Source organism: Cervus canadensis, chromosome 6 (assembly GCF_019320065.1).
Source record: "Cervus canadensis isolate Bull #8, Minnesota chromosome 6, ASM1932006v1, whole genome shotgun sequence".
Classification (NCBI taxonomy): domain Eukaryota; kingdom Metazoa; phylum Chordata; class Mammalia; order Artiodactyla; family Cervidae; genus Cervus; species Cervus canadensis.
The window spans coordinates 32,934,230-33,006,318 of NC_057391.1; positions in this window are offsets into that span (position 1 = coordinate 32,934,230).

Below are 72,089 nucleotides of genomic sequence, written 5' to 3' on the forward strand. Positions count from 1 at the left end.
TCAGTGATGCCATTCAACCATCTCATCCTCGGTGGTTCCCTTTTCCTCCTGCGTTCAGTCTTTCCCAGCATCAGGGTCTTATCTAATGAGTCAGCTCTTTGTATCAAGTAGCCAAAGTATTGGAATTTCAGCTTCAACATCAGTTCTTCTAATGAATATTCAGGACTGATTTCCTTTAGGATTGACTGGTTTGATCTTGCAGTCCAGGAGACTCTCAAGAGTCTTCTCCAACACCACAGTACAAAAGAATCAATTCTACAGCGTTCAGCTTTCGTTAGGGTCGAACTCTCATATCCATACATGACTACTGGAAAAACCATAGCTTTGATTAGAAGGACCTTTGTCAGCAAAGTAATGTCTCTGCTTTTTAATATGCTGTCTAGGTTTGTCGTAGCTTTTCTTCCAAGGGACAAGCATCTTTTAATTTCATGGCTGCACTTACCATCTGCAGTGATTTTGGAGCCTCAAAAAATAAAGTCTGTCACTGTCTCCATTGTTTCCCCATTTATTTGTCATGATGTGATAAGACCGGATGCCATGATCTTAGTTTTTAGAATGTTGAGTTTTAAGCCGGATTTTTCACTCTCTTCTTTCACCTTTATCAAGAGGCTCTTTAGTTCTTTGCTTTCTGCCATAAGGCAGATGATTTCTATCATCTGAATATCTGAGATTATTGATATTTCTCCTGGCAATCTTGATTCCAGCTTGTGCTTCATCCAGCCCAGCATTTCTCATGATGTACTCTGCATATAAGTCAAATAAGCAGGGTGACCATATACAGCCTTGACGTACTCCTTTCCCAATTTGGAACCAGTCCATTGTTCCATGTGCAGTTCTAACTTTTGCTTCTTGACCTGCATACAGATTTCTCTCAGAGGCAGGTAAGGTGATCTGGTATTCCCATCTCTTTCAGAATTGTCCACAGTTTGTTGTGATCTACACAGTCAAAGGCTTTAACATAGTCAGTGAATCAGAAGTAGATATTTTTCTGGCATTCTCTTGCTTTTTCTATGATCCAATGGATGTTGGCAATTTGATCCCTTGTTCCTCTTTTTCTAAATCCAGCTTGAACATCTGGAAGTTCATGTTTCATGTACTGTTGAAGCCTAGCTTGGAGAATTTTGAGCACTACTTTACTAGCATGTGATATAAGTGCAATTTTGTGGTAGTTTGAACATTCTTTGGCATTCCTTTCTTTGGGATTGGAATGAAAGCTGACCTTTTCTAGTCCTATGGACGCTGCTGAATTTTCCAAATTTGTTGGTTTGTTGAGTGCAGCACTTTCACAGCATCATCTTTTAGGATTTGAATTGGCTCAGCTAGAATTCCATCACTTCCACTAGCTTTGTTCACAGTGATGCTTCCTAAGGCCCATTTGATTTCACATTCCTGGATGTCTGGCTCTAGGTGGATGATCACGCCATTGTGGTTATCTGAATCTTTAATATCTTCCTTTGTACAGTTCTTCTGTGTATTCTTGCCCCCTCTTCTTAACGTCTTCTGGTTCTGTTAGGTTCATACCATTTCTGTCCTTTATTATGTCCATCTTTGCATGAAATATTCCCTTGGTATCTCTAGTTTTCTTGAAACCATCTCTAGTCTTTCCCATTCTGTTGTTTTCCTCTATTTCTTTGCGTTGATCACTGAGGAAGGCTTTCTTATCTCTCCTTGCTTTTCGTTGGAACCCTGCATTCAGATGGGTGTATCTTTCCTTTTCTCCTTTGCCTTTTGCTTCTGTTCTTGTCTCAACTATTCGTAAGGACCCATCGGACAACCATTTTGCCTTTGCACATTTCTATTTCTTGGGGTTGATTTTGATTACAGCCTCCTGTACAATGTTACGAACCTCTGTCCATAGTTCTTCAGACACTCTGTCTATCAGATCTAATCCTTTGAGTCTATTTGTGACTTCCACTGTATCATAATGGATTTGATTTAGGCCATACCTGAATGGCCTAGTGGTTTTCCCTACTTTCTTCAATTTAAGTCTGAATTTTGCAGTAAGGAGTTGACGATCTGAGCCACAGTCAGCTCTTGGTCTTGTTTTTGATTTCCCTATATAGGTTATATTATTTTAATCTCATTCAGGTTTATTTAAAAATCTTAAAACATACTTATGAGATTACCTGTTTAACACTAGATACAATTTTTATCTGTGTGGCATTCTGATAAAGTTTAATTTCCTCTGGTTCTAACAGTGACACTGGGGCTCCTGATTCATGTCATGAAACTGTTAAGATAAAGCTGCTTTCATGAGTTTCTTCCAGCACTTTTAATAATTAACTTTATAGATGGTGTTCAGGATAAACTTGCCTTGTGCTCTATTTCACACAAAATGGAGTTTTACTAAAGTAAGGCCATAAAGTATTTAAAGCTAATAGTAGGTTTTCACAGATGAGGACTTATTTTAGCTGTCTGTGAGTTGCCTTAATGCCAGATATGTTGACTATCACTTGGACAAACTTAGGTTTAGAAGTAAGACAGGTGCAAGATGAAGTTGACTCAGAGAGGATCACAGAACTATGGACAAACAAGAAAATTCCCACTACCTAGATAAAGTGGGACTGCACTGGGGAAAGGAGTGGCTAGTGAAAGGAAACATGTTTTCAAGTGTAGGGCTAAATCAGAAATTTTAAGGAGACAAGGATTTAGTAAATGATGCAACAAAAACTTTAAATGAAATTTAGAGTGACATAAAAATAGCTGCCTATTTAGCAAAAACTAGCTATAATAAATCCCTCATAAAACCCAATAATACCTCATCACAGTCTCAATGCTTTGTGATGCATTCTAACTGTCTTCTGGATCCTTCTTTGGGTGCTTTAATTAACCTTGGTAACCCAGTCCTCAGCTTAATCCTCAACAACAGCTAAACTGTTACAGAATTATGATCCTATTCAGCATTGGGTCACTGAATTGAATGAAGCAAGTTTGCTAATTCCAGGCCTTTTCTTCATTCTACCACTGTGGAGTGAAATGAATCATGAAGAAATTTGGTGATCCTGATGTGCTGTATGTTTCAGCTTCTACTTCTTTTCCTGAAACACTTCCCTTTCCCCAGATAAAATAGTGCACATTTTTTCATGACTATCTACCAGAAAACTCAGTAACATTATCATAATTTTGATGAAAAAATTTTCAGAAAGGATTAAATGGAGTATTTGGAAGGCATTTTAAAGTCACACAGATTAATACTGTATGAATGCATGTTCAACAGTATCACTGTAACCAGTTAAGCCTTCTTAACCATATCCTACTTCATGGAGTGAATGGGGCTTGAGGAAACAGAACTAATTAGAGGAAGTGGCTATTCTCTAAGGGATATGTGCATTCTGGAGAACCAAACTGGTGAACATTTGGCATTAAACTTTAGATTACTTTAAGAGAATAAAATTATACCGTTATAACTGACTGTATAAGTGTATATATAGATTTCCATTTTATTTTTCCTTCTGCATATTGATACTTTAGAATGTTAGTAAATATATATGACTGATGGATGACTTTATGATAGAAACATAGGAAATTTGGCAGCGTATGTAGTTAGCTTGTTAAGTAATAGAATCCTATGTGTCTAATGATGCTAGGACATGATAGAATGCACTTCCCAGTTTCCCCTGCGTGTGTCTGGATTGTGAGCACAAATGGGTCCCAGTGATGGGTATGACTCTCCATGTTTTTTTCCCTTTTAGTTTGATGCTATTAAAACATCTAGTCTAAGGTATAGAGTTCACTGCAGAGTTTCTGTCATCATGAGTTCCAGAATAATTGAGTAGACCAGAACCCTACTTGCCTGGAACCACTTTGGCATGTTAGGAATAAATTCTTGTATATTAAGCTACTAAAATGTTAGAGCTTATCTATTATAGCAGCAAGTAGTACCCTAATGAATACGGGAGGTGATAATTAAATAGTATGAGAAAGTGAAGCTAAATTTAAAAGTGAACAGAGGAAGAATAAAAGAGTAACTAAAAAATAATGAAAATATTAAAGAATAAATGTTTAGAGCAAAAAATGATGTTAAATAAGAAATCAGCATAAAGCAGATAGAATAAATATATTCTAAAGTATGAACAGACTGATTTCCACTAAAAGGCAAACTACTGGATAGAGTTAGAAAACAAAACCCAGTTGTATGTAATTTATAAGAAATAAGCTACAAAAATGATGCGGACAGACAGACAGTCTCAGAGATCCTGGCAAAGATAAATAGTTCTAGGTAAATATAAGCCTAGAGAAAGAGGCGGCAATGTTAAATAAGGTCATTGAAAAAATTTAGAGCACCAAACAAGATTAAAAAGGACAGTATATAATACAAAATGCATATTTTTAAAGATGTTACATTAGTAATAAAACTACATGAAATGCATTTGGTAACAAAGAAAACTTTTGCAATTAAAAAAAAAGTGGTCAACTGTATTACTGTCTGCTCATAAATCAATACAATTGAGGGAGAATGAGATGAATGGAGAAAGTAGCATCAACATATATATATATATACTATCATGTGTAAAATGGATAACTGGTAAGAAGTTTCTGTGTAACACAGGGAGCACAGTCTGTGGTGACCTAGGGGGTGGGATGGGGGAGGGGAGGGAGGCTGAAGAGAGAGGGGATATATGTATATTTGTGGCTGATTTGCATTACTGTTAGGCAGAAACCAGTACAACACTGTAAAAATTAAAAAACAAAGCATAAAAAAGAAATTGAAAAAATATTTTAGCTACTTAAATTTAGAAAACACATACCTATAAAAACTCTTGTATCAGTGAAGAAAGTTAATAAATCAACCATGCAAAACACAGTGAAAAGGAGAATACTTCATATGTATGGAATGTATAAAAAGCTAAAATTAAGGGATATTTTATAGGCTTAAATATTCTCTTATTAAAGAGGTGAGACAATAAGTGAGAGAAATCAAGTGCTCATCTTAAGAATTTTTAAAAGTTCACTGGCTAGGAATATAAATCTTTTAAGTTCCATGGCTGTGGGATTTAGTCTGTTTCTCCCTCTGACAAAATTTTATTAAAATATCATTGACATACATCACTGTGTAAGTTTTAGGTATAAAACATAATTGTTTAACTTACATATATTGTGAAAAGATTACATGCAATAAGTTTAGTTATTGAGGTATACAGTATCATATAGATAAAAAAGAAAAAGAAAAAAAAAGCAAAATATTTCCTTGTGGCAGGAACTCTTGCAGTTTACTGTCTTAACTTTCTTATATAGCATACAACAGTTTCCACTATAGTCATACATTCCTAGTACTTGTTAATTTCATAACTAGAAGTTTATAACTTTTGACCACCTTCCTGCAATTCCTCCTCCCCGCCCCCACTCTCCCACCTCTGGTAACAACAAATCTGGTATCTTTTTCTGTGAGTTTGATTTTTTTAAGATACCACATATAAATGAGATTATACAGAACTTGCCTTTCTCTGTCTGACTACTTTCACTTAGCATAATGCCCTCATGGGCTATCCATATTGTCACAAATGGCAGGATTTCCCTTATTAATAGCTGAATAATATTTCATTATATATATGTACACACATACACATATGTACATGTATGTGGATATGTATGAAACTGAAAAGTGAAAGTGAAAGTTGCTCAGTCATGTCTGACTCTTTGTGACCCCATAGACTATATAGTCCATGGGATTCTCTAGGCCAGAATACTGGAGTGGGGAGCCTTTTCCTTCTCCAGGGGATCTTCCCAACCCAGGAGTCGAACCGGGGTTGCCTATATTGCAGGCGGATTCTTTACCAACTGAACTATCAGGAAACCCATGTATATGTATATACACCACAATTTCTTTATTCATCCTTTTGTTGATAGACACTTAGATTGTTCCCATGTCTTGGCTATTGTAAATAATGCAGCTAAGAACATGGGGTGCAGAAATATTTTTGAGTTACTGTTTTTTTTTCTTTGCATATCTTCCCAAGGGTCAAATTGCTGCATCATATGGTAGTTCTAGTTTTAATTTTTTGAGATGATGTGTTTCTTTAGATTTGTAATCTCAGCCCTTAGTAGAGACCTAGCTTATAAAGAGACCTTTGGTGAATATTTGTTGAACAAATAAACTATAGGAAACCCAGTGATAAAAATAGCTGCCATTTACTAAGCATTTACAGTATGCCAGCCACAGTGCTTTACACGAATTATTTCATCCACTCAGAAATCCTATGAAGGTATCATCTTTTGATAAATGAGAAAATGGAAACTTGAAGAGGTTAAATTAATTGCCTAACCTACAAATTTAGCACGTTTCAGGGCTAAGATGGCAACCCATAGGTCTTATTTAAAAAATTCATGAACCAAACAACTATCTTACCTGGAAATAATAGAACCTGAATAACCTTGCAAAGAGAGGATTAAATTTTTATTATGATTGGAGGATATCAAATTTTTAACCTGTCCAAGCAGATGTAAATGTGGAGCTATAGAAGTCTGATCAAGACAGTGTAAGGTTAGCTACTTGCTGCCTTGTACTCCCTCTGTGAGAAGCAATGGGCAGTCAACAAATTAATTTGGTGGACCGTGTTAGTTTCCTGTGACTGCTGTAATCAGTCACCACATACCAGTGACCTAAGCAACAGAAACACATCCTCCCATAGTTCTGCAGGTCAGAAGTCTGAAATCATAATAAACAGGGCTGTGTTCCCTCCCAAGACTCTAGAGGAGAATTGATTCCTTGCTTCTTCCAGTGTTTGGTAGCTATTGGCATTCCTTGGTTTGTAGCTGTATCTCTCCAAACTCTGCCTCTGTCTTCACATGGCCTTCTTGTCTGTGTGTATGTGCTATCTCCCTTTGCTTTTCTTTTATAAGGACACTTGTGATGGCATTTAGACCTTCTGGATAATCCAGGGCAGTCTCATCTCAAAATCCTTAGCTGCATTACATTTTCAAATACCCTTTACCCAAAGAAGGTAAAAAGAGAAGTTCCAGGGATTTGGACTTGATATCTTTGAGTGGCCATTATTCAAATTATTACAGGGATTTCTCAAGAGGGAGCTACAGAGGTACAGGCTTTGAGGGGAGAAGCAAGAACACATTAATCCAATTAGTACAAATAAAAATTGTTAAAAGAATTGAAAAGAGGGGAATCATTTGGACTCAGGTTTTGGGAGAGCCTTTAGGAAAGTAGGATCTGAGCTGTATTAGGAAGACTATTAAGAATTTTGCAGTGAAGGAATTAGCAGAGACCTGCAGCTGGGAATTTATAAGGTGAATTTTTGAGGTGATAAGGAGAATCTGGTAAATATTTCTCAGGAGAGGCAATGTTGTTAAGTGATTAGAATCACAGAATTATTAAAAAAACAAACAAACAACTGGCCATGCATGCCTTGCTAAGTGGGAGGCAACATTCTCCAATAAAATTCCATGTTCTGACAGATATTAAAGTAGCAGCTCAGAAATCCGAAATGGCCTTCCATATGCACATGGGTATCACAACAAACTGTGGAAAATATTTCAAGAGATGGGAATACCAGACCACCTGACCAGCCTTCTGAGAAATCTGTATGCAGGTCAGTAAGCAACAGTTAGAACTGGACATGGAACAATAGACTGGTTCCAAATTGGGAAAGGAGTACCTCAAGGCTGTATATTGTCACCCTGCTTATTTAACTTCTATGAAGAGTACATCATGAGAAATGCTGGGCTACATGAAGCACAAGCTGGAATCAAGATTGCTGGGAGAAATATCAATAACCTCAGATATGCAGATGACAGCACCCTTATGGCAGAAAGTGAAGAACTAAAGAGCCTGTTGATGAAAGTGAAAGAGGAGAGGGAAAAAGTTGGCTTAAAACTGAACATTCAGAAAACTAAGACCATGGCATCCAGTCCCATCATTTCATGGCAAATAGATGGGGAACCAATGGAAACAGTGAGAGACTTTATTTTTTGAGCTCCAAAATCACTGTAGATGGTGACCACAGCCATGAAATTAGAAGATGCTTGCTCCTTGGAAGAAAAGCTATGACCAACCCAGACAGCTTATTAAAAAGCAGAGACATTACTTTACCAGCAAAGATCCATCTAGTCAAAGCTACGATTTTTCCAGTGGTCATGTATGGATGTGAGAGTTGGATTATAAAGAAAGCTGAGTGCCAAAGAATTGATGCTTTTGAACTGTAGTGTTGGAGAAGACTCTTGAGGATCCCTTGGACTGCAAGGAGATCCAACGAGTCCATCCTAAAGGAGATCAGTCCTGAATATTCATTGGAAGGGCTGATGTTGAAGCTGAAACTCCAATTCTTTGGCCACCTGATGTGAAGAACCAACTCATTGTGAAAGACCCTGATGCTGGGAAAGATTGAAGGCAGGAGGAGAAGGGGACGAAAGAGGATGAGATGGGTTGGATGGCATCACCGACTCAAAGGACATGAGTTTGGGTAAACTTTGGGAGTTGGTGATAGACAGGGAGGCCTGGTATACTGCAGTCCATGGGATCACAGAGTCGGACACGACTGAGCGACTGAACTAAACTGAACTGATGCACATGCAAAAGGCCATTTGTCTCCATGTCTTAGAGCTCACAACATGCACCATCACTGAGGGGCTGTCTGAGATCCCAAGAGTGGAACGTGGCCCAAAGATACAAATTCCTTTTAGGAAGATCCAGATAGCATCTACGAATTTGAGAACCAGAGCCTCCACTCTTAAAACGTTATCAGTCTTTATGGAAGCTGTTTCATTATAAATATAAATCCTCATTTACTCAAGTTTTCTGTGCAATAATCTCAGTTCACTTCTGTGTCTCCTAGCAGCTGATCACTTGTGGCTAGAGTGACTCTGGTAACTTTATTTTTGCAAAAGATGTATTTATCCTGCTGGGGAATATCATCATTTTTCTTCATTCTCTCTGACATTGTGTCCGTTATATTCTGAGTTTGCCCACAGGACAGAAATAAATAGCTCAGTCTTCTTTAAAAACAAAGTGCGAATTGAATAAATTTAGAGGCTGCTTGGAGCTCCTGATGCTGATGGAAGAGTGTCTTTCTTCAATTTATTCTGTTTCCCTTTATTTCCGAAGGAGACTGGTTATTTATTTTGCTTCATGGAGAGAGCTCTTAGCATCAACGTTAGGGCCAGAATAATTACGAGTAATAGCTGAACAGAAACTATAGCTGAGTCAAGGCATTACTGAAAGTCTGATTTACTCTCTGTTTTATGAGGTAAAAACAACAGCCGTATACCAGACAAATTGTACCTTACAATGTTAACACTTAAGACCCAACTCTAGTGTAAATTAACTGTGTGTTTGTGGTACTGAGGAAAGAATCTCGGTGCAGAGGGCATCAGTGTTTTTTCTGCCTTATTTTCACAGGGAGGACTGTAATTCTTAGGAAACTCTGGCTCTCAGCTGCCTGTCAAAATGGAGGGTTTTTTCAAGCAGCAATTTCCCAGTGAAACCCTTTTGGGCTATAAGGATCAGAGTACTCTCACAGGAAGTGGAATTCAAGAGTACTCTTCAAAGCACCTTCTGGTCTTTCCTTATCCATTCTTAGCTTTTGAAGTATGTTAAGAATCCTGCTGTTTCTTTGAATTTTTCCCCAGGTACACTTCTGACCTGGAGACTTGGGTCTCACCTGGATTCTGTCACCCAGGGGGTAAAGAAGTTAGGGAGAGAAACCTAATATTCTAGCCTCTCTCTGACTCTGATTTATGTACAGGGACATTTTCTGATATTCCAGCCTGTTTCTCAATGATCTTAGGCATGAGCTAAAAAAAAAAAAAAAAAAAAAAAAGATGAAATTGGATAGCTACAGATTTAGGTGTAAGGAGTTGTATGATATAAACAATATTGGAAAGGCTTAGGAGTAGAATTAGCTAATGATAGAAAATTCTGCCAGACTGGTGGCCAAGGATTATAATTTCAAGTACCTATGGTTCACTCTGGTAATATGGGGATGCACATAAAATTTTCAAGTGATCTGACACAATTTCCCATAATGATACCAACTTTATATACGAGCTTAAGTTTTATAGGGACACCTAGGAGATAGGTGGGTTTCAGTTTCAGGACCACTTTAACAAAGCAAGTTGCATGGACTTTTTGTTTCCCAGTGTCTATAAAAGTTATTTTTACACTATTACTGTTGTCTATTAAAGTAGCATTATGGCTAAAGAAATCTACATAATTTAAAATACTTTATTTAAAAAAATTGTGATCTGAGCCTACAGCATGTCAGTGTAGTAATATCAAAGATCACTGAGTATAGATCATCATAACAAATATAATAATAGTAAAATGGAAATATTATGGGAACTACCAAAAGGTTACACAAAGATACAAATGAGCAAACACTGTTGGGAAAATGGTGCTGATAAATTTGCTTAATGCCGGGTTGCCACAGACCTTCAATTTATGAAAAACGCAGTGTCGGTAAAATGCAGTAAAGTGAAATACAGTAAAACGAGGTATAATATGAGTAGGTACAGACAACAGGGGTTACAGACTCTGGTGTATAGAACCATTTTTAAAGAAATTATAAGAACTTTCAAAGAAATTTTCCAAGATTCATTAATTTCTTTCCTGGCCTATATTCTACTAGAAATGAGAAACTTTATCCTAGGTAGTTCAACATAAACACATGCAGTTAGAGGTTTTTAAGTCAATTCCAGATTTCCTAGGCAAATTCTCTCTTCCCCTATGTGAAGGCAGAATTCTAAGATAGCCTGCATGGTTCCTGCCCTCTAGAATTCATATTTTTTGCAGTCATTCAGTCAATTACTAATCTAGGTATGGCTGTGAATAGATTGTGAAGGTATAATCGAGATCACAAATTAGTTGACTCTAAGGAAGGGAGATTATCTTAATGGGTCTGGCATAATTTCATGAGCCCTTTAAATATGGGTCTAGACATCAGAGACAGACAAATTTGATTTGAAGCTTGATAAAGAATTGATGGCATCAAAGATGGGGCAAGGAATGCAGGCAGGCTCTAAGAGCTGAGACTGGTCTGTTCTTGGAGGAGGGCAGAAGGAACAAAAAGTGACAGTTGAAATGAGAAGGTATCTTGAGATCCAAAAAGAGACAGGCAGCTCCGTAGAATCAGTGTATCGGTTTATTACAGCATGGGGCTTCCAAGGTGGTGCTAGTAGTAATAGAGCCTGCCTGCCAATGCAGGAGGCATAAGAGATGTGGGTTTGATCCCTGGGTTGGGAAGATCCCCTGGAAGAGATAATGGCAACCCACTCCAGTATTCTTTCTGGGGGAATCCCATGGAAAGAGGAGCCTGGCAGGCTACAGTCCATGGGGTTGCAAAGAGTCAGATACTACTGAGTGTCTGAGCACTAACTTACAGGGTAGGACTGGACAGACAATGATCTCGAAGCATTTATAGCTGTACTGTGTACTACCAAGGGGTCACTGGAACAAGTTCATGGTTAACTTAGGGTATGGGGGTAGGTGTTTGGGAAAATGAAGTGTGCTCCTAAGTCAAGATTTATGAATGGGTAACTAGTATCATAGGTGCCAGGAATATAACAGGGAGGGTCTTCATCATTGTTTGGGAACTAACAGCGTAGAGGCCACTTGGTCCTAATGATTATTAAACAATATCTATTAACTACAAAGCCCTTGACAATACAGAAGTGATTTCCCACACAGTACAGTTCTGGGTAAGGTGAGGTTAAGTCCATCAGATTTGTCATTAGAAATGAAACACTTGGCTTAGTGTACTGCTATTGTCTTTGTTGGTATTTTATATTACGTATTAGTTATTTAGCAAGTAGCAAGATATATAGGGAGAAAATAGGAACAAATTGTATTGGGATCCTTACCATTGCAAATGCTAGAAACTCAACTTGTATTGGTTAAACAAACAGTGGAAGTTCAAGGAGCTTCAGCTGCAGCCTCCAATGATACCAACATTTATCCTATTCCCCTTTCACTCTATCACTAGCAAAGTTTTGGTCTCAGAGCAGCATCAGTCTAACTAAGGAGAGCAGTGACTTTTAAAGAACTCTCATGACCTTGTTTGAGCCATAATTCTGCCCCTGAACTAATCACAGTAGCTCAGAGGGGTAGAAGGGTGGTTTGATTGGTCATCCTTGGTCACATGACCCAGATATTGGAGAAAAGCAGGCCTACCTAATATATAATATCCAAAAAGCATTGAGCAGAGGAAAAGCAGTTTGTAATTAGAAAGATGCTAATAACTAAATTATCTCTGCTTGCATTCTATCACATTCTTTCTTTCACTAACTAGAAGTGTAGTCTATGGAAAGTCTCTTAAATAGTCTGGACTTTGGTTTCTTCAACTATAAAACAAGGTGTTATGCTCTATGACTTACTCATCCATCTGTCCATTCTTCAGTTATTGACCACCTCTTGCCAGTATTATGTTAGATGTTAAGGATCCAAAGAAGATTAAATATGACCCCTTCCACTGATGGTCTAGAGTGGGGGGCAGCCACAAAAGCAATAATGACAGTGAACTCATATAGGGTAACGTGGAACACAAATAGAGAGGGCTGTTCTTTGCTAGGAATCTATTCTATGCCAGGTTCTGGTTTACCTGCTTTATATGCTTTACAATATCTGGCCCTCATGTTACATAATAAAGCAATTGCTGGACTAAAGTACTTTAAAGATGAGAAAACCAAGATTAGAGGGATTTGGTAAATTCCTCGGGATCAGATGATCATAGTGGCTGCTGGCAATTTTGGATTCATGCTGGACTCTGAATACTCTGTTCTTGGCACTGCACCACAAGCAGAGAGGGGGCAACTACACCTACAGGAAAGGTTCGGGAAAATCCCACAGCAGAGGTGACCTGCTGAGTGGAAAGATAACATTTTGCCAAGTGGAAAAGAGGAAAAAGCATGAACATATCTGGTTTATTTAAGGATAAACTCAACTCCTGCAAAGTCCAGTCAGGGGCTGCTGGGGAAACTGAGAAGTGCAACTAGGAGGGGGGTTGACTACAAATGTGTGAAGGGCTTTGAACAAAGGACATTGGACTTTATCTGTAGGCAACAGGAAGCCCCTTTCAGAGATACTATGCAGGGTTTAGAACAAAACTCTGAAGAATCATATTTTGATTTAAAGATATCACCTGTGGTCCTTTAGATGATAATATTTTACCTAGTGTCACATGCAGTTGTACATTTGATTAGGCAAAACAAAGGAGCTTGAAATAGTGTGTAGAAAAATATAGGATTTATTACATGTAATTTTAAAATTCTGTGTCTTTCATATAAGAGTTAACATGTTCTTTCTTTCTCCCCCCATACCATTTGTTTTCTTGTTTGGCATTTCCTGAGGAATGTGTGAATGCAGAATTTTAGATTTTATATTTTTACCTGATCTCCATTTCATGTAAAGAAAAACAGACTCAGAAAGCTCTGACTTAACTGTGGATATATCTATGACTGGGCTTTTCAAGTTAGTGCCTTTTTCATACAAAAGACCTTGCTTTTGTATTAATCAATAACTAGGACAATTTAAATGTCTTGGGGTCATTTTCTCCATGGGAAAAGATGCTCCAAGCTGGGAGTAATCAGAACAGCTGTTCTTATCATAAGGCTGCCATTGCCTTAGACTTATTTATTTATTTTACCATGTGGACTGTGATAAATGGAATGAAATCAACTACCTGTATATTAATAATGCTGCTAAATTATTTTTGATCCATTTTATCTGAAATTTAATTATGTTTTCATGTTCAACCATTTTTCATTTGAAAATGCCCCCTAGTACTACAGAAGTATCTCATTCATTATGATAATTTCTTTGAATGTATCACATAAAAATTGTACTTGAGTTATTATGGCTTTTCTTGCCATGACGTTAACCCTCTGGCTTGGTGCTGAAATTGCCTTGCTAGTTTAAATAGATTAGAAGGTGTCTTGATATATTGAATGAAGATGGGTCTTTAATTGCATGAAAGTAAAAACTTCTATGCTTTGAAAAAGGAAAAACACAAGTCTCTTGTGTTTTTATCTGCTTTTCAAGATATACAGTGTAGATTTTACGGGTTTTTATTTTGAATGAAAGTTTAGCTACATTTAGATAACCAAACTCATTAAATTTCCCTGTGTTGATCCTTTTTTCTTGACTACTGTCATTTCTGGATACAGAAGTTAAGTGGCAATGCTAGTATTCCAAGTGTATTGCAAGTCATACTGGGTAAACACATTCAGAGTTTGTGCCATGCTTGGCAAGTGGAATGGTTCAATCACATTCATCTTGAAAGGAAGCTAACTTTCATGTTCTCTCCTTCCTTTCTCTCTCTGTCTCTCTGCCTGTCTGTCTCTGCCTCTAGCTCTCTCATATAGGAATAGGTTTAATAAATATTTGTCCTCAGACGGTCAGTATACTCTACACTCACATTAGAACTTTTTCTTCCAATAATTCTTTCTGTCCTTAGACACTTACAGTCAGTTCCCACCTGGTTTGACTCCCAGTTTCATCGCATGATTTGTTGCCTGGTTTAGTTAAATTTATAAATGTATCTGTGATTTACATGCAAATATATTCGCTCTGTATTCCCTGGTGCTCAGTGGACACATTACTATTCCTCGTGATTGGCTAAAGGGAAGTTTTTAGTGCACAATTATGTTGTTTCATTTTTGCTGATGCAGGAGTTCAGATAAGGTGATGGATTAGAAGTATACAATCTTTATTTATATTGCAGGATGTCCTTGCTGACACAAGGGAAGTTTACACATTTAGGAATGAAATTCTCTGTTCATCACCCAAATAGTCTAGGAAAAGCTAGTCTTTAAAATGTAGTATTGATAAGAGAAAGGCTGAATAGGTGGAAATTATTTCCACCTAAAGGCATAGTGGGTAACACTGAGATGAGAAAATGAGTGGAGGAAAACTGTTCTGAAAGTTGGTTAAAAACTAGGTCTGATTATTGTACTTTCCCAGGTTAATACCCATTTGAGGATAAGTACTCCTCTAAAGAGACTTATGAAAAGGCAGCACAGTCTTTCATTCCTCTTTGCAAAAGTTTCTCAGACTCCATAAAACTGCCTGAAAACTGCTCAGAATGAATTTTACAAGCTGCTTTTTATTTTATTCTGGGAAATAATGGGAAGAGTTCACGCCAGAAAAACAGAAGGTGACATTATAGAATGCACTTTACCTAATGAAGAATAATATTTCAGTAAATGCTCAAAACAGTTTTACTGAGGTCTAACCGACACACAATAGATTGTACATGTTTAAAGGGTATGGTTTCAAGACAATATACATGTATTTTTAGCTACAATTACTTTATCAGATACATGATTTGCAAATGTTTTCTCCCATTTATTATTTTTTTCTTAACTGTATACTTCAGAGATAACTCATTTTAATTTTTATGAATTCCAATGTATCAGCTTTTCTTCTATGGATTACCCTTTTGGTGCTGTCTCTCTCTCTCTTTTTTTCATTTATTTTTATTAGTTGGAGGCTAATTACTTTACAATATTGTAGTGGTTTTTGCCATACATTGACATGAATCAGGTGCTGTCTCTTAAGAAAGTTTTGCTTGTCCCAAGGTCACAAAGATTTTTCTCCTATACTTACTTTTAATTTTTTTGTCCATGATCAGTTGAGTTAATTTTTGTATAAGATGTGAGGTATATATTGAAGCTGATTTTTTGTATATTGACATCCAGTTTTTCCACCACTACTTGTTGAAAAGACGGTCCTTTTCCTACTGAACTGTCTTTGCAACTTAGTTGAAAATCAGTTTTCCATATGTGTGTGGGTATATTTCTTGAGTCTGTGCTGTTCTTTTTCTGTCTTTACAACAGCGCCACTCTGTCTTGATTGCTGTAGACTTATAAGAAGCTTTGAAACCATGTGGTGCTAGTTCCCCAACTTTGTCCTTTGCTAGGTTGTTTTGGCTATTCTACATCCTTTGCATTTCCATTAAGATTGTAGAATCAATTTCTACCAAAATGTCTAATAGGATTTAAATTGAGTTTGTATTAAATCTGTAGATCAATTTGAGAGAATCAACATCTTAACAGTATCTCATCCTCTGACTAATGAGTATGGAATAACTCTCCATTTATTTATTTTATTTCTCTTGGCATTGTTTTGTAGTGTATAGATCACGTAGTATTTTGTCAGATATACACCTAATTATTTGCATATAGTAATGTTTTTTTAATAATATTTCCATGTGCAATTGCTTTTTACTGTTATATAGAAATAGAATTGATTTTTGCATGCTGATTTTTATCCTGCACACTTGCTATTGGTTTTTTTTTAATAGATCACATTAAGTTTTATATATATTTAAATAATTTTATACTAGTTGTTTTGTATATCACTATGTTTGATGTTTAGGGACTGTGAACACATAGTAGTTGATTTGAGTCACCCATGAAGAATTTAACAGTTCTATAACAATTGGGTTTCCCTGGTGGTTCAGTTGGTAAAGAATCTGCCTGCAATATGTGAAATTTGGGTTTGATTTCTGGGTTTGGAAGATCAGCTGAAAAAGGGAATGGCTGCCCACTCCAACACTCTTGCCTGGAGGATTCCGTGGACACCGTAGTCTGGAAGGCTAGTCTATGGGGTTTCAGAGGGTCAGACATGACTGAGTGACTAACATGCTACATGCCATAACAATTAACATTTAGATCTCCATCAGAGAGTGCATGGTATTATAAGAGTTATGGCTGGGACCCAAATGCAGTTAGAAATAAAATAACCAATTCTTGCCAGAGACCATGACTAATTTGAAATTTTAAATAATTCCCTATATATTGTTAATGCTCAGTAAATATTAGTACTGTTAGATGGGATAAAACTCTTCTTCTCAATATTGATTTACCTTCATATAACATTTGTCTTCTAAAGAAACTGAATGATGCTTTGAAGTAATGAGTGTCCCTCTTTTAGGTCATTATCATCTGTTCTTTGTCATTTGGAACATAGAGAACTGTACATAGGATTAACAACAGTATTTTGCTTTTATCAAAGTGCATTTAATAAAGGTGTTTGGATTATTTTCTTCTTAATATTTCAAGTATTAAAACTTTGTTCTTTTAGGATGTTTACAGAGAACTAATCAAGCCAATAAATCACTTTCAGAAGAAATCTGTTCAAAGACAGATTTATACTGAAAGCATTCTCTTTCTCTGTCTATTTAAAGACCTGCAAATGTGAAATGATCCTAACTTGCATGGAATTTATCAGGTAAATAGTTTCTTTTAATCTCATTTTTGGAACCAACTTTGTAATAGAAAAAGCTTTTTATTTCAGTTATTAGGCAATTAGATAAGGACTGCTTTTGAGAAATCACTCTTATACATCTGGATTAGACAGTTCTGGGTGCTCCCACAGGTCTCTGTTTTTTGCTGATCATGACATTGCTCATTCTGTGTTGGGATTGCCGATATACATGTTGATGATCTCTGGACTGTCGGCCCTGTGCAGTCAAGAGTCTCGTCTCCCTTCTGCTGCCTAGCACTGTGTAGAAGACAGAAGACATTCCAAAAATGCTACTACTGAATGAGTTACTTTAAGACATGCTGTTTTAAATCTAGTTTTTAGCAACTCGTTTCTATGAAGGGTATTAAATCAGTAAGTCATTTAGAATTTTAGTGATCTTCCTTGTTTAAACATTATACAACTAAATCCTAATCTTAGTAGGTAAACCAACTATAATTTTTTAAGATCTTTTTTTGTGGTCAAGGAATGAAACATTTTCAACATTATGTGATGCTAATACTCAAAACAGGTGTTAGGTCAGAATACTTTGCTAAGTCACTATCTTTAATTAGCATATTGCAAAATTGTTATAGTAATGTTTCTTCCTATCACACTTTTTATTAAGTATGCAAATATTAATAATAAAAGCATTTTCAAAGGAAAGGAAAGTAGTTAAATTTGCAGCTAGTTGTATTTGTTTATAATTCTAGTTTAAATTAAATGGAAATGAAATTTAAAACTAATTATTAAAATGTGTTTTTTTCCTATTTGTAGATGTTGCTATTCATACAACCCTTCCCCCTGATTATACAGTTTGGGTAATGAGAAACAAAGGTTAAATCCCCTTTGTATTTGGTTATCTTACATTTAGACCATCTACTTTTTCTGCTTCAATTACTAAAGGTTTCCAAACTTTTCAGACGAAGGAAGCTTTTTGAATTTTCTAATTGATACCATGGAACTGTGGCTTAGCACCAAGTATAAATTATATATTTCAAAGAGAATTTGATGTTGAATACAACCCCTTTATTTTGCAGAAGAATCCCATATTATGTGTGGAAGCTCTATGATAATAGATAAAATAATCTCTTATCTTTAGGGATATAGAATTTATTTAAATCTGCTCAACAAAAATCCTCCCAGGTGAATGGAAACCATGAAAATTTTGAAAAGGAGAAAGTCCTCTGTTTGTATGAGACAAGTTCATCTGTAACTCTAAATCTCAATCAAGATGCATATTTACTTGAATATTTGCATTGACTTGATTCTGAGTTGCCAAAGGAACAATACTTCAGTGTAAATCACAAGAACTTGGGATAGGAATAGGCTATAGAAAGTCTGGGGTATTACTTAGGTAAAGTTCCATATTGCAGAGAAAGGGTGGGGAGGTCTTAAGGAGAGATTTTATAGATATATGTCTTAGTTTGGGGTTCTTCAGAGCAGAGCCTGAGGCCAGGATTTTGGTGCAGAGATTGTTCAGAGAGTGATTCCTGATACTGGAGTTAGGATTAGGGAGGGAGAGATAAGGATGGAGGGAAAGTCAGCAAGTCAGGATGTTATCAAAGATGCCATGGTGAGTGATATGCATTAGATTCTACTGAGACCATGGAGAAGTGTACAGAATACCTCAGAATATTCCAGTTGGAGGAGGCAGAATGTTTGTCTACAGGGTCCTGTCTCTTACTGCTTAAAGGTGGATTCAAGGATCCACCTGCCCTAGTCTTCCAAACAGTACTTGCAAGAGATGGACAGGCTCTCAAAGCATCTAAAAAGGAATTGAGACTAAATGCAGAAGGATGGCGCTGGCTACGGAAGCACATATACTAAATGCAGAGGGACGAACAGATGCCACTTCAGATTAGATGCCGGTGGTCTGAAGTGAGACTGAGCCCCACAGAACTCTCCACTAGAGCTCTAACTGAAGTGGACAGATGTGGACAGATGTGAGGCACCAGCAGTATCATCTCAAACAAGATTGTTACTTTCTGCAATTTGGAATTTGAACACACAAAAAAGTGCCATCGAGGTGAGGTAAGAGAGATCAGGGACTTCTCTCGTGGCTCAGATGGTAAGAATGCAGGAGACCTGGGTTCGATCCCTGGGTTGGGAAGATCTCCTGGAGGAGGACATGGCAACCCACTTTACTACTAAAGAGGGAGTTGGAATGGTGTACATGGGATGATATTAATTTACATTAGAAAAATAGAGTTTGACTCTAAGAAGTATCTAGAGGAGGGCATGGCAACCCACTCCAGTATTCTTGCCTGGAGAATCCACATAGACAGAGGATCCTGGCGGGCTGCAGTCCATGGGCTCACAAGGAGTCGGACACGACTGAGCAACAAAGCGCTAAGATGCAAAGAAAAGAGAACTATATGCACTCTGCACTATATGCAAAGAAAAGACAACAGGGACTCAGAGGGGGAAAAAAAGACAAAATACTAGAGAAACTGTAAAATAGTTAACAGAGAACAATAAAATAGAACAAATTGAAAAAAGTGAGGTCGGTGAGCTATTGAAAGACATTGGAGAAAACAATAAGGCCTTTACAAAAATTAAAACCATATTGGAAGCAATAAGTAGAATAGGTGATGAAAAAAGAGCCAGTGTTGATTTATAATGGTAATAAACAATTGCTTAATGCTATTATTTACTTACTACATACTAAGAACTCTTCTGAGGGTCTTATTTTTATAAGGCTCATTTGACTACTCAGAAAACTTAACATTAGTTGGTATTCAGTTCAGTTCAGTCGTGTCCGACTCTTTGCAACCCTATGAACTGCAACATGTCAGGCTTCCCTATCCATCACCAACTCCCAGAGCTTGCTCAAACTCATGTGCATTGAGTCAGTGATGCCATCCAACCATCTCATCCTCTGTCATCCCCTTCTCCTCCTGCCTTCAATTTTTTCCAGCATCACGGTCTTTTCTGATAGTCAGTTCTTTGCATCAGGTGGCCAAAGTATTGGAGTTTCAGCTTCAGCATCAGTCCTTCTAATGAATATTCCAGACTGATTTCCTTTAAGATTGACTGGTTTGATCTCCTTGCAGTCCAAGAGATTCTGAAGAGTCTTCTCCAACACCACAGTTCAAAAGCATCAATTCTTTGGTGCTCAGCTTTCTTTATAGTCCAACTCTCACATCCATACATGACTACTGGAAAAACCTTTGCTTTGACTAGGTGGACCTTTGTCAGCCAAGTAATGTCTCTGCTTTTTAATATGCTGTCTTGACTAGTTAGTATTACTACTGTCTTTATGCTATAAATGAGGAAACTGAGGTGCAGCCATCCTGCCCCAGCTATATCTCTTTACTAAGAGTCTGTGCATGTGTGCTTGCTCAGTCACTTCAGTAGTGTCACTCTGTGACCCCATGGACTGTAGCCCACTAGGCTCCTCTGTCCATGGGATTCTCCAGGCAAGAATACTGGAGTGGGTTGCCATGCCCTCCTCCAGGGGATCTTCCCAACCCAGAGATCAAACCTGCATCTCCTATGTCTCCTGCATTGGCAGGTGGTTTCTTCAACACTGGTGTGCAGTCACAGCCATCCTGCCCCAGCTATATCTCTTTATTGAGCTTCCAGGCTGTATAAAATTAAATTACACATATGTGCAAGGTCTTTTCAGCTCTGTATCATTACTGCTAGATAATGTGGGAGCAAGAACACGTTTGAGGCAATTTTGTAGACAAAACAATGAAAGCAGTTAGCTATAAAGATGAGAGAATAGAGATGCAACTTTTGCATAGTTGTCAATGAATTACAGGCTGAAGTGAATATCAAAATAGCAATAAAACTTTCCATATATGAAAGAACTGAATTTACACATCTAAACTTGGAACATTATGTTCCAAAAAAAGTAGAATTATCAACCCTGAAGGGTCATATAGTATAAATATTAATGTTCCAGAAAATAACGAGTACTATAGTCATTCATCAGAAAAAGTAGTTACCTTCAAAGGGGAAGAATAGGCTGAACTCAGATTCTTCATAGCGTTTTGCCATGTCAAGAGATGGCAGAGCATGTATGCAGAATTCTGAAGTGAAAACTTATGATTCTAAAATCTAATAACCAGCTACATTTTAATCCATTAATAAAGGCAACAGTCTTTTTTTAAATAAGAAAGGATCAGGGAGTATAGTACCCATGAGATACTGTGAAGGAAAGCATCTTAGTTATGAATTCTGTTAACCAACCTGTATCAGATTGCTTTTCCAAGAAACCCATCACCCCAAATGTCACTTGAAGCCAGAGCTCTCACTTCGCTTATGGTTCTGTGTGTAGGCTGAGCAGTCTTTCTGATCTGGGCAACTTGGTCAGTGTCTCTGGGCTCTCATGCATCTGCTTTTAGCTACATGTCTCCTGGCATTTGAATGATTCAAAATAGCCTCACTCAAATGTCCATGGTTGGCAATCTGTTGGCTGAGCCAATGAGGGTAGTTGGGTTGCATCTCTCATCATACATAAGACTGCCCTAGATTTATTAGCAGGTGGAGGTGGCAGAGGTCCCAAAAGCAAAAGTGCCACAAGAGTGGGAATTGCAATGCCTCCTGCGATCTTGGGTCAGAATCCACATGGTATTTCTCTGCAGCATTCCAATGTCCAAAACATTTTGCAAGGGATAAAGACATAGATCCATCTCTTTTAGGAGAAATTGAAAAGTGTTAAGGTCAGTTTTGACATCTGTCATACAACTGAAAAGTTAAAATTTAAAACAAAACAACAACCCTAGGAAATGGGGAAGCAATAGTATCAAAAACTGCCTATGCACTCTGAACTCATATAAATGTAAAAGTAAGGGCAAAGATTTGTAGGCATATTACATTTAGAAATTAGAATATAAACCCAGATAAAAATATAAAAGTACTAAAATCAAGTAAGTGATATGTTGTTAGAGGAAGTAGAAGTGTATATCTAAAGTTTCATAGTGTGGAAATAATAGATGCTTGTAAACTTTATAACTTAGAGACCTGCGTTTTAAGCATATGATTTAAAATTATGTAGAATTCCCTGGAGGTACAGTGGTTAGAACGCCATGCTTTCACTGCCGTGGCCAGGGTTCAGTTCTGGGTTGGGGAACTAAGATCCTGCAAGCCATGCAGCTCTACTGAAAAAAGAAATAAAGAAGGAAAACCAGTTGAAAATTAAAAATGGATTTTAAATCACTACAATTACTGGGAGAAAAGAAAGAAGATACACATATCACTGCAAGATGGGATAGCAATAAAACAAATGAGTAATTAAAAATCTGAAAAGAAAGTTTGTAGACAGCGGGTCAAATATTTTCGTTGTCACGTACATATAAATGAGATAAAAACACCAATTAAAAGGTGAAAGGCTATGGGATTTAATAAAAGTAATGAAAACTCAGTTATATCTTAAATAAAAGAATCAAACATTTATAACATTCTCAAAGTGAATAAATTATATAGCAGAAATAAATTATATAGGCAAACAGATGAATCACTACCACTTTGATCTTGTATTGCCATGTAGTTGACATATAACATTATAATAGTTTTGGGCTTACAAGATAGTGACTCAGTATCTGTCAGTCAGTTCAGTTCAGTTGCTCAGTCGTGTCCGACTCTTTGCGACCCCAAGAATCACAGCACACCGGGCCTCCCTGTCCCTCAACAACTCCCGGAGTTTACTCAAACTCATGCCCATCGAGTCGGTGATGCCATCCAGCCATCTCATCCTCTGTCATCCCCTTCTCCTCCTGCCCCCAATCCCTCCCAGCATCAGGGTCTTTTCCAATGAGTCAACTCTTTGCATGAGGTGGCCAAAGTATTGGAGTTTCAGCCTCACCATCAGTCCTTCCAGTGAACACCCAGGACTGATCTCCATTAGGATGGACTGGTTGGATCTCCTTGCAGTCCAAGGGACTCTCACGAGTCTTCTCCAACACCACAGTTCAAAAGCATCAATTTTTTGGTGCTCAGCTTTCTTCACAGTCCAACTGTCACATCCATACATGATCACTGGAAAAACCATAGCCTTGACCAGATGGACCTTTGTTGGCAAAGTGATGTCTCTGATTTTTAATATGCTATCTAGGTTTGTCATAACTTTCTTTACAAGGAGTAAGAGTCTTTTAATTTCATGACTGCAGTCACCATCTGCAATGATTTTGGAGCCCCAAAAAATAAAGTCAGCCACTGTTTCCACTGTCTCCCCATCTATTTCCCATGAAGTGATGGGACCAGATGCCATGATCTTAGTTTTCTGAATGTTAAGCTTTAAGCCAACTTTTTCACTCTCCTCTTTCACTTTCATCAAGAGGCTTTTTCCTCTTCACTTTCTGCCATAAGGATGGTGTCATCTGCATATCTGAGGTTATTAATATTTCTCCCAGAAATCTTGATTCCAGCTTGTGCTTCATCCAGCCCAGCATTTCTCTGCATATAAGTTAAATAAGCAGGGTGACAATATATAGCCTTGATGTACTCCTTTTCCTCTTTGGAACCAGTCTGTTGTTCTATGTCCAGTTCTAACTGTTGCTTCCTGACCTGCATATAGGTTAGTCAAGAGGCAGATCAGGTGGTCTGGTATTCCCATCTCTTTCAAAATTTTCCACAGTTTATTGTGATCTACACAGTCAAAGGCTGTGGCGTAGTCAACAAAACAGAAATAGATGTTTTTCGGGAACTCTCTTGCTTTTTTGATGATCCAGCGGATATTGCAATTTGATCTCTGGTTCCTCTGCCTTTTCTAAAACCAGCTTGAACATCTGGAAGTTCTCGGTTCACGTATTGCTGAAGCCTGGCTTGGAGAATTTTGAGCATTACTTTACTAGCATGTGACATGAGTGCAATTGTGCGGTAGTTTGAGCATTCTTTGGGATTGCCTTTCTTAGGGATTGGAGTGAAAACTGACCTTTTCCAGTCCTGTGGCCACTGCTGAGTTTTCCAAAGTGCTGACATATTGAATGCAGCACTTTCACAGCATCATCTTTCAGGATTTGAAATAGCTCAACTGGAATTCCATCACCTCCACTAGCTTTGTTCGTACTGATGCTTTCTAAGGCCCACTTGACTTCACATTCCAGGATGCCTGGCTCTAGGTGAGTGTTCACACCATCGTGATTATCTGGGTCGTGAAGATCTTTTTTGTATAGTTCTTCTGTGTATTCTTGCCACTTCTTCTTAATATCTTCTGCTTCTGTTAGGTCCATACCACTTCTGTCCTTTATCAAACCCATCTTTGCTTGAAATGTTCCCTTGGTATCTCTAATTTTCTTGAAGAGATCTCTAGTCTTTCCCATTCTGTTGTTTTCCTCTATTTCTTTGCATTGATTGCTGAAGAAGGCTTTCTTATCTCTCCTGGCTATTCTTTGGAACTCTGTGTTCAAATGGGAATATCTTTCCTTTTCTCCTTTGCTTTTCGCTTCTCTTCTTTTCACAGCTATTTGTAAGGCCTCCTTAGACAACCATTTTGCCTTTTTGCATTTCTTTTCCATGGGGATGGTCTTGATCCCTGTCTCCTGTACAATGTCACAAACCTCCACCCACAGTTCATCAGGCTCTCTTTCTATCAGGTCTAGTCCCTTAAATCTATTTCTCACTTCCGTTGTATAGTCATAAGGGGTTTGATTTAGGTCATATCTGCATGGTCTGGTGGTTTTCCCTACTTTCTTCAATTCAAATTTGAATTTGGCAATAAGCAGTTCATGATCTGAGCCACAGTCAGCTCCCGGTCTTGTCTTCTGCTCATTGTATAGATCTTCTCCATCTTTGGCTGCAAAGAATATAATCAATCTGGTTTCAGTGTTGACCATCTGGTGATGTCCATGTGTAGAGTCTTCTCTTGTGTTGTTGGAGTGGGTGTGTGCTATGACCAGTGCGTTCTCTTGGCAAAACTCAGTCTTTGCCCTGCTTCATTCCATACCCCTAGGCCAAATTTGCCTGTTACTCTAGGTGTTTCTTGACTTCCTACTTTTGCATTCCAGTCCCCTATAAGAAAATGACATCTTTTCTGGGTGTTAATTTTAAAAGGTCTTGTAGGTCTTCATAGAACCGTTCAATTTCAGCTTCTTCAGCATTACTGGTTGGGGCATAGGCTTGGATTACTGTGATATTGAATGGTTTGCCTTGGAAACGAACAGAGATCATTCTGTCATTTCTGAGATTGCATCCAAGTACTGCATTTCGGACTCTTTTGCTGACCATGATCGCTACTCCATTTCTTCTAAGGGATTCCTGCCCACAGTAGTAGATATAATGGTCATTTGAGTTAAATTCACCCATTCCAGTCCATTTTAGCTCGCTGATTCCTAGAATGTCGACATTCACTCTTGCCATCTCTTGTTTGACCACTTCCAATTTGCCTTGATTTATGGACCTAACATTCCAGGTTCCTATGCAATATTGCTCTTTACAGCATCAGACCTTGCTTCCTTCACCAGTCACATCCACAACTGGGTATTGCTTTTTGCTTTGGCTCCATCCCTTCAGTCTTTTTTTTTTTTTTCTCCATCCCTTCATTCTTTCTGGAGTTATTTCTCCACTGATCTCCAGTAGCATATTGGGCACCTACTGACCTGGGGAGTTCCTCTTTCAGTATCCTATCATTTTGCCTTCTCATATGGTTCATGGGGTTCTCAAGGCAAGAATACTGAAGTGGTTTGCCATTCCCTTCTCCAGTGGACCACCTTCTGTCAGACCTCTCCACCATGACCTGACCATCTTGGGTGGCCCCACACGGCATGGCTTAGTTTCATTGAGTTAGACACGACTGTGGTCCTGTGATCAGATTGGCTAGTTTCCATGATTATGGTTTTAGTGTGTCTGCCCTCTGATGCCTTCTTGCAACACCTACTGTCTTACTTGGGTTTCTCTTACCTTGGACGTGGGGTATCTCTTCACGGCTGCTCCAGCAAAGTGCAGCTGCTGCTTACCTTGGACGAGGGGTATCTTCTCAAGGCCACCCCTCCTGACCTTGAATGTGGAGTAGCTCCTCTCAGCCCTCCTGCGCCCTGCAGCAGCCATTGTGAAATGTCACCACAAAGTCTAGTTACCATCCATTACCATACATAGTTACAAATATTTTTTTTTGTGATGAGAATTTTTAAGATTTACTCTCTGAACAACATTCAAGTATACAATATAATACTAATAACTATTGTCATTGTGCTGTACATTATATCTCCATGATCTATTATTTCATAACTATTTTGTACCTTCATCATTTTACCCCTTCCAAACCCCCCATCTGTGTCAATCACCAATCAGTTCTGTGTATTTATGAGTTTGATGTTTTGTTTTGGTTTAGATTCCACACATATGTGAGACTATTTATTTGACTTTCTCTTTCTGAAATATTTTGCTTAGCATAATCCCCTCAAAATCCATCCACATTTTTGCAAGTGGTAAGATTTCTATCTTACTTTTGGCTGAATAATATTACATTGTATATATGTATATATACATATACCACTTGTTTATTCATTCATCTGTTGATGGACATTTGGGTTATTTCATGTCTTGGCTATTATAAACAATATTGCAATGAACATGGGGTGCAAACATCTTTTTGAGTGGCGTTTTAAGTTTCTTTGGTTAAATAGTCAGTAGTGAAAGAGCTGGATCACATGGTAGTTCTAGCCTTAATTTTTTTTTTGAAGAACCTCCTTACTATTTTCCACAGTGAATATACCAATTCAGATTCCCAGTGTATCAGGGTTCCCTTTCTCCACATCTTTCCAATTTGTTATTGCTTGTCTTTCTGAATCTAGCTGTTCTAACAGATGTGAGGTGATACTTCATTGTGGTTTTTGATTTGCATCACCCTGATGATTAGTGAGGTTAAATGTGTTTTCTTGTACCTACCAGCCATTTCTATGTCTTCTTTAGAAAAATATCTATTCAAATCCTCTGCCAACTTTTTAATTTTTTTTTGCTGTTGTTTGAGTTCTTTATGTATTAGAAATGAACCCCCCTTATAGATATACAATTTGAAAATATTTTTCTCCCACTAAGTAGGTTGCCTTCTCATTTTGTTGATAGTTTCCTTTGCTATGTAGAAGTTTTTAGTTTGATAAAATGCCACTTGTTTATTTTGCTCTTGTAGCCTTTGTTTTTGGTATCAAAACAAAACAAGCAAACAAAAAAATCATCATCAACCAAAGTCAAAGAGCTTATATTTTCCTTTAGGAGTTTTTTGGCTTTGGATCTTACATTCAAGTCTTTAATCCATTTGGAGTTAACTTTTGTGTATGGTGTAAGATAGTGGTCCAGTTTCATTCTTTTGCAGGTTGCTGTCCAGTTTTCCCAGCACTGTTTATTTAAGAGACTGTCCTTTTCCCATTTTATATTTTGGCTCCTTTGTCAAATTAATTGATACTATGTGAGTGAGTTTATTTCTGGGCTTTCTATTCTGTTTCATTGATCCATGTGTCTGTTTTTATGCAAATGCCACAGTGTTTGGGTTATAATGGCTTTGTAATATAGCTTGAAATTAGGAAGTATGATGTCTTTAGCTTGTTATTCTTTCTCAAAATTGCTTAGGCTAATCAGGATCTTTTGTAGTTTCATACAGATTTTAGGATGCTTTGTTCTATGGCTGAAAGAACACCATTACAATTTTGATAGAAATTGCTTTGCATCTGTAGATGGCTTTGGGTTGAATGGACATTTTAACAATATATTAATTCTTAAAATCCATGAGCATGGCAAATCTTTCCATTAATTTATGTCTTCTTTAATTTTTTTCAATGTCTTATAGTTTTCAGTGTAAATGTCTTTCACTACATGATTAAATTTACTCTTTTTGATACAATTGTAAAAGAGATTGTTTTCTTAATTTCTCTTTTGGAATCTTTGTTGCTGATATATAAAAATGAAACTGATTTTTGTATATGAACTTTGTATCTGCAACTTTGCTAATTTTGTTTATTAGTCCTAACAGTTTATTAATGGAGTCTTTAGAATTTTCTATGTATATCAACTCTAAAAAGTGACAGTTTTACTTCTTTATTTTCAATATTGATACCATTTATTTATTTTTCTTTCATAATAGTTCTGGCTAGGACTTAAAATACTATGTTGAATAAAAGTGGCAAGAATGAGCATCACTGTCTTGTTCCTGATCTTAAAAGAAAAGCTTTCAGCTTTTCACCGTCAAGTATGATGCTAGTTGTGGGTTTGTCATATACAGCTTGATTATGTTGACGTACCGTCCCTCTCTACCCACTTTGTTGTGAGTTTTTATCATAAATGGGCATTGAATTTTTTCAAATGCTTTTTCTGTCTATTGAGATGATCACATGATTTTTACCCTTCATTTTATTAATGTGTTGTATCACATTGATTGATTTGTCTTGTGGATATTGAACCATCCCTGCATCCTGGAATAAATCTCACTTGATCATGATATATGATCATTTTAATCTTTTGTTGAATTTGGTTTGCTGATATTTTGTTGAGGATTTTTTCGTCTATGTTCACCAGGGATATTGGCCTGTAATTTTCTTTTCTTGGGGTATCCCTCAATGGTTTAGAATAAGGGTAATGCTGGCCCCATAAATTAAATTCTGAAGTATTCCATCCTTTCTTTTTTCTTTTTGGAAATGTTTGAAAAGAATTTATATTCATTCCTCTGTAAATATTTGGTCAAATTTACCAGTGAAGCCATCTGGTCCTGGACTCTTGTTTGTTGGGAAGTTTTATTTATTACTGATTCAGTCACATCACTGATAATCAATTCATTCAGGTTTTCTGTTTCTTTAAGATTCATTCTTAATAGATTGTATACTTCTAGAAATTGATCCATATGTCCAAAGTTGTCTAATATTAGCATAATTTCCTTACTTTATCTCAGTTAAAAGACTGTGAAGCAGTCATACTAGTGCCTTATAATACTTAATTTTTATTTATTTATTTATTTTTGATATTAGTTCTAATGTTTCCTCTCTCTGGTTTTGTTTGAGTCATCTCTTTTTCTTGGTGAGTCTAGCTAAAAGTATGTCAATTTTCTTTATCTTTCAGAAAAGCAACTCTTAATTTCATTGATCTTTTCTAATCTCTTTTTGGATTTTTATTTATTTCTCCTTTGATCTTTCTTTTCTTTTACTAACTTTGGACTCTATTTATTCTTCTTATTCTAGTTGTATAAATTTGTTTGAGGTTTTTCTTGTTTCTTGATATTGGCCTGTATTGATACAAATTTATCTCTCATTACTGCTTTTACTGAATCCTGTAGTTTTGATTTATCTTTTATATTCTTTAGCCACAGGTATTTTCTTTGGCCCTTTGATTGTTTAATAGCATGTGTTTATTCTCCACATATTTGTGAATTTTCTAGTTTTCTTCTTGTAATTTATATCTAGCTTTGTACTATTGTGGTCAGAAAATATGCTTGATATGATTTCAATCTTGAAATAATTGCTCTGGGTAGGAGATGAATGTTATCATTCAACCCTGCTCTAGCTTTTGGTTGTCATTTTCCAAGTGGCTTTATTTGTTTTTAGTGCCCCTTGTTTTCAGTTACAGTTGTGCCAAGACCTGTCAGTCCCAAAGGGGTGGATCTCAGATAGCGTCTAGATTTAAGCTCATTGGAAGCCAGACCCTCAGGCAGCAGCTTCTAATGTATGCAAATGTATACAATCCTTTGGGGTCAGGAGCATCAGCCCAACTGGATATGACAGCCAGGTGATCTTGGGGTGTCCCCTGGGTGGCACCCTCAAAATTCATGGTGCCAGACCAGTGGACGCACTCCTTTCTAAGAGATACCAGTAACCTGGAGCAAGGAAGAAGCAAAGGACAAAGATGGTATCCACTGGCCTCCATCCCCTAAGAGCACCTCTGCAGGTCCCTAAATTGTGCCAAACCACAAGTCTGGCCTTCAGGCTACTGTTCCAGGACAAGTGAATAGCCTTCTTTCACAGAAAGAGTGGTAATGTGTTTCAGCCAGCAGTCTGACTGTTTCCTGGAGATGGCAGCTCATCAGAAACTGTCCATCTCTTACAGTGACAGGGGACCCAGAAACCCTAGCCTTACTGGCCACAAGAGCTAGTCAGTCAAGGGTCACACCCTGGGAAGCATCCATACAAACTGGCACATCAAATGTGTATAAGGTCCTTTTTTTGGAGAAACTTGCACTCTGGAGCATGGCAGAGGGAAAGCGTGAAGATATTGTCTGCCTTCCAAGGTCTCTGGAGAGGATTCAGCTGACCCTTAGATGTGTGTAGTTAGAAGGCTGCCCCTCAGGCTGCAGCTGTGAAGATAAGCTAATAGATCTCTCTCTCAGAAAAACTGGCTCCTTAGTTGTTTCTCTCTGCTGTGCCCTGGGGGTGGTAGCCTGTTAAGAACATTTTCTGTTTGTTACAGTCCTGGGGGACCCAAGAGTGTAAGTCCTGCTGACCACCAGAGCAAGGAGACCTAGAGGGATCGCCTGGGGGGCAGCCACATAAAGTGGAGCACCAAACAGCGGAGCCAGCTCTGCCCAGGAGATCATACTAGCTGGAGTGAGGCAGAGGGAGGGAGCAAAGATGGTGCCCACTGGCCTTTAGGTTTGGACAAGATCTCCACAGACCTCTAGATGTGTGCTAAGTTAGACATTTGTCCCTCAGGCCACATGTTTCACATAATCAAATAAGCTTTTTTCACAGAACTTCTGGCCGCTTAGCATTGGCAGGCCCTGGGGTAGGTAAGTCTGCCTGTGGGAACCTTTTATGAACTGTCTCTCAGTTCAATACAAACTGTGGAACTCATGGGCACAAGTCTTACTGACTTTCAAAGCTATGTGTGTGGGAGGTTCATCTCTGAAATGCAGGTCTTAAAAGGTGGAGTGCCAGACGTGGGGTTTAAACCCTTTGCTCCGCAGGGAGAAGTGTGAGTTGTGCTTCCTCCCAACTGTGGCTGGCTGAGCTGAGGGTGGGGTTTATGGTGAGATTGTGTCTCAGCTTCTTCCACCCACTTCAACATGGATTGGGATTTTTCTTGTTTGACTGATGTGTAGGAGTTGCATATTGAGTTTTTTTGGGGGGATGGGGGTAGTGGATTCTTTTATGAAAAGCTGTGGATTTGGTGTGACTATGAGAGAAGATGAGTTCAGGATCTTTTTTGTACATTGCCATCTTGAACCAAAGCCTAATAATTTGATTTTGATTTTTAAAATGAGGAAAAGGTAAAATAGGCAGTATATTGGGAAAAAGTTGAAATTGACTATCAGTATGTGAAAATATGAACTAAATAAGTGCCATTTTAAATACAGTCAAACATGATTTTTAAAAACTCTCAGACTGGCAAAAATGAAACACAAATTATAATACTAAGTGATAGCAAGTGTGGAAACAAAAACTGTTAGGTCCTGTTAGTGAAAGCAGATGAGTTCTTAAATTTATTTAAGAATGGGATATAAGCTGTCAGCTTTCAGTCTGTCCTTGTTCATATCCCAGCTCCATGCAATCATTCATCAGAAGGGGCCCGGCAACATGTATGTGGCCGTCAAGCTCCATCCTCCCACATCCATGCTCACAAACCTTCTTGGTGACATGTCAGGCCTCAGCATATCATTTGTAATCCATCCCAAGAGGAACAGATCCAGAGAAGAGACCCTTCCAGTCCCTGGAAACAGGCCCAGGTATGTTTGGACAGGAAACTTTCCAGCCCCATGCTCTCAGATTGTGATATGAAATAGAGAATATAGGTTCTTGGTGTACATGTCCACTTAGTTCTGGGATTTCCTCTCATTTTTTGCAGAGCCATGCTTAGAGCTGGACCAAAGGAACCCTGTAAAATATGGCTTAGCCCAGGAGTCCTGGTTGCCCACGTCTAAGGTGGTCTTGAGTAAAAGTATAGATTAGCATCTTTATGGAAGGTTATGGGAGGTTTTTAATACTATCTATCAAATTGTAAAACTATCCTGATGTCCGTCAATAGGAAGTTAAATAGATTTTGATACATTCATGCAATGGAGTTTCTGGTAGGTATGTCATATATTGAGATACTGAAATAAGACTGTTGTATACCATAAATATAGAACTAAATAAAAAAGCAAAGACCACAGTGTAGAATGGTGCATTGACACTATACCACATGTTTCTTTCCATTTTCACCACCATGGACTATTACTCCAAGATTTCCTATGCTTTATTCTTTTCCATCGTTATGACTCAGTCATGGTTTGCTTCTTTTTAGGACAGATGGTAGTTTACAGAAAATGAACTCAGAGGAATCAGGGTTTCTGAGAGAGAATGGTTAGGGTCAAGAGAAGGTTTTTAACACTTTATACATGCTCATATTTTTTTTTTTTGACATGGGACATTGATTAGTTTATTATTAAGGTAAGAAGAACATGTGAAAGGATAGACTGGGAATAATTTTAATATTTGTTTTACTGTTAAGTAATCAGTATCAAAGGATTAGGCTGACTTATGTGAGATAGTGACAGAAAAGAGGTTGGGTAAGATGAGTGGATGGGGGTATTAAAAATAATATCTTCAAATTGATTTGTGGCAGGAATAATTTACTTTGTGAACCTTGTTATCAGTACAGTGGAGCCCCAATTTTTAATTCCAATCACTCTTGGACTTGAAGTTCAACCCAAAGCTTGTTGGTCATACGCAGCTTTACAATTGGAAAGAGTACCCAGGACACGGCATTAGATGAGAAAGATGTTTCCTTCTTTCCTCTCCTTAGGCTTACTTATGAGTATATTTTTCCAGCCAATACTGAGGACACAGAAGGGAAAGGAAAAATGGAGGGCTCTCTTCTCTAGTCATAAAGAGTTATGAAAGAAAGGGAAATGGTCATTTTCCAAGACACTGTTCTTTCATGGCTAAACTACAATCAACTAACCAAGTAGCAGCATTACATCTCATAGACAGGAATAGTGGAAATTGAAAAAGAATTCAAATTTGTTGAACCATAAAGACCTCTCAAGAAGAAACTGTGGAGAATTCTTAAAGAGATGGGAATACCAGACCACCTTACTTGTCTCCTGAGAAACCTGTGTGCAGGTCAAGAAGCAACAGTTAGAACTGGGCATGCACCAATGGACTGGTTCAAAATTGGAAAAGGAGTATGTCAAGGCTGTATATTGTCACCCTGTTTATTTAACTTGTGTGCAGAGTACATTATGTGAAATGATGGGTAAAATGAATCACACGCTGAAATTAAGATTGCTGGAAGAAATATCAACAACCTCAGATGTGCAGATGCTGCCGCTCTAATGGTAGAAAATGAAGAGGAACTAAAGAACCTCTTTATGAGGGTGAAAGAGGAGAGTGAAAAAGCTGGCTTAAAATTCAACAGTAAAACTACTAAGGTCATGGCATCCGGTCCCATCATTTCATGGCAAATATAAGGGGAAAAAGTGGAAGCAGTGACAGATTTTATTTTCTTGCCCTCCAAAATCACTGTAGACAGTGACTGCATACATGCAATTAAAAGACACTTGCTCCCTGGAAGGAAAGCTATGACAAACCTAGAGAGCATATTAAAAAGCAGAGACATCACTTTGCTGACAAAGGTCTATATAGTTAAAGCTATGATTTTTCCAGGAGTCATGTATGGATGTGACAGATCAGAGACATAACTAAGGACTGAAGACATGCTTTTGAATTGTGGTGCTGCAAAAGATTCTTGAGAGTCCCTCGAACTCCAAGAAGATCAAACCAGTAGATCCTAAAGGAAATCAACCTTGAATATTCATCGGAAGGACTGATGCTGAAGCTGCAATACTTTGGCCACCTGATACAAAGGAAAAGACCGTGATGCTGGGAAAGATTGAAGGCAAAAGGAGAAGGGGCTGCAGAGGATGAGATGATTAGATAGCATCACTGACTCAATGGACATGAATCTGAGCAAACTCTGGGATATAGTGAAGGACAAGGAAGCCTGGCATGCTGCAGTCCATGGGGTCACAAAGAATCAGACACAACTTATAGATTTAATAACAACAAATAGGAAAAATCTATATATGCCATTTAATTCAACTTCCATCCTTTAAGAATTTTAAGCAGTAACTGAAATTTCAGAACAGAAAATATGCCATCGTCAGAAAACAGGCAACAAATTTATAATCCCAGAAATACCATTTGCCCATTCAAACACATTGGCAAAGACAAGAAGTTGTGGTATGCATAACTTGAAATGGAAGGTGACTGAGCTGAGAATTCCTTTTGTCCTTTTGTACTTAGATTGTGTGCAAGAAATAGTGTTTGTCAGCAGAGAATACATGGCTTATTCTTGAAGGAGGACAGTCTACAGAAATAGGAATTTATCACCTGAGTGTTGTCTTAATGGTTTTCTCTGGATGTGGTTTTGTTCTAATCAGCTTTGAAAATTCTGGAAGGAAGGACATTAACTGGTCTCCCAGGATTTGATTTTCTTCCTGTCAACATATTAGTCAGTGGCCAGCTTTGACCATTGTGGTTGATGGTATTACTAAATCCACTCACAGTGAATGACTGAGAATAAAAATTTCATTCTCTTTTATAGTCAGGCATTTGATAATAGGCATTTAAAGACATCCCTTTAATTACGGAGGTGGTGGATCAAGTCCATTTTACCCTGACCCCTGCGAGTATAACATCTGTTAAATTTATCACCTCTCCCCCAATATGACTGTGCAGTGTTGATTAGCTAAGCATGTGGCCCTTCCCACTTGGTGACTCAAGAGAGCCCATATATCACTTAGCACATCAGAAAGCATGTTCAATTGCTTTTGCCTTCATTTATTACCCCACAGGACAGAAATGACTCTTAGCTTCCCTGATTAAAATACTGTGACTGTGCTTTAAGTTTAATTGTATACATTGCTAGTTAATAGCAAACACTTCCCTTGGGCATCAACTTTTAAATCTAATTTAGACTGACTCTGTGTTATGATAGAACTTCTAGCTGGGATTAAGGGGGAGTATGGTTGCTATACCTTTGGTCTTTAGCCATATGTAATACATCTTAGAAAATCACAGAAAAAGCAAATTCAGGTAAATTTTAGAGATAAATTCCCCAATAAATAATCCTCAGAAAATATTTAAATTAAAAATAATATTGTCTTGATAAAGAACAGGCTTATCTATCTGGAATATTAAGGCAACTTGACACTAAAAAAAAGAATCCTGGAAAATATATGTGACCATTTATAAACATGATCTTTGAAACTGGTGACTTTACCTTAGTAGATATTAAAAAAACAATAAATACATGCAAGTATGGAGGATAAGCAGTCTGAAATGTTAAATGAATGTAAGTCTTTTTAATTGTTATTTTTTAAATCCTTAAGCATCCTCAAAAACTTAATAAAAGAATAATTTAAGACATTTTAATACTGAGAGTTTAAATGAAATTTTAGACATTATTTTTAAAAAATTTATTGGAGTATAGTTGCTTTACAATGAGTTATTTATATTTAGGAAATTTTTAAAAATTTGTATATTTTTAAAAATGCCCTTGGTTATGGAGTTGTTGTAGATGAAGGAGAGTCCTCAAAATCAAATCTGTACAATAAGCTAGTGCAGATCTAGAGATTTCCAGGCATATTCCCAAGATATACATTTGTCATTAATCAATATAGTCTACTATTTACAAATAGAGGGGCTACAAAATAAACATAGGACAAATAGAATTTAAAATATAATTTAAGCAATGACATATTGGGAGTAAATAGTCTATCTTCATGTTTGCAGATAAAATGAACATAATGGTAATCTGCAGAGTAAATGAAAAATTTGTATGCCTAGAAAATATTGGTGGCGTGGTGGGAGTGTATTAACCAATGGTGTTATCTGTTTAAAATTTTGGTTTATGACACTCTCCTTTTTTCAGCTGATTATTTTAGTGAAACACAGGTGTAAGATCTCTTAAATGTATCAATTTCTCTTTAAAGAATCACTTTGATAATGTTTGCATTAGTATTGCTCTATGTTTTCATCAGTTCCAGGTCCATTGTAAAGCAAAGCCAAGTTTGATGATGATTTTGAATGCTAGCTAATATAATAATTCATCTGAAATCCTTACAGAAACACTACGTGCTGAGTACCATCCTAGACTCCGGGAATATAGTTGTGAATGAAAGCAACAGAATTCCTGACATCATGGAGTTTACGCGCTAGGGAGGAAGATAGGCCATATGCAAATGAACACATACGAAAGACTAGAAAGATGAAACAGCACAGGAGGACCTGGAATAATGGGAGATGGGTGAGAACAGTGGTGTGGACCCTCCTCTTTGAGAGGTTGGTGGTTGAGCAGAGTCTGAATGTACTGAGTTGTGTGAAAGTTGGGTGAATGTGCTGAGTTTGTGTGTGTGTTGGGGAAGGTGGAGGGAGTGAAGAAGAGACTTTGAGTCATAGTGATAAAGGGCAAAGGCCGTGAGTTGAGAATGTTCCTGGCCTATTGGAGAGGTTACAAAGAAGATAGTAAGGCTAGAACAGAACAAATGAAGAGTGGGGAGATTAAGGTCAGGGATCAGAGCATGGGGCCAGGGCATGGCCAAGTCAGGAAAAGGAAAGTCGATTTTATTCTAAATACATTTGACAGCAGGAGAATGAAGTGATTAGATTTGCATTTTAAAGACACCACGCCAGGTGCAGTGTGACAAACACAGGGTATGTGGAACAAAGATGGAAACAGCAAGACCAGTTGGGAGATGGTAGCAGTAGTCTAAAGAAGAGTAGCTGGTATTCGGACCAGTGTGGTAGCAGTGGTGAGAAGTGATTGGGTCCTTAATTTTTTTTTAATTAATTTATTTTTTATTGAAGGATAATTGCTTTACAGAATTTTGCTATTTTCTGTCAAACCTCAACATGAATCAGCCATAAGTATACATATATCCCCTCCCTTTTGAAGCTCTCCCCCATTTCTCTCCCCATCCCACCCCTCTAGGCTGATACAGAGCCCCTGTTTGAGTTTCCTGAGCCATACAGCAAATTCCCATTTGCTATCTATTTTACATATGGTCATGTAAGTTTCCATGTTACTCTTTCCATACATCTCACCCTCTCCTTCCCTCTCCCTATGTCCATAAGTCTTTTCTCTATGTCTGCTTCTCCACTGTTACCCTGTAAATAAATTCTTCAGTATCATTTTTCAAGATGGGTTCTTAATTCTATTTTGAGATGCTTTGATGGTGGGGATGATAGAATTTGCTAATAGCTATGGCAGTGGGTGAGTAGATTAGGGAAAAAGCAAGAGTTAAGAATTGTTCACTAGTTGAAAAAAAAAAATGTTCACTAGTTTAAAGCAGAACAATACAGTTGGCTTTGCTCCAGAGTTTCTGAAATGGGGATGTGTTGGGGCTCAGAGGAATGATTCAAGAGTTCTGTTTTGGACTTAAGTTTGAATTATCCATTAGACATTGAAAAAGAGATGTTGAATGTGGCTACATCTATAAATGATCACTCAAGAAGAGACCGAGGTGAAATGAACATTTCCAGTTCATCAGTGTACAGTGCTATATAAAGCATTGGGAATGGGTGACTTCAGCAAATGTAATTTCAGAATAGCAAAGAGGATGGTGAACAGAACCACTCCAAAATTGGGAAACAGAGTAGAAATTCTCAATGGAAATTTGGGACTGGCCAGTTCAATAAGGAAAATAAAGTTTAGTACTTTTTAACTTGATATGAAATGATTACTACTGGTTGGAGTAATACTCTCTTCCTAGAGTAATCTCTTTCTGAGGCACAGAGAAAGATGTTTTGCTTACAAAAGCAGAAGATACACTTTGTGTTTGGACATTGTGTTCTGGGTTCACGGAGAGATGTGGAGAAGGGATGGTGTTTATATCTTTGCTTTGCATTGAAAATAATTATTTCTTCTGAGGGAATCATTCATTATAAAGGCATTAGCATAAATAGTAACAGCACACTTTTTGATGGACAGAAGCCCTACTTAAACTGTGGCTATTGTGTGGAAAGTAAAGTATATGGGACTGGGGTGGGGAGGGCACTAAATGTGAACTTAGGGAAGCTCATTAAGAGGCCATTATAGTGTTCCAGGTCAGAGATGATGGTGACTTAGGCGACAGTACTAGTGACATTCTAAAAGGCTTGGAACCTAGCCATACTAGTCAACCTGGAAGCAATGTGATTTATTATAGTGTCAACTGAGTTTGGTAGTTTCAGCTTCTAAAGTGGTTCTTTTATCTTAAGATTTAATAAAATATCATTATTTATGGAAAAGATTTAAAGAGCTGTTTGGAACAAATTGCTTAAATTTCAACAAAAGGTTATTTAAAAGATGCTTATCCACAGTGCAGTATAATCACCTATTTTGTAAAGTTCTGGCTCTATATCTCTTTTCTCTAGGAAAGTGGGGATGCCTTTCTTCAGGAGGGGCTCTTGAAAGATTCTATCCTTGGGCTGGTCTAGGCATCCTGTCCTTCTGTCATCTGATTCTGTTTCTTTCACTAGACTGATTCATTGACCCATGATAGTCAGTGACGCATTGGTTCATGCCTTGCTGAATTCTCTATGTCGCTGTAGATGCCAAGAGTTCTACATCTCTTACAAATTATTCAGGGCTCAGTCCTTCAAATATTCAATTGAATATCTGTTCCTAAGTCATTTCTTATTTACTATTGGGCACTTGTGAAATGTACAAAAATATTGTCTGTGCATTCCTCTTACCAAAATGTCTGCCAGAGGTGGGAGGGGTTATATGGAAGATCTCCACAAATTTAAATGAGAAAAAGTAGCTTTGTGATTGACTGACTGAACTATCTACCTGTCATTATATTTTTATTGTATATGTATATAATGTGTATAAAGGTAATATGCATAATACATATGTGTATAAATATAAATGCATAAGGGTATGTAGGTATATAATTTGTATATGATATATGTGTGTAAGTATATTTGTACAAATGTAAGTGTATATAATAACTTGGCATAGGGCTTGGTAAAAAGTTAGCCAACTGAATTCATCATCCCTCTGTGAAAAAATAAATGCCTCCTCTTTTTTGGCCTGGTGGGATTTTGCAATAAATTACTCAGTAGCCTGACAGGTGAAGCTCAAACATAATGTTATGAAATAACTCTGCACCTTTCCCTTTTTATGCACATGCCTTCACCTGCATCTTTGTTTCCATTTGATAGGCCCAAATGGACAGGAGACCCAGTCAACAGGCAGATAACATGCAGATGAAAGTATTAGCTTCTTTTTTATTTGCTTCCTTTTAGCTAGCACTTCAGTTTTAGAGGAAATGCCAGGTGCGGCCAATGACTCATCTGGTATAAAAGATGAATGTCAGAATACAGTGCCTTGCAAATGTGGTTTCAGTTTTAGAATAAAAGCATGTGACTAAAACCTAGGACTTGGAAATAGCTTAAATATGGTAAGCATTATATCATTTGCTTAATAATATATATAACTACTGTTGGTAATCACAGGATATAAGACACACACACAATTATATAACCAAAATTTCTTTTATGCATAAAACAACATAAGAAAATTTTTAAGACAGGTATAAATTTGAAAATTATTTCAAAAACATATGAGTAAGTGTTACTAAACTTAATATATGAATAATTCTATAAAATGAAATTTAAAAATTTTACTCAGTTAAAAAGGGGAAGTCCAAAAATGAAGAAATAAATTAATAAAGAATGTTCATGTCAGACTCTTTGCGACCCCATGGACTGCAGTACTCCAGACCTCCCTGTCCATAACCAACTCCCAGAGTTTACTCAAACTCATGTCCATTGAGTTGGTGATGCCATCCAACTATCTCATCCTCTGTCATCCCCTTCTCCTCCCACATTTAATCTTTCCCAGCATCAGGGTCTTTTCAAATAAGTCAGTTCTTTGCATCTGGTGGCCAAAGTATTGGAGTTTCAGCTTCAATATCAGTTCTTCCAATGAATATACAGGACTGATTTCCTTTAGGATGGACTGGTTCGATCTCCTCGATTTCCAAGGGACTCTCAAGAGTCTTCTCTAACACCACAGTTCAAAAGCATCAATTCTTTGGCACTCAGCTTTCTTTATAGTCCAACTCTCACATCCATACATGACTACTGGAAAAACCATAGCCTTTACTAGATGGACCTTTGTTGGCAAAGTAATATCTTTGCTTTTTAATATGCTGTCTAGGTTGGTCATAGCTTTTCTTCCAAAGAGCAAGTGTCTTTTAATTTCATGGCTGCAGTCACTATCTGCAGTGATTTTGGAGCCCCCCAAAATAAAGTCCACCACTGTTTCCACTGTTTCCCCATCTATTTGCCATGAAGTAATGGGACTGGATGCCAATGCCATGATCTTAGTTTTATGAATGTAAAGTTTAAGCCAACTTTTCCCCTTCTCCTCTTTCACTTTCATCAAGAGGCTCTTTAGTTCTTCTTCACTTTCTGCCATAACCATAAGAGTGCTGTCATCTATATATCTGAGGTTATTGATATTTCTCCTGGCAACCTTGATTCCAGCTTGTGCTTCCTCCAGCCCAGCGTTTCTCATGATGTACTCTGCATATAAGTTAAATAAGCAAGGTGACAATATACAGCCTTGATGTATTCCTTTCCCTATTTGGAACCAGTCTGTTGTTCCCTGTCCAGTTCTAACTGTTGCTTCTTGACCTGCATACAGATTTCTCAAGAGGCAGGTCAGGTGGTCTGGTATTCCCATCTCTTTCAGAATTTTCCACGGTTTGTGGTGATCCACACAGTCAAAGGCTTTGGCATAGTCGATAAAGCAGAAGTAGATGTTTTTCTGAAAGTCTCTTGCTTTTTCGATGATCCAATGGATGTTGGCAATTTGATCTCTGGTTCCTCTGCCTTTTCTAAAACCAGCTTGAACATCTGGATGTTCATGGTTCACGTATTCTTGAAGCCTGGCTTGGAGAATTTTGAACATTACTTTACTAGCTTGTGAGATGAGTGCAATTGTGTGGTAATTTGAGCATTCTTTGGCATTGCCTTTCTTTGGGATTTGAATGAAAACTGACCTTTCCCAGTCCTGTGGCCATTGCTGAGTTTTCCAAATTTGCTGGCATATTGAGTGCAGCACTTTCATAGCATCATCTTTTAGGATTTGAAATAGCTCAACTGGAATTCCATCACCTCCACTAGCTTTGTTCATAGTGATGCTTTCTAAGGCCCACTTGCCTTCACAGTCTAGGATGTCTGGCTCTAGGTGAGTGATTGCACCATTGTAATTATCTGGGTTGTGAAGATCTTTTTGGTATAGTTCTTCTGTGTATTCTTGCCACCTCTTCTTAATATCTGCTTCTGTTAGGTCCCTACAATTTCTGTCCTTTATTGTGCTCATCTTTACATGAAATGTTCCCTTGGTATTTCTAATTTTCTTGGTTCAACCCCTCTGAAAGAGCAAGCATATATTAAATAAAAATTTCTTATCAAAATGAATAAAATTTTATATATATATACTCAGGTTTGTAATGGTATGAAGAAATGGATATTATGTTATTTATCTGGAGAACAATTTGGTAATATAAAATTTAAAACCCTGAGAAAAAAATGCACTTGTTTATCTAATAATTTGATTTACAGAAAATAATATTAATTATATTAATAACAGTAGAAGAAAAATATCTGTAAACGTTCATCATATGAGAATGGTTTAAAAATCCTTCTGACAGACTCATAGAATGAAATATGGTACAGGCATAAAGTAATCTTGCCAGAATACATTTAATTATGTGGAAAATATTCTCCAAATACTGTTAGCTCTGCCCCTGTGTGCACATTTGTGCATGTAACTGTGTATGTGTGTGTGTGTGTGTGTGTGTGTATAACAGTGAGAAAGAACGGACACAGTTGACTATTTGGCTATGAGGCCAGCGTGCCTAGTTTCATATTCTGATTCTGTCAGTTACTGACTCGATCTTGGGCAAGTATTTCAGTAGTCTCAGTTTCCTCACTCATAAGATTGGGAAAAATAATGACACCTTTCTCATCCGATTGTTAGGAGGATTAAATATATTTGCACATGTAAAGCATTTAGAAGAATGCCCCAAATTAGCAACCCAAGACATTATTTTTAATTTTTATAATCAGAATGTTAACATTAGATATTCATTTATTCAACAGATATTTATTGAGAGCACATTGTAGGTGAAGTGTTTTGATCAGCACTGGGGATGCACTGATGAACAAAAACATCCTCAGGAAGCTTACAATTTAGTGAATATACATGACATGGAGATTTAAAAAATTAATATGCAATCTAAATTTATATAATGGTGCAAAAAGGAGGTTAAGAAGTGGTAGGATTCAGAAGAGGGGGTTATGGGAAGGGTGTTGCTTCAGATGGGGTGCTCAGGGAGGGCCTATTTGAGGGCTGATGCTGAGTAGACACCTGAATGAATCCCCAGCCAAGGCCGTGAGTATCTGGATAAAGAATGTTCTAGTCAAGGAACAGCTAGAAATGCCCTGTAGTAGGAATGAGCTTGGAATGTTTGAGAAATCCTAGCTCAATATTCTGGACTGGAGAAGAATGAGGTAAGGCAAGAGTGATGGCAAATTAGGGAGAAACAGAGAAAGCCTGAGGCCAGGTCATTTGGGGCTGCGTAGGCAGGGAAAGTCGTTTAGACTTCAAGGTGTGCCAGGGATCCATTAGAGGGTTCTGAGCAGATGAACAATTTACAAAGATCACAGCAGTTGCTTTGCATAAAATGAACTCATGCAAAAGTAGTTAGTGGGATAATGGATTATTTAAATGAAACTCTGTCTAGCTGTATTTTCCAAGTTGCTTGTGATGGACTGTATTCCTTAATAAGAAAATAAACTTGCTAGTATTTTAAACAAAGAATTTGGGTAACAGTTAAGCACATGAGATTGTTATTGTTTTTACCATTTCCCCGAGTCTTCAAAAGGGCTTGAATTTCATACAGACATGTAACATCTCCATGTTTCTCTGTTTTGTTTTTTTTTAAACCAATTCTCTAAGATTATTTCTAGTGATCAATCCTTTGTCAGACCTCATAAACAGTTCACTTTATTTTCCTTTTTGGAGACACCAGTCTATCATTACACAAGGTCATCTTCACATTCACTAAAAAAAAAGAAAAACCACACACACAACACTTTTCATACCCTTGTTTTGTTTTCAAGGCCCTAGTACAAGTGCCACTGATGTCAAAACACCTGTCTTTCCATTGTCCAGTTAGTGCTTCAGTCAATGTGAACAAGCCATTGTTGATTTTCTGCACCAATAGAAATTATGATAGTTACTGCTGGAAAATGACATATTTGAGCTACCATATCGCTACCTACCAACTGACTGGCCCAAAAAAAGAAAAAAACCCAGATCCTCTAATGCTGGCAGTGAAACCTGGCATGTCACAAGATGGGACTCTTCTTACTTCATGCCACATTGCCTGTGAGAAGAACGACGGCTGTGCTTGATCACTACTGGAAGCATGTGGTTCATGAAGAATAATGTGAGCACTTAGGCATTTGCAATCTTGGAGAATGTATCTGTTTCTGTCATTTTTTTTTTGTGAACTGTTACTTCATATCTGACATTGATGACCTTAGCAAGAATTCTTAATAGCACATAAAAAGTATTCAGTATATGTAAAAACAGACAAACAAAAAAAATCAAGTAGAGTCCTTGCCTCCTTTCCTTTGTAAACATATGTTTCAAAATCAAAAGTGTAATAAGTAAATAAACAGGAAATTAATTGTTAGAATCTCAGATATTTTATGTAACATACTAGCTGTGATCTTAATTAGGTGTAATGGCATTATGTTGATGTATTTTTAAAATAATGATGAAAAGAAGATAAAGTTTAATTTAGAAGGAATATAGGAACATATTTGGAAAGTCTTCTGTATTTAACAATCATTATTTTACATGAGATGTTCCTCTTTGGCCTGGACTATGCCTCAGAAGAGAGAAGAGGGACAGAGCCTCAGATGACTCTTGGTTAGGTAAACAGGCTCTATTTCATCCCTTTCTGCTCTTTCTTCTTTTTGACCACAAGGCAAGGGTCTTGGAATCATGGAACTGTGTGTTTTAGCCTAGAAACTGATAATGCCCCCCTGGCCCAATACCACCTCCCATACCATTCAAGTAAGGGGCAAGTGATAGAAATGCTAAAAACAATAATTAGAGCCAGTATGTCCTGAGCTTTGACTAAATGTCAGACAAGGTGCTACAGGTATAATGTGTGTGTGTGTGTGTGTACACATACATACACATCATTCCTAATGATAACCTTTTAGTAGAGACTATTATTTTATTATCCTTGCTGTACAAATGAAGAAAATTGAAGTCAAATAAATTGTTCAAGATTGCACAACTATTTGATAAGTTCAGAATTAAAACCCAGGCAGTCTGTATCTTGAACTATAGATCCTATGTTCTCAAACATTTTATTAGGCCTGGAAAAATTCACACACTGTATTCTTGGGAGCATAATATTTGAACTTGTAATAGCCATTCATTGCCTCATAGAGAGTAATTGCTCTATCAAAGTCAGTCCTATATGATGACATTATTCATGACTTTTCTAGAACTCAAGTTACACAGGCAGTGTTAATTCAAATGTTTTCAGACAAATGAGGTGAATCAAATCAGCCATATAACTTCTCTTTATCAGCCAAGAAGATATTCCTAAAAGTGCGTACTGCCCTCATTGGTTTCTTTTAAAGAAAGATCAATCATAAGTGCTACTCTTGTCTTCAATGAAATGTTTTCCACAATATTTAGATTATCTGAGCCACTGTATGAATGCAGCTGCAGCATTTTCTTTAGATTCATTTTTGCTTTTTCTCTTGAACAGATTGCATGAGCCCTTTATTATTGACTCTGTGGTTTAGGAACCCAGCTAGGTCTACAACCACATGCTCCCTCAATGTACCCTAAATACACAAAGGCCCATTAGGCTCATGTATTATGTTCAGATGGATAATTAGAGTAATCAAAATCTACTCACAGCCTCTGCAGAATCATTTTTGACCGAAGGCGCTAGAAAATTGAATGTTTCTTGTTAGACCCAGAGAGAACATGAACTTATCACTAGCTGCAGCAATTGCTGCAAAGAAAGAAAGGCTTTGCTCTTGTGCATACTTATGATTTGTCACACACCCAGGCAGCACTGCTGTATAAGCCTTGCTAATGCTAATAAGTATCTGGGAAATTCGGTCATCCATTTGAAGGGAGCAATCCTGTTTTATTAGTTTCTAAATTTATTTTAACTTCCATTGACACAAATTAAAACAGGACTCTTGGTGTCCATTGATTGTGTCAATAGTCAATTTTTCTCTCTCTAGAATTCATTTTTAAAGACTTTACTTTTATTAAGCTAAATACTGCTACTTAACTAAAATCTTGTCTTTTACAGACTCAGGAGAGCAGCATCTAACATAAATTAATCATGACTTAATTGACTGAGCTAATTCAAGTTCCCTGCAGCCCACTGCACAATATTCTTATCTTCCCAATGAAGGCTAAATGGTATATTGTTTCAGGAGTATCAAATTTTATGACTTTAGCATCACATTTTCCCCCAAGATCTAAAGTTTTAACATTCTTGGAATTGCCTACAAATATCTTCACAGTTAGGAAGACTAAGTTAATTGATCCTACACCTTACAGCTGAGCAATTTTTTCTGTTATTTATTCCATGCATGCACTAACATCTTTATTTGTAATATTATTACACACACACACACACAATAGCAACAAGAATTTGTTTGATTGCAATTTACATCTGTTTTTCTCTACCCTCAAATAATTTGAATTCCTAATACGAACACTACTATTGCTATAAAAAAACACAGCAAAATTAACTAAGATATCAATGGTAATAGTTTTCTCAAATCATGCTTAGACAGCATAGTAAGTATTGATAAAGCTGTAAAGAAATCATCAAAAAATATGTTCCAAGAGCTTAGTTTTCTAAGTATCATATGTGAAAGTAAAACTTTGAGTCACTCAGCTTTGTCTGACTCTTTGCGACCCTGTGGACTGTAGCCCTCCAGGCCTCCTCTGTTCATGGAATTCTCTAGGCAAGAATACTGGAGTGGGTAGCCATTCCCTTCTCCAGGGGATCTTCCAGACCCAAGGATTGAACCCGGGTCTCCTGCATTGCAGGCAGATTGTTTATCCTCTGAGACACCAGGGAAGCTCATATATCATATATAAGAAGGTAATACAATAGTATGTGGAAATACAAAATATTCAAGATTTTTAACTTTTATATTCTTTCCTAAAATTATCACCAGAATTTATAATAACTTTGAAAGCTAAAGAACTATTCATTCTTACAGTGGTAGGAGAACCACATAAAGAAAAATTTAATGTTATCTTTTTTTCTACAAATCAGTACTCTGTTCATTGGAATAGCATGGTACACAAAAGAATGCAGAAAAATATTTTTAAAAAATAGGATTTAGAATAGTTACTGCAAAAACTGGGTTTCTTGAGCGGTTTTGTTTTGCTTATTTGTATTTTGTTTGTCTCATTTTTGTGTCTTATTTTGGTTATTTCTGTTTTATTTGTTCATTGTTTGGATTATTTTGTTTTTCTTGACTCAGAGTCCTCTCCCAAGGCCTCTTTTAGGACTTAAATACAACTAAGAGTACCTAGACTGATATTGTGAGTTCAGGGACGTCATTGAGTTTTCACTGACCATGACTGTAAGCAATAAAACCACGTAATGACAAGAACTGATGATGGCCAAGTCTCTAAAAGGAACAGGGAATAAAGGACAGCATAATGTTTAAGGCTTACTGAGCATCTCTTCATATATGCCATGATATATTTAGTATGTCCTAAGAAAGGGAGGTGTGTATGTAGTCAGGTAATAAGAATTTTAGTTTTATTTCACTACTTGCTGTATCAACGGGCAAATCTGCTCAATTTAGACTTCCTTTTCCTCAACAGTCGAGTGGGATTTTCAATACCTACTAATGATTAAATGAAATCACTTGTAAAAGCCTTTTATGAACAGAAAAGCATTATCTACTGCTGAAGAGGTTCTGTTTTGCTTTTATAGTAAGATGAGCTAACTCAGGCATACATTAGTTGTCAAATTATACTCTCAAAATTTTTTCCTGATTTAATTTTAGTGAACAAAAAAACAACGCTGCCACTTGTGAATTGGCATGTTTCATATAAATTTTGGGTCAAAAGTGTTCCACCTGTTTGTGATAAAACAGGTGAGACCTGCCCTAAGCTATTGAAGTATATGTATACACACACACACACACATATGTATATATGTGTACATACATATATAAATATATATACATACACATACATACATATATATATACACACATATATATATACACACACATATATATAAAATTTGTGGAAGTACCATTGTTAAATACATCCCCAGTTCTTTTTTACTGCTTAGCCTTAAGCACTGACTCTTTGGAGACTTTTGTATTTAATGTATATGAACCTAGAAGGAGAAAGATCAAACTGAAGCTGCTGACCTTTTACTGATTCTTATTGAACCACAATTGCTGGTCTCACTGTACCAGAGCTTTTTCTGACTTCCTGTGACCATCAAGGGGACACTGGGTGAGGCTAGATGGTATGATCAAGCAGTGGGATAGTGGACTCCTTAACCAGTTCCTTGAGGCTGAGGACAGCTTTGGCAGAAGCTTTGAAATAAAGAATTGAGTTTTCACATAATTTCATTCCCCCAAAGTTAAAGTTCTCCCTAATTAGATAATATCAAGCTTGTATTAAAAAACCAGTGTAGTAGACAACAGATGATCTGACATTTAATGTGCAGCTTCTGGGGTGGCTCTTGGATTTTGGAAAGTTCTGAGGATGTGGTAAAATGAAAGTAGGGGAAAAAATGCCCTTTAAAATAGGCATGAAAATTTTAAATAGCTATAAACTGTCATTTCTTAGATAATAGAATAAAATTGAATGTTCATATTCTTCATCTTAGTATAAAAATTTCCTTATTCTTTTTTCCACATGATTTCCTAAAAGTTAATTAAGTTAAAAGTTCAATACATATATAACTTTCATCTGTTTAAAAGTTTGAGTTATTTACAAAATTTAGATTCTATTTATTATTTAATCACACTTGGGAAACTGACTGCTTATAGGTATCTCAAGCATATGACTGGTTAATGTAATTTACCACTCTTGTTCTCATCTATTAATTTGAATCATGAAAATATTTTTGCCAACTCATGTTGGGATCAAATTTTGGGAGTTTCATATGGTTTAACCTAGTATATTTGTTTCTACTCTCTCATCTTGTTTTGTGAAAGATATGTCCTTCCTGACAGTACAAAGGGTATTAGACAGTATGTTTCATCAGTATCTTTATGAGAATTTAAAATTTATTTTTGCTTCATATTCAGAAAAGTTTATTATATAAAGAGGAGTTTATGTCAATGATGCAGGGAGAGAGTGCATTTCTGCTACTTTTTAGTGCTCTGAATATATGAAAATATTCTGGGTTGAATATATTTGGAGCACTTTTTGTTTCCAAGATTCAGTATAATACTCAGTAATAAACATTAGTGAAACCTTTGTTTTAGGTTCTATGTAATACACAGCTCAAAGCAGAGCATATTTATTGTGCACAAACCATTTGATTCTATTTGCTTTTTTTTTTTTTGACTAAAAGAGGGAGACAAATACAGGGAAACTACTTCTCTAGCAGTTTTTTGAAAGAATATAAATTTATGTGCAACAGAAACTACCCAATTATATACTGACTCTAGTAAGCTCCAAGTACACTTTCCTAGTATTCTCCCCAAGGAGTATTTCATTACAAGGTTTGATTCTTTGATACGTCCATTTTGGTTCCAAGTTATTAATTGCTGATAAGGGTTATTATGTGTTTCCCTGGTGGCTCAGTGGTAAAGAGTCTTTCTGCAGTGCAGGAGACACTGGGGATGCAGGTTCAATCCCTGGGTAGGGAAGATCTCCTGGAGAAAGGGAATGGGTACCCACTCTAGTATTCTTGCCTGGAGAATTCCATGGATAGAGGATCCTGGAGGGCTACAATGCATGGGATCGCAGAGTCGGACATATATATAAAAAACTAAGCAGAACACAGCACATAGTAACACAACAGTGATAACTATAATAATAGTAACGACAACAATAACAACCACATTTGTTTGGTACTCCTTGTCTACTGGGGGTCTTAAAGTTTCATTTGCCTTATCTCAAAAGTACCTCTGAGGTAGGTACTATTATTATCCCCATCTCAGATGAAAGACTGAGACACAAGCAGGTTTTTTCATGGTCACAGTGAGCTGAGATTTGAACCAAATCAGTTGGACTCCCCTGGAGAAGGAAATGGCAACCCACTCAAGTATTCTTGCCTGGGAAATCTCACAGCCAGAGGAACCTGATGGGATATAGTCCATGGGCTCACAAAGAGTCGGACACGACTGAGAGACTAAACCACAGTTGGACTCCTCAGCCTACACTGTTACACGATGTGGAACTGATTCTTGTGGAGGGAAGAGACTGCAGTGGAGATTGGCTGATTTACTATTGTACCCATGTACCTTCGCTTCTTTCCTGTTGAAATTAGTGAAACCTCTCCGTGCCAATGGAAAGTCAGTTTTTTCCACTTGATCAACTTGGTTGTTAGATTCTTTACTTGTGATCTACTCAAGGATTTTGCTTCTGCTTATTTCTTTTCACAAGCTTATTTCATTTCACAAGCAATTTAATTTCTTCTACCTGAAAATTGCCATCAAAAATTTAAAAAAATTACAGTATCTTCCTCAATAAATTCTTATTCTTAATAAATTCTAGTCTTCACAATATTCCTCTAGTGCCTACCCTATTTGTCTGCTCTTTTTCACACGTGTATTCTAGACACATTATTTCTATTATTCTCTCCCCGCCTCTACTTTTCAGTCCACTTCAGTTAAACATTTTCCCCATGATCTACTGAAACTGCTTTTGTCAAAGTCACCAGTGCCTTCCATCTTGATAAGTCCAGTGGTCAATCCTTGTTCCTCAACTTAGAAATATCAGAATTATTTTCAGGTCCACACTCTCTCCTTATATGATATAATGTAGTCCTGTGACTTTTAATAGCATTTTATGTTCATGACTATTAAGTTTGCATTTTCAGCCCCAATCTTTGAGCTTAAGAATGATCTATTTTTCTTACCTTTACAAAAGCTGCATATAGACATGTAGTTGGTATTCTAAACTTCATTTGTTTCCAAGAAAACACTCACTTTTGGTTCCACCCCTCAGTTTCCATCACCCTGCTCCTGTTCTAGCCTTCTACATCTCAGTAGGTGATGCTGCTTATATATAAAAAGTATATATAGGAGTCACTATTGCCTTCCTTGTTCTGTACATCTAATCCACCAGCAATTTCTGTCAACCCTATGTTAAATATATTTCCCAAACCTTATCACTTTTCATCTTTTCCATAAGTACTGCCTCCATGATTATTAGCCTGCTAAATGATCCCTTTGTCTCTAATCTTGTCAATTGGTTATTTTGAAGTATGTTACTGCTTAAATCTTATACATATTTTCCATCATGCTAAAAGAAATTCAAATTACTTTCCATGGCCTATGCGCTCATCAATGATCTGGCCTCTGCCTACTCTCACTCCTCTTCTCACACTGTGCTCTCTCCTGTTTCTTCTTCTTTGTCCACTTTAGTTTGCCCATTTTCCTTCAACAGTAAGCCTTATTCCCAGCTTAGACATTATTTATTTTTATCTCAAGAACTCTGTTTTCATTGGATCATGAGGCTGGATTACTTTCATCTTTCAACCTCCAGTTGAAATGATAGTTCCTGCATAGGGCCTACATTGAGTAAAGAAACCCACCCATTTAAGTTACTTTATGTTTCCTACATCTTCCTGTTTATTTCTTTCTTGGCCTTAATAATTATCTTGTGTTTTTTATGGACTGATTAATTTATTCATTCAATTATTCCTTATTTTCCTGCAACTGGACTGTTAACTCTAAGAATATATGTGCTTGGTCAGGGACATAGAATGGACTCAGTAAACATTTGCAGACAGAATTAATTATACTTTAGAACTGACAGAGGATTTTTATGTATATAAACTCATTATCTGATTAATTATTATCAGCAAGGAATGCAGTATATTTCCTCCCATCCTAGAGGCCTGACATAAATATGGTTTAAAAGATCATCTATTCTACTCCTCTGCTACCATAATTAAAACCTCTTTTTAGAGAGATTTAATGGATTTGCACAAACTGTAAGAAAGAACTGAGATGGAATTTACCCCTAAACAACCCAATGTCAAATTATTTAATGCCTTCCTTTTATTCCTGTTTTGACAGTTTATTGTTTGACATATTTTAGAAAATACAGTGATAGGTCTACAAATTAACCTCTTTAAGTAAAGCTAAATCTACTCTATATTAAACTTGACAAGATTAACATCTAAAGAAGTCACCTTCTTGAAGAAATGATAGATGAATGATATTTTAGAATAGGGTGTTTATAAATCTCTATGAGATCTTAAAAAAGGGTAAAAAAAAAATCCAGTGGTACCAGAATATCTTCCATCAGTCATCAAGGTGATCAAAATGTATCTACATTTAGATTTAACCAATACATACTGAGTAAATACTGCGTGTTAGATATTGTGCACTTTTGCCTGTGCTATCTCATTTAATTTGCACAGTCATTTGGTAGTTATATTTATAATTTTTGGTCTGCGAGAAAGCCTTGTACAGCAAGTAACCGATCAAAGTCCTCTGACCCATAATTAATTTCTCCTCACATCGTATTTTCCTGTTTCTATACTATTAGAAAAATATCTTTGCAATGTAATTAGTGGAAAAAATTTGGCATCTTGACAACTGTACTGTAATATACTATTATACTAGTGCTCATCTTCTCAAGCCACCAACCCTGGATTTTCCTTTATTTCTCCCTTTCCTTCATGCGCATCCCTTATATTTAATTCACCAATGGATCCTGATTGATTTGTCTTTAATTTGCATCTTGAACTGGTTCACTTCTTTCCATCTCCACTCTTATTGTGATGGTCCAAATCCATGTCATCTTTAAATTGTAATAACTTTATTTCTACTCTTACTCTTGTTGCTTACAAGCCATTCTTTGTAGGTTGTAATTAAACTCTTTTAAAAACTGAAATCAGGTCATGGCTCCCTGTTAAAACATAAACCAAAAATAAAACAACAATAAAAACTCTTTAATGGCTTATTATTGTATTTAGAATCAAAACCAAATGCTACCTTTGGCCTATAAGATATCACATGATCTGCATTTCACCTATTCTGCTTTCTACTCATCACTTCTAGGTTCCAGCTACAAGAGCTTTCTTTCTTTTACTCAAGGTCTTTCTTGTGGTCTTTGCATTTGTTACACCCTTTTCCTTCATTGAATTCACCGTAAGTTTTTCATGACTGGTTCATTTTCATAGTTACGGTCTTACAAATATTTTTCAAGGAGAATTTTGTTGATCATTTCTTTTTATACAGTGTGTGGCTCCTCCCTGTACCTGTTTAATTACATTTAATTCTATCACAGTGGAATTTAAGAGAAAAAATTCCTGATCACTTTTTAATGTTGTCTTTCTCTACTTGTCTGTTTTTTGAGTTTCCTCGCAGATGAATGTAAGCTCTGTGGTCAGGATCTTCCTTGAGCTGTGTGCCATTGTGTTGTCGAGCTCAGGATAGTGCTAGATACCTATTTTTGGAATGAGTCAGTAAGATGAGAAGGATATACAACTGGAATTAAGAAAAATGACAGAATCTTCAAAATTTGTTAGTTTGCCTTCTTCATTTCAGTGTACCACATAAGATTGAGTATTTATTATGTGATAGACAATGAAGAGGAAAGAACAAAATGATTCCTAAGGAGTAAATTTGGTACTTACGAGAGAAATATGCCTCAATTAGAGCATAGAAATCATCCATCTAGCCATGCTTATAGAAGCATTTCTAAAAAATCTTTCTTTGCATTAATTCAATAATAATGTGAACTATATTCCATATGATAATGGAGTAAATTCCATTAAAAATGACTCATATTGGTACATTAGCCAAATATATCTCCCACTGTATGTATCTAAATTGACAGATCACTTTAAATCCAATTGTGCGGAATTAAAAAATATATTTCACAAAGAGTTAGTAGCAAAGATCAGCTAAAATCAGAGCTGATGATTTGAAAATATTAATAAACTACCCTCTAGTAAGAATTATTAGAAAGAAAGGATAATCAAGAGTTCAAAAAGGTATCCACACCCTCATGTGCATTGAGACATTATTTACAATAGTCAATATATGGAAAAAACCCAAATGTCCATCCACAGAAGAATAATAAACAGAATGTGACATTTCAATACATATACAATACAATAATATTCAGTCTTAAAAACAGATAGGAACCCTACATTTGTGACAATGTGGATGAACCTGGAGTATATTATGCTAAGTGAAATCAGCAAGTCACAGAAGGACAAATGTTATATGATTCCACTTACATATAGTTTCTAAAATAACCAAACTCATAGAAGCAGAGAATAGAATAATGGTTTTCAGGGAATAGGGTGAGGGGATATGGAATATAGATATAAGCTTCAGTTATACAGGTGAATAAGTTCTAGAGAGATGCTTTATAACATAGCGCCTATATATAGTTAATAACACATTCTTGTGCACTTCAAAGTTTGTTAAAAGAATAGATCTCATGTTAAGTGTTTGTAAGACACACACAAAATCACACAAGGAAATTTTTGGAGGATGGATATATTTAGCATCTTGATTGTAGTGATGTGCATATGTCCAATATCATCACAGTATTAAATCTGTGCAATTTTTTTATATCAAAAGAGCACAATAGATCTTAGAAGAAGATGCAAAAGGCAGCATTAGTTATAAGAATAAGATAGAGATTATATTATATGTTCAAATAGCAAAAAAAATGAATGTCAGTGAATTTGAAAAGTTAAATGAAATGGATAATTTACTGAAAAACACTTAAAGTATTAAAATGGTCTTAAGAAGTAAAAATCTGAAGAGACCTATAACTACCAAAGAAACTGAATTGGTGTTCTGTTCTTTGCCTGCCACCCCCACCTCACCCCCCCACTTCTCAAAGTCCTGCTTCCCTGGTGGCTCAGACGGTAAAGAATCTGCCTTCAATGCAGGAGACCTGGGTTCAATCCTTGGATTGGGAAGATTCCCTGGAGAAAGGAACGCTACCCACTCCAGTATTCTGACCTGGAGAATCCCATGGAGAGGGGAGCCTGGCAGGCTACAGTCCATAGACTCGCAAAGAGTCAGACATGACTGAGTGACTTTCACTTTCAGACACTTTCCCAAAGTCCGAAATTTATAAGCACTTACATGGGCATTTCACAAAACCTTAAAAAAAAGATAATTTCAATCTAACATACTACTCTGAAGACTCAGAGCAATAGGTCTTCCAAATCACTCTCAAAGATCTACCACCAAACCAGATAAGAACAGCAAGAAAAGGAAAAGATCAATATCTACAAACATAGAGGCAAAATTCTAAAAACAATTAGCAAAATACATAAAGTAATACCCATTTAAAATACATCAGAGTAAAGTAGAATTTAACCCCCAAGACTTGTTGAATAGTTGAAAAAATATTTTAATTTCTCAAATCCTCAACAAATGATAATTAAGGCATAAATACTAGAAGCTTTCAATTTAAAGTCAAGAACAAGCAAGGATTCTAGCTGTAATGGCTTCTATCTAATATTTCACTCAAGGGGTTCAATAAAGTAAGTTTTTTTTTTTAAAGAAGAGATAAAATTCTAGCAAAGGAAAAATAAAACTTCACTGTTTGCTGATGAAATAATTGCTGATGTGAAAAAATTTAAAAACATCAACATTAATAGTACAAAGGACAATTTTCTATGCACCAACAGCTAGTTAAAAATACTTTTCACAGTAGCAGCTAACCCCATAAGGCTGGACACAAAGTGTAAGATTTGTATAGGAAAAAAAAATGTGTGTATAATCACCGAAGGACATAAAGAAATACAAAATAAGTGAAAACATATCTCATCCTTGTGTATGGGGGATGTAATATTTTAAAACGTCCATTTTTCTCATAGTAACACATATTCAATTTGTGTTAAAATGCCCAAAGCAATTTCATTAAAAATTCCAACAGGATCATTTCTGGTAATTTATAATTAGAAGACCAAAATGGTTTAAATCAGCCAAACTGAAATTTTTAAATAGACTTACAATCAAAATAAAATATACAAATATGTACAAATTATTTAAGTTTAATGCAATCCCACTAAATGCACTAACTCATGAAATTAATACACAAATTAAGAGATGAAACATCATTTGCACATCATTAACCACCTTCACATTCTCCTCTATGAGCAACATCTCTCAGAGGTAACCACTTTTTAACTTCTAATATCACATTTTAGTTTTGACTGCCCTTTTTGAACTATATTTAAATGGCATAGTAAACAATGTATTATTATCTATTTGACTTCTTTTCCTCAACATTGTTTCTGTAAAATTCACCCATTTCTTTAGGTATGATAATACTTTATTTTCAATGCTATATAGTGTATAGTTTCCTTTTATTTATTTTTTGTTTTTATTTTATTTACTTTCTGTTAGTATACCACAGTTTACTCATTTTACTGCTAATGGGTATGTGTGTTGTTTCATGTTTGGGGTTATTACAAATAATAATACTGTAAATGATTTTGTCCTCATCTTTGGTGCACACATGCATGTTTTGTGAACATATCCAAGGATGTGATGGGATTTTAGGGCCATAAGATGTTTGTATGTTCAACTTCAGTTCAGTTCAGTCGCTCAGTCGTGTCTGACTCTTTGAGACCCCATGAATCGCAGCACGCCAGGCCTCCCTGTCCATCACCCACTCCCGGAGTTTACTCAAACTCATGCCCATCGAGTCGGTGATGCCATCCAGCTATCTCATCCTCTGTCGTCCCCTTCTCCTCCTGTCCCCAATCCCTCCCAGCATCAGGGTCTTTTCCAAGGAGTCAACTCTTTGCATGAGGTGGCCAAAGTATTCAGTAGATACTGCCAAACACATAGCCAAGGTAGTTACCAAATTATATTCCCAGCTGCAACGTTTCCATTGTTCACAACCATCCCAGCACTTGATATTGTCAGTCCCTTTAACCAAAGCCATTCTGGAGGAGCTGTACTTTGTATTTCTTGACGAGTAGTAGAGTTGCTAACTTTTTCTTTATTAACTATGTTGATAGGCTATTTTATTGAGTGCCTCTCCAAACCTTTTTGTTTATTTTCTGTCAGGTTGCCTGTTTTTATATCTTCAGTTCAGTTCAGTCGCTCAGTCGTGTCCGACTCTTTGCGACCCCATGAATTGCAGCACGCCAGGCCTCCCTGTCCATCACTAACTCCCGGAGTTTACTCAAACTCATGCCCATCGAGTTGGTGATGCCATCCAGCCATCTCATCCTCTGTCGTCCCCTTCTCCTCCTGCCCCCAATCCCCCCCAGCATCAGGGTCTTTTCCAAGGAGTCAACTCTTCGCATGAGGTAGCATATCTTACTGATTTGCATTATCTTTTCCTGGACACAAATCCTTTTATGTGTTGTAAATACCTTCTTTAGTTTCTAGCCTTCTTTTTTCATCTTCTTAATATCTTTTGATGAATAGAGAGTCTTAATTTTAATAAAATCTAATTTATCAAATTTTCCTTTAAGATGAGTCTTTTTATCATGACCAGCTTTGGTGATCTTTGTCCTGTGTATATTTGTTTCCTGTGGCTGTTGTAAAAATTTGCCAACAACTTGGTGACTTAAAAGAACAATTTATTCTACCATAGCTGTGGAACCAAAGTCGAAAATTAGCATCACTGGGCTGAAATCAAGGTGTTGGTATGGCTGTGATCCCTCTGGAGGCTTTATGGGAAAACCCCTTTTATGCCTCTTCCAGCTTTCAATGGCTGCTGACAATCTTTGGTTAGTGGCTGCCTTACTCCATCTCTGCCTCTTTCATTGCCTTCACCTCTTCTATATAGTCACATCCCCCTCTGCCTTCTTTTATAAGGAAACATATGATTGCATTTCAGATAATCCTTGATAATTTCTGAACCTAAAGATTCTTAATCACACCTGAAAAATTGCTTTGTCCAAATAAAATGTTATTTACAGGATTCAGAGATTAGGAGGCCATTAATTCAGCCTACTATACCAAGTTAATCAAGATCTTCACCTCTGATATTTTCCAGACCCTTCATGGTTCACATTTCCATTTGGAGCCTATCTGGAATTGATGTGTGTTTATGTGTGTGTGTGTGTGTGTGTGTGTGTGTGTGTGTATGTTAGGGTGGAGGGTACAGGAAGGGTACAGGGTTTTTCCATGTTAGTACTTCCTGAAATATAATATCAGTACCATCTCTGTCATGAATTAAAGGTTCATACCTGTATGACTCTGTCTGAAATTTCCATGGCTTCCATTGGCTATTTGTCTTTCTTTGCATCAATAGAATTCTTTTTTTTTTTTGCATCGATAGAATTTTGTCTTAATTTCTTGTGATGCTAATGTAAGTCTTTATACATGGTTTATATTCTCTGTTATTTCTCCTCAAGACTGTCTTTTGTCTTTGACATTTTTGGCGCAGTTTATCAGTTTCTCTCCCCAGAACTTCCTGCCCTACCCCCACCCCCAAATACTTGCTGTGATTTCGATTGGAATTGTATTGTACTGAAACTGTAGAACAATTTTGGGAGGAATTTTCCATTTTATGGTACTGAATCTTCAAATTCTTGAACATTAGTTCTTCCATTTATTTTGCCCTTTGATTTCTTTCAATATTTCATAGTTTCTGTGAAGACGACATAAATATTTTATTAGATTTTTACCTGGATACTTAATAGTATTTTGATATATCATAAAAGGTATGAATGAATTTTGTTTCATTTTCTAACTTTCGGGGTGTTTATATTTAAATACAGTTGATTTTTATGTGTTGATCTTGTGTCTATGGAGCTGCTAAATAGTAGTAAGTTGTAGATATTTTGGATTTTCTATGAACACCAACAAGTCATTTGTGAATAATGGTTTATTTAGTTCTTCCCTGGAACTTTCTTCAACTTTTCCCATGTGTTGTTCTGGATAGGAATTCTAGTATAGTATTAAAAGAAGATGGACACGTACTATTGTCATGGGTGGTCTACAGTGTTTCAAATCTGCATGTACTTGAGTCAGGCCACATGGATTCTCACACATGCTCACAAGCAGGAGCAATATGATCAGATTCAGAATGTATCTCCATAAAAAAGCACTGACATTATTACTTTTAGGGGCCATGAGCATGTATTTTCAAAGCAAGAATGCAGTGTACTATCAACTACTTACTAAAGTCCCTTCAGTAAAGTCCCTCCAGTAAAATTAAGTCATGGCTAGTTTCTGACAAAATGCATTTCATTTATAACCTGACCAATTTAAAAATATTTCACCTTAAATCTGATTTTTATTGCTCATTACTCTTTCATGTAATTAAACTACACATTTATGCCCTTTAAAATTTTTCTATTTATGTATATATATTTTCCTTTATGGAATTTAGAAGCTGAGTTTGTACTATTTTCAAACCTTTACATTATGAAAAAATTTTAAATAAAATAGACCAATTCTACTCTTAATATAAGCACAGTGTTCTCATCTCTAAAAATGAATTTAATTTGCTCTTCATTTTCTAACTTCTTGAGGTGAGTTTTATCAGAATTCTTTTCTAATATTTACATTTAAGACTGCCAACAAGAATGGTATTACCTGCATCCTACTAGTCGGGAAATGTCATATTTTCATTATACTCAGTTAAAGGCATGATAAACTTCCATTTTTTATCTAACTAATTCTTTGACTTGAGTTATTCAGATGTATATGCTTAATAGTCTAAAATATGGGGATTTTTTGTGGTTATAGTTTTGTTTTTAATTTTAGCTTATTCCCCTGTGGTTATAGAACACATTCTATAATTTCAGTCCTTTGAACTTTGTAGAAATGTGCTAAATCGTGTGCCAGTATTTAAATGATATAGTTAAGTCAATATGGGTAAATGTTCAAATAGCATTAAAAAAAATTGTTCTGCAGTTGTTAGGTACAGTGATCTACTGATAACAGTTAAAGTCAATGGTGTTTTTACTATATATTAAATAGATAAACAACAAGCGTACTATAATAACCAAATCTCCATGTTGTATACCTGAAACTAACACAACTTTGCAGATCAACTATATTCCAATTTAAAAAGAAGTCAATAGTGTTAGTCATGTTGTTTCAATCATTTACATCCTATTGATTTTGGTTTTTGCTTGTTTCATCAGTCTTTGAGATGTATTTGTTATAATATTCCATTTTGGTAGTGGCTCTAATATGCCACTCAAATACCGCTAGGAAATGAAGATTTAGTACTATGTCTGTTGAGAGGGCTAAAGTAGACAGCTTTTACCAGACAACATCCTTCAGAGACCTTTGTGGAGGTTTCTACACCCAATAACTGATCTGTGTAGGGATGTATCCAATTTGAAAAAATTCAAAGAATCCTCTCATCTTCAGAATGCCCCTCAGGGTAGGCTAAGACTTTTGCAGAGACAGCATTAGATCTCAACTTTTCCTTCTGACTAGTTTCGCCTCTTTCCTCTTTCCTCTATAGCTGCTGATCCCAGGAGCATCTTCAACACATCTGCAACATGGTAATCTGCAGCTAAGTATCTTCTTCTGGGGAACCCAACCTGTAGCAGTTGATGCCAGGAATGGTCCAAGAAAGTAGATATGAAGGTGGAATTTTTGAGTTGGATCATTGGCCACCCAGCTTACAGTGAGGACTGCCATCCTTGGTGTAGAAGGTAGGTGAAGACCAGATACTTATACAAGGTAGGTGTCCAATTATTAGACTTCTACAAGCATTGGACTGCAATGATAACCTTTTAGAAAGGAATGCCTTCACTGACAACATAGATCAGACCTCTGAGAAAGATGGAGAAAAATTTACAAGGACGATGAAATTGGAAAGTCACTATTGGACCCAGTTGATATTTAGAAAAAAATTGTTTTTACAAAGTAATTTTTTAGGGAGTAACTCATCAATTAAAAGCTAAATCAAGCAAGCAAAGAGAACCCCTTGGTTGTGTCCCAATAGCTCTCCTCTCCTGCAGTGTGGAGAGCAGAGAAAGCTGAGGACCAGGCTCAGGACGTCATTGTAAAAGTAGCCAAGATCTGAGTATTAAATTCACAGTTAAGACAAGTCGTCTATGTCAAGATTGGGAACCTGATTGGGGAAGAATAGGAACCCTCAATTTGTGAATCTCTGGATTACCCTGAAATTTCTGAGTCTTCACAAGTAGAAAGCTCAGAGGCAGGTCCACTCAGGATCTGCCTGTACTGCCCCTCTGGGTTACTAGGAGAGTAACTAGGGTTAAGTTATAACTCAGCTGGGGACACCTGCATCTGATAAAAGAGGAAAGAGCCTATGTTCAAAAGAGCAGACAGCAAAACTTAGCGTGTGTGTTCTAGCAGGAGCTGAGAGATTAAGACTGAGCCTGTGTGTCCTGGCAGGAGCCTGAGAGATTAAGCATGGGATTAGACTCATGATTCTTGATCAAGGGGCTGAGAGACAAAATTGGATAAGGGAGAGATTATTCATTTAGGAGTACTCTTATGGGACATAGGATTCAACATCTTGACAAGGACCCCAGGAGATAATAATACAAACATGCTAGTGAGATGACTTCTAGGAGTATAATAAAAGCAGTCACTAACATTTAGTGTGGTAAAATTGCCATGACAGATAGTGCAGGAAGGGATTAAAAGGCTTGGATAAGTAGGAATGCTGGAATGAATATACAGTCTAAGGCAAAATCTCTGTTCAATGATTATGTTTTACATACAACCCAGAGGATACATAGTTTACCAAGGCAAAAATGAATGAATTAGTGTAAAGGATGTTAGGATCACTAAGAAATTCAGTGGGGGTGTCTCTTTTATGGGAAGACTTATGATAGATGACATTGCAGAAATGGGCTCACTGATAGCAACTGGGTTGGTCAGAAAGATTGTTAATTATCAGAAGCTGCATGGAAAAAAATCACAATGAGTAGCAAGGTCAAAGTATTCTTTCTTTCCTCTTTTCTGGGACACTAATTACACGTAAATTAGTCTTGTCACCATGTCACCTTTATTAGTTTTTAAAATTTCCATTATTTTTAAAACACTACATTTCTATTTATTTTTGACCTATATTCTGGTTACCAGTTCGCTGATTAGCATTGCCTAATAAACCCATCTTCAGAGATCTTAATTTGGTTATTCTTTCTCTATTCTTTTATATTTTCTGCTTTATATTAAAATTCTAGATTTTGTCTCATTAGTCTTTAACTTATTTAACAGTTATTTTTAAAGCCTGTATCTGATAATTCTATTATCCAGTTCCTCTGTGCATCTATTTCTATTGTATATTTTTCCCTTTGTTGTATTTATTTTCTTTACTTTCCTCATTGTCCTGATGATTTTTTATTGGTCGATACAGGCTGCTTATAATATTTTAATAACATGGTGCCTAGGATAATATTATGTTCATTCAGAGAGGATGTGCATAAGCTTCTAGCAGACAACTAGGGCATGAACAATCTTGGAATCGCTTTAAACAGTTCTAAGGAATTAGTAGTATTTGAACCTTAACTTCAGTCCCCTTGAGAATGAGAATATCCCCTATGCACACTTACTCCTTGGATGTGTCCCTAAAGTCTGAAGGGTTTTTCAGGATTTGGCCTGTTAGCAGCTCTGAATTGCAACTTTCGCTCCTCTAGTAACGTGATACTTGTCATGAAGTCTAACACTGAGGTTACATTATTATGGAGGCACAGCTTCTCAGACTAAGTGACCTTTTCCAAAATTTACAATGATCTCTAGAGAAATAGCTGCTCTGTGGACCAGGTTCATCTTTCTGAATTCCCTTCTTCTCAATTTGCCTACATTCACTACTTTGATAGTGAATGTGTGTGTGTGTGTATGTTTGTATGTGTGTGTACAGGTTTCCTACTTCTCTTTAGTGCAGTTAACAGTATCTAGTTTGTGACATTTAATATCCTAGGCGTGTTTTCTTTATTATGTCTTCATATATTTGAGTCAAGTTATGTTTTGTTATTTCAGATAAACATTCAAGTCAATTGGGAAAATTACCCAAAAACTTCCAATTTTTTACTGAGGTACAATTTGACATATAACATTATATTAGTTTTAGGTATTCAACATAATGATTTGATGTTTGTATATTAGGAAATGATCACCTCAATAAATCTAGTTAACATCTATTGATATATAAGGTTGCTATATTTTTTTCTGGTGATGAGAATTTTAGGATCTTTTGTTTTAGCAACTTTCAAGTATACAATAAATATATGATACAGTTTTATTAATTATAGTCACCATGCCACCTGTATATTACATTTCCATAACTTATTTATTTTATAATGTGAAATTTGTATCTTTTGACACCCTCATTTGTTTTCTCCACCTCCTATCCTTCCCTTTGGCAATTACCAATCTGTTCTCTGTACCTATTCAGAAAATTTAAATTCAATAAGTATTTAAAAAAATTCCACCTATACGTGAGATCATTCAGTATATGTCTTTTACTGTCTGACTTCTTTCCCTTAATGCCCTCAAGGTTCATCCACATTGTCACAAATGGTAAGATTTCCATCTTATTTATGGCTGAATAATGTTCCATTGTGTATATGTATCACATATTATTTATCCATTCATCCATCACTGGACACTTAGGTTACTTTCAGTCCTGGCTAGTGTAAACAATGCTGCAGTGAACATGGGGATGCAGATATCTTTTCAAGTTACTGATTGTGTTTTATTCAGATAAACACCCAGAAGTGGAATTTGAATTTTATGGTAGTTCTATTCTTAATTTTTTGGGAAAACTCTACACTATTTTTCACACTGGCTGTACCAGTTTATATCACCACCAACAGTGCAAGAGTTTTTTCTCTACATCCTTACCAACACTTGTTATTTCTTGTCTTTGATTATACCCGTTTTAATAGGTGTGAGGTGATATCTGTGTAGTTTTGATTTGCGTTTCCCTGATGATTAGTGATGTTGCATGCCTTTTCATATTGCTGTTGGCCATCTGTATGTCTTCTTTGGAAACATATCTATTCATATCCTCTGCCCTGCTTTAATTGGATTGTTATTTATTTTTTTTGCTGTTGAGTTGAATTTATTCTTCATATATTTTGATATCAACCCCTTATCAGATATGATTTGTAAATAATTTCACCCATCTGGTAGGTTGCCTTTTAATTTTTGCTGATTGTTTCCTTTGCTGTGAAGAAGATTTTTAGTTTGAAGTAATCCCACTTGTTTATTTTGCATTTTCTTGCCTTTGTTTTTGGTGTCAAATCCAAACAAAGCATCATCAAAACTAATGTCAAAGGGCTTGCAACCTATGTTTTCTTCAAGGAGTTTTATGGTTACAGGTCTTACTTTGAAGTCTTTGATCCGTTTTGAATTACTCTCTGTATGATTTAAGATAGGGGGTTTAGTTTTATTCTCTTGAATGTGGTTGTCCATTTTTCCCAACACAAATTATTGAACAGACTGTCCTTTCCCCATTGTATATTCTTGACTTCTTTGTTATAAATTAACTGACCATATATGTATGAGTTTATGAGCTCTGTTCTGTTCCATTGATTCATGTGTCTGTTTTTATGGTAATAATATCATATTGTTTTGATTACTATGGCTTAATAGTATAGTTTGAAATCAGGGAGTGTGATGCCTCCAGCTTTGTTCTTCTCTCTCAAGATTGCTTTGGCCGTTAAGGGTAGTTTGTGGTCTCAACAAATTTTAAGATTGTTTTGTTCTCTTTCTGGGAAAAATGCCATTTGAATGTTGATAGTGATTACATTGAATCTGTAGATTCCTTTGGGCAGCATGGGCATTTTAATAATACAAATATTCCAATCAATTATAATGGAATATCTTTCCATATATTTGTATTTTCTTCAGTTTCTTTCATCAGTATCTTACAGTTTTCAGTGTCTTTCACCTAATTGGTTAAATTTATGCTTAGGTATTTTATTCTTTTTAATACAAATAAAAATGGGATTGTTTTCCTAATTTCTTTTTCTGATAGTATATTATTATATAGTATATAGAATTGTGACTGGTTTTTGTATGTAGATTTTATATCCTGCAACTTTATGGATTTTGCTTATTGGTTCTACCACTTTTTTTTAGAGCCTTTAGGGTTTTTTCTATGTAGTATCATGTAATCTGCAAATGGCTACTGTTGTACTACTTCTCTGATTCGGATGCCTTTTATTTCTTTTTGTTGCCTAAATTCTCTGGATAGGACTTTCAATATAATGTTGAATAAAAAGTACAAGAGTAAGGAAACTGAGAAAATCATAAAAGTATCCAGATAAAAAGTACATGTTACATTTAACAGTAAGAGTAATGGCTGACCTAGAATAAAAATGAAACCAGATAACAATAAAACAACATCCCTGAAGAAAAACATTAACAAAAGTAGAATTCTGTATCCTGCAAAGATATGTTCCCAAAACACAAATAAAACTATTTTCAGGCAAAAAATAAAAAAATAAAAAGCAATTTGTCATGAGGAGATTCACACTACAAAATCCTAAAGAAAGGCCAAGATCCCTAATTAGGCATTCTGAACTGCAGGAAAAAGTGAGTAGTACTGAAAAGTATAAGACATAAGTAAATAGACTGATTTTAAATGTCTGAAAGACTTTTGCTCTTTTTTTTTTTTTTTTTACTTTTGCTCTTATATAACAATGTTTTGTTATCACCATCACTGTGATATCCAGGTCCTGGGTCATGATTCTGTCATGAGGAGATTCCGTTTGGTCATCTCAGTGTCACTCTTTATCACGGGGTGATGTTAAATTACAGCTTCTTGGGCATGATCAAGGGAACCCCGGGAGACCTCATCGACTCAGGCTTCTTTGTGAACGCGATGATATGGTCCACAAAAGCAATAAACGGGGGAGCTCTCCACTACTGCATGGTTATAAGTAGGCCCAAGACAACAGCTTCTGCCAAAATGAACTGCTGCTTCTTGTGGATCCAGTGGTTGGTGCTGTTGAGTTTGCCACCGACCCCAAGCAGCATTTGGCACCGTATATTGTGGTACATGGGCTTCCCTGGTAGAGCCAGTGGTATAGAACCCGCCTGCCAGTGCAGGAGACACGAGACATGGGTTTCTATCCCTGGGTCGGGAGGCTCTCCTGGAGGAGAAAATGGCAGCCCTCTCCAGTATTCTTGCCTGGGAAATTCCAGGTGCTGTGTGCCGTGGCTCAGGAATTGCAGTGATTGGAGGTGAGGAAGCTATGGCCTCTCTTTTCATTTGCAGTAATGAGGTCCACATCTCTAGTTGCACAAAGATATGATCTTCTAGGGATGTGATATACATCCAATTCAAAAATCTGATACTTATGCACCATACTGTGTTTATAGGTAGCTTTTCCATTTTGCTGAAATTGATAACAACAATATTATGAAATTTATAACCTGGAGAAGCAAAATGGCTGACAATAATCATACAAAGGGCAGTGGGTGAAAAATTAGAAGTATACAATTTTACGTTGGCTATATAAAATTATTAATTTGTAAAATATTAATAAGTTGTACTATATAAAATAAAGGATATATGATGAAATCTCATATACTAACCAGAAATCTCATATATTAACAAAATCTCATAGATTGACCAGTTAATAATCATTTTAAAAGTATAACTAGAAAGTCAATAGAAAAGATAAAGTGAAATAATAGGAAAGATAGAATGGATAATATACTAGAGAAAGGGAGAATAGAGGAAAGCAAGTAAAAATGAACAGAGGGCACAAATAGAAAACAAATAACAAAATGATGACCTTTAACCTGGTTGTATTAGTAATGACTTATACAAGTAATTTGCAATCACCTATTAACTCCAAAATTAATAGTTAATCATTGAATTTAAATAATGGCTTTGAATCATAAGTTATGATGTATTTATCCAGTGTAGTACTGAGGTATTTCAATGGGTTGAAGGACACAATATTGTGACGTTATTCTCAGTCCTTCCTTAAAGGAGGAAAAATGATTTTAATTATCCTTAAAGTTCTTGTATGTAAAGTAAAGTAAAAGATTAGCCTGAAATTGTTTTACTCTTCAAAATTAAAAATTCTAAGGCCATAAATAAACTTTACTATAAAGATTTTGCTACCTTATAAATAAATATTATTCAAATCATGCATCCTGTATATTCTACCACAAAATCTGTTGGATGCAATAATGTTGTGTGAAAAGTTTTTATCCAATTAGACTTTGTTAAAAATTAAAAATAGTTAAGTTTACACATGCAAATTCAGAACTAAAGGTTTTTTAAAGAAACATCACATAAGACAAAAGTGACTTTATTTTTGAAATATATTTGACATATAACATTGTGTAAACTTAAGATGTACAGCATGTATATATATATGACTGTCATTGTAGGGAGCATTGGCACCTCTATCACTTTACATAATTATCCTTCCATTTTGTGGTTAAAATTATTAAGATCTAGTCTCTTAGCAAACTTGATGACTAAATACAATATTGTTGACTATATTCATTATACTCTGCATTAGATCTGTAGGACTTATTTTTGACTCAATGCAAGTTTGTAACTTAAATGTGTGTGCTATTCTCTCACTGTTATTCCTCATGGCAATCATTTTACTTTCTGTTTTTACGAGTTTGGCTTTTTTAGAGTCCACATATAGGTGAAGGCATATAGTACTTGCCCCTTTCTATCTCTCTTAGCATAAAATGCTCAAGATCCATCAGTGTTATCACAAGTGGAAGGATGTCCTTCTTTTTCATGACTGAATAATATCCCATTGCATAATTCTACCACATCTTCTTTATCCACTCATCCACTGATGGGCACTTAGGATGTTTTGAGAACTTTTGTTGTTGTTGTTGTTCAGTCAGTCATGTCCGACTCTTCATGACACCATGAGTGGCAGGACGCTAAGCTTCCCTGTCATTCACCATCTCCCAGAACTTGCTCAAAATCATGTCCATTGAGTCACTGATGCCATCCAACCATCTCATCCTCTGTTGTCCCCTTCTCCTCCTGCCTTCAGTCTTCCCCAGAATCAGGGTCTATTCCAATAAGTTGACTCTTTGCATCAAGTGATCAAAGTATCAGAGCTTCAGCATCAGGCCTTTCAATGAATATTCAGGGTTGATTACCTTTAGGATTGATTGGTTTGATCTCCTTGCAGTCCAAGGGACTCTCAAGAGTCTTCTCCAATACCACAGTTCAAAAGCATCAATTCTTTGGCACTCAGCCTTCTTTATGGTCCATTTCTCACATCCATGATTACTGGAAAACCCATTGCTTTGACTATAAGACCTTGGTCCACAAAAGTAAGTCTCTGCTTTTTATATGCTGTTTAGGTTTGTCATAGCTTTTCATCCAAGGAGCAAGTGTCTATTAATTTCATGGCTGCAGTCACCATCTGTAGTGATTTTGGAGCCCGAGAAATTAAAGTCTGTCACCGTTTCCATTGTTTCCCCATCTATTTGGCATGAAACGATGGGACCAGACACCATGATCTTAGTGTTCTGAATGTTGAGTTTTAAGTTTTTCACTCTCCTCTTTCACTTTCAAAAGAGGCTCTTTAGTTCTTCTTCACTTTCTGCCATAAGGGTGGTGTCATCTGTGTATCTGAGGTTATTGATATTCCAGCATGTGATCCATCCAGCCTGGCATTTTGCATGATGTTCTCCGCATATAAGTTAAAAAACAGGGTGATAATATACAGCCTTGACATACTCCTTTCCCGATTTTGAACCAGCCTCTTTTTCTATGTCCAGTTCTAACTGTTGCTTCTTGACCTGCATACTGATTTCTCAGGAGGCAGGTAAAATGGTCTGGTATTCCCATCACATTAAGAATTTTCCACAGTTAGTTGTGATCTGCATAGAGAAAGGCTTTAGAATAGCCAATGAAGCAGGTGGAATTCTCTTTTCTGGAATTCTCTTGCTTTTTCTATGATCCAACAGATGTTGGCATCTGATCCCTTGGCCTTTTCTAAATCCAGCTTTTATATCTGGAAGTTCTCAGGTCACATACTATTGAAGCCTAGCTTGGAGGATTTTGAGCATGAGTCTATCATATAAAATGAATGCAGCTATGCAGTAGTTTGAACATTCTTTGGCATTGCCCTTCTTTGGGACTTGAATGAAAATTTACCTTTTTCAGTCCTGTGGCCACTGCTGAGTTTTCCACATTTGCTGACATATTGAGTGCAGCACTTTCACAGCATCATCTTTTAAGATTTGAAATAGCCTAGATGGAATTCCATCACCTCCACTAGCTTTGTTCAAGTGGTGCTTCCTAAGGCCCATTTGTCTTCACACCCCAGGATGTCTGGCTCTAGGTGAGTGATCACACCATCATGGTTATCCAGGTCATTAAGATCTTTTCTGTACAATTCTTCTATGTATTCTTGCCATTTCTTAATATCTTCTGCTTCTGTTAGGTCCATACCATTTCTGTTCTTTATTGTGCCTATCTTTGCCTGAAATGTTCCCTTGGTATCTCTAATTTTGAAGTATTCTCTAGTCTTTCCCATTCTATTTTTTCCCTCTATTTCTTTGCATTGTTAGCTTAAGAAGGCTGTCTTCTTATCTCTCCTTGCTCTTCTTTGGAACTCTGCATTCAGATGGGTATAGCTTTCCTTTTCTCCTTTGCCTTTTACTTCTCTTCTTTTCTCAACTATTTGTAAGGCTTCCTCAGATAACTATTTTGCCTTTTTGCATTTCTTTTTCTTGGTGATGGTTTTGATTGCTGCCTCCCATACAATGTCATGGACCTCTGTCCATAGTTCTTCAGGCACTCTATCAGACCTAATTCCTTGAATCTATTTGTCACTTCCTCTGGATAATCAAGGGATTTGATTTAGGTCAAACATGAATGGCCTGGTAGTTTTCCATACTTTCTTCAATTTAAGTCTGAATTTTGCAATAATGAGTTCATGATCTGAGCCACAGTTAGCTCTTGGTTCTTTTTTCATAACTGTATAGAGATTCTCCATCTTTGGCTGCAAAGAATATAATTGTTCTGATTTTGGTCTTGGCCATCTGGTGATGTCCATGTGTAGAATCATCTCTTGTATTGTTGAAAGAGGGTGTTTACTATGACTGGTGTGTTCTCTTGGCAAAACTCTGTTAGCCTTTGCCCTGCTTCATTTTGTACTCCAAGGTCAAACTTGCCTCTTGACTTCCTTCTTTTGCATTCCAGTCTCCTATGATAAAAAGGACTTTTCTTTTGCAGAACTTGACAATTGGGAATAAAGCTGCGGTAAACACGTGAGTGTATAAATCTTTTCAATGTCCTGTTTTCATATTCTTTGGATATATACCTTGAAATGGAATTTCTGGATTATATGGAAGATTGATTTTTAATTTTTTAAAGTATCTACATATTGTTTTACATATTTGTTGAACCAATTTACATTCCCACTAACAGTGTAGAAGGTGCTCTGTTATTCATATTTTTGCCATTATCTCTTGTCTTCTTGATGATAGCCATTCTAGTAGTTGTGGTGTTATATCTCATTGTGGTTTTGATTTGCATTTTCCTGATGAATTAGTGATGTTTAAGCCATTTGATGTCTTCTTTGGGATAATGTCTATTTAGTTTCTCTGCCTATTTTTAAATTGGATTGTTTGTGTTTTTTATTGAGCTGTATAAATTTATAAGTATTTTATATATTAACTCCTTATCTGATATGTGGTTTGCAAACATTTCTCCTATTCTGTAGGTTGACATTTTATTTTGTGTAGTGTTTGCTTTCTTGTGCAGGAGTTTCAAGTTTGATGTCATCTTATTTGTTTCTTTTTTCTTTTGTTATTTGTGCTTTTGGCATTGCACTCAGAAAAACACTGCAAGACCAGTGTCAAGGTGATGCGTTCTTACATTATCTTTTAGGAGTTATGGTATTAGGTCTTATGTTTAGGTCTTTGATCCATTCAAATTAGTTTTTGTCTGTGGTGAAATATATGGGCCAGTTTCATTCTTCTGCATGTATTTATCCAGTTTTCCCATTACCATTTGGTGAAGAGGTGAAACTATTCTTTCTCATCAGGTGTTCTTGGCTCTTTGTTGTGATCAGAATAAAATGGATTTTTATCTATGGGACGTTTTGTGTAAGCCTGTGTCTCTGTGAAATTAGATGAAACAGTTGCCTATCCAAGTCTTGAAGGTGTGTCGTTATGTGGGAGCCTCCATATACAGTTGTCGTGTCCCCAGAGGCTTTAGTGGGAGAGATTGAAAGTGAGCACAAGTCATGTTATTCGCCAATGGTGTGCTGGCTGCTATCAAATTAGTGGGAGGTGTGGCCTGAGGTGGAGAGGGCAATGGCACCCCACTCCAGTACTCTTGCCTGGAAAATCCCATGGACGGAGGAGCCTGGTAGGCTGCGGTCCATGGGGTCGCTGAGTTGGACACAACTGAGCGACTTCACCTTCACTTTTCACTTTCACGCACCTTAGAAGGAAATGGCAACCCACTCCAGTGTTCTTGCCTGGAGAATCCCAGGGATGGGGGAGCCCGGTGGGCTGCTGTCTATGGGGTCGCACAGAGTCAGACACGACTGAAGCGACTTAGCAGCAGCAGTGGCCTGAGGTAGAAGGACTTGAGTCAGACCTAGGTGTGAACTGTTGCCTCCCCTCTGCTCAATGGCCAGCACCATCTTCTAAGGGGCCGGGGCAAGTCCTAACTTGCTGGAGCAGAAGCCCTGAGGGTCTCATCTAGGCTGATTCCATTCCCCCTAAGTGTGTGCTCTCCTTCCTCCTAGCACTGGCATCTTGGTCCCAGAAGGAAGAAGAGCTGGAGCAAGAGGATCCCTAGTGGGTTCCAGGTGTGGTCTGGGCCACACACTGGGGCAGTCCCAGCACAGCAGAGTCCCAAACCACTGCCAGTCTGCCACTCCCATGATCACCAGTCATAGCTGCTTTCAGCCTGTTCAGATGTCGATGAAGGGTCCGAGCTGGCTCCCATCCTCACAGCCAAAGCCTTGTCCTACTGTGGCTGCACTGCAGAGCGAGAGAGGCCAGGGCTAGTGCTTAGCCGGGGCTGGGCAGGCACAAGGGCAGTCACAGGAACCCACACAACTGGGTCAATGTCCTTCATTTCTGCTTCTCTGCCATGTTTTGGAAGTAAGCAAGCATTTGTGTGTTCTTCTCAAGCAGAGTCAAGGTTTCTTACAGCTGTTAGTCTCATTGATTTTTCAGACCAGCTAAGGGGACTCAACTTCCTTGTGCCAGACCGTAGGGCTGGAGTGCTCAGTTATGTGGCCCAAACCATTCAGCCCCAGGGAAGTGCCCTGTCCTGGGGATATAGGTCCTGACCTGATCACTTCTCTTCCCTTTCTTCCTGACTCCATGTGGAACTTTCTTACAGTCCTAGTTGTGTAAGAGTCTTTGTTAGTCTTCAGTTGTTTTCAATGAGAATTACTCCACATGTAGATGTATTTTTGATGTGTGCATGGGGGGGGTGGTGGTGAGCTCTGAGTCCCCCACGCTGCCATCTTGATCTCTCTAGGAAATCTACTGATTTTCTATCTGGATGATCCCTCCATTGCTGACAGTGGGGTATAGACGTTTTCTACCCTTATTGCATTGTTTTCTGTTTCTCCCTTTAGGTATGGGGGGTGTGTGTGTGTGTGTGTGTGTGTGTGTGTGTGTGTGTGTGTGTGTGTGTGTGTGTGTGTGTGTTCAGTTGTGTCCAGCTCTTTGCAACCCCATGAACTGTAGCCCGTCAGGCTCCTCTATCCATAGGATTTTCCAGGCAAGAGTACTGGAGTGGGTTACCGTTTCCTACTTCAGCGGATCTTCTAGACTCAGAGATCAAACCCATATCTCTTGTGTCTCCTGCACTGGCGGGCAAATTCTTAACCACTAGCACCAGATAC